This window comes from Salvelinus namaycush, chromosome 29 (assembly GCF_016432855.1).
Source record: "Salvelinus namaycush isolate Seneca chromosome 29, SaNama_1.0, whole genome shotgun sequence".
Lineage (NCBI taxonomy): Eukaryota > Metazoa > Chordata > Actinopteri > Salmoniformes > Salmonidae > Salvelinus > Salvelinus namaycush.
The window spans coordinates 8739619-8807920 of record NC_052335.1 but is presented as its reverse complement, the minus strand read 5'-3'; the positions used below and the strand labels follow the sequence as shown (position 1 = coordinate 8807920).

The 68302-nt window shown below is 45.6% G+C and overlaps 1 protein-coding gene across 1 annotated transcript; it reads right to left on the bottom strand.

The window, feature by feature from the left end:
• Nucleotides 1–9476: 9476 nt before the first annotated feature.
• myt1la (myelin transcription factor 1-like, a) lies at nucleotides 9477–50456 on the bottom strand. Its single transcript, XM_038968728.1, has 23 exons — nucleotides 50402–50456; nucleotides 50006–50039; nucleotides 48438–48500; nucleotides 35667–35778; nucleotides 35448–35579; nucleotides 35259–35390; nucleotides 32761–33386; nucleotides 32246–32664; nucleotides 30067–30201; nucleotides 29329–29419; nucleotides 26290–26400; nucleotides 25730–25956; nucleotides 24502–24749; nucleotides 16564–16797; nucleotides 15497–15618; nucleotides 15305–15373; nucleotides 15076–15138; nucleotides 13586–13669; nucleotides 12504–12725; nucleotides 12259–12350; nucleotides 12040–12143; nucleotides 11596–11739; nucleotides 9477–9617 (listed from the first exon to the last, which is right to left on the bottom strand). The coding sequence occupies exons 1-23, from the start codon at nucleotides 50454–50456 to the stop codon at nucleotides 9477–9479; spliced, it is 3660 nt and encodes a 1219-aa protein (XP_038824656.1).
• Nucleotides 50457–68302: the final 17846 nt, after the last annotated feature.

The following is a 68302-nucleotide window of genomic DNA, read 5'->3' as shown; positions in this document are numbered from 1 at the left end:
GTATTATATCGTATTTTGTAAATTGTGTGAATCCCTTTCTTTTTTGTGGGTGGTTTATGATTTGTTGGCCCTAACATTTGTTTGTCTATAGTGTGAGGTTCTGAGTTATGCACTATAACCCAATACTATATCACATGTTATTGAACTGTTGGCCTGGGAGCCTGAGTGTCTGTGTGTGTGTGCTGGAAGTAACAGTTAGCCCCAGATAAGTGTGCTGGGAAGCGATGGTTAGCCTTGAGCGAGAACAGTGTGCTTTTGTATGCAGGTGCGAATAGCTCAGACAATGTTGCAGAGCTGTCTGACCTCAGTCTCTGGGGTGAGGGAGCGTAATCTACACAGCAACAGCACTGGGACACCAAAGAGCGCAAAGAGGCTAGGACTAGCCTGAGCGCCGGCGATAGGCTGGGTGAGTCTAAACCACGCCCAGTCTATACTCTGACAGGCCGGCTCGGAAGCGGGAACTATCTCTGTCAGAGTATATTGTAATGAAACAGCAGGGAGCAGGTCTCGAACCCTCGACCTCCTAGCCCGAGGTCCGGCGCGCTATCGACTGTGCCGCAAAAGCATGCTCAAGCGGCAGAGTCGATTTCCGCGTTTATAAACCCAGGGTCGTTACACTACTCCCTCCTTTCAAAGAGCGCGTCCTCGCGCTAGCTTGCGACTTTACGTCTTACAGGAACGCGCTCACCGGCCAAGCACACGCACTGTCGTGGATGCGAGGTCCGATCACTTCCGACACCAATCGACTCTGCCGTTTGAGCATGCTTTTGCGGCACAGTCGATAGCGCGCCGGTAGCCCGAGGGTTCGAGACCTGCTCCCTGCCTGTTTCATTACATTGGTGTCAGAAGTAAAAACGTTGATAAAAGTTTGCCAGCTAGCTAGCTGACTTCTGTGGCTAGCTACCGTAGGTGAGAACGGGGGTTGAAAATGCTTCGAGGGAATCCGAAAGTGAAGGTGGAGGTAGGGGACGATTATGGCCAAGGAGATACGTGTGAATGGACGTCGGAGGTTCTGGCTGAGGAGATCGCCAGGGCGTCGGAGCGCAGAGGCGGCTTGAGGGAGGACGCTAGAGTGATGGCGGCTGAAGCGGGCATGAGCGCCTCGTCGACTGTGTTTCGCGCGGATTCTGGTGGGCGGGCCGAAGTGGTGACGTCGACGCGGCGGGACGAGGAATCTGGGGCTCAGGATGTAAACAAACATGGCGGCGCCCAGTTCCCGGCTGCGTCCGTATCTGTTAAGACCCCGAAGTATTCCGGTAAGGCGGATTGGGAAGCTTTTCATGCTCAGTTTGAACTGTTAGCTCATTTTAGGGGGTGGTCGGATGAAGAAAGGGCACTGCAGTTGGCTTTATGCCTCACGGATGAAGTTCTGGCCTGTTTGATATTGATTAGCCCCGAGGACAGACATGATTATGGCGCTTTAGTGGGAGCACTGAGGAGGCGCTATGGACAGTGTGTACAGCCCGGGCTACTGCGCTCCGAACTGAGTAATAGACGCAGGCAGCCTGGAGAGCCTCTACGGGTGTTAGCTAATGACATTGAGAGCCTCTCTCGGCGGGCATATGCTCACATGCCCCCCTCCGTGCAGAGCGAGCTAGCACGGGACCAGTTCATACAGGCGCTCTCTCCTACGGAGCTGCGCATACAGACCCAGCTGGCTCATCCTGAGTCATTGCAGATAGCCTTGGAGATGGCTTTGGAGAGGGAGCTGGTGTGGGCTGGGACTTCAGCTGGGGCTTTGGTGGGGGTGCAGGGAGACACACCCTCTGTGCGAGCTGGGGGGCAGAGCAGCCCGGAGCCGGAAAAGCCTGCATGGGTGGCTGAAATGACAGAACTCATTCGTGCTGTGTCGCTACAGGCGGCACAAAACACACACCCTGGTCCCAGGGTCTGCTGGGGTTGTGGCCAGCCAGGCCATCTGCGCCGAAATTGCCCCATGTCCCCCAGAGCTCAGGGAAACGGCTCGGGGTCCGCATAGACCGGGTAGTGCGGACCCCTGGCTTTCTATCCCAACCACCATCATCTTCAGGAGGAGCCCACCGGCACAGACGGGGAAGCAAGGCTCCACTTCCCCCAGAAGCAGACGAGAGCAAGCGAATGGAGCCTGTTGTTGTGGTGGGCCGGACCTGTGTTGGGGACTTTTGTCATGTCCCTGTCACTGTGGAGGGTGTGCCCTGCTCCGCCCTGGTGGACACTGGGTCCACAGTAACCCTGGTGAGGCCAGATATTGTGCCAGGTTGGACTCAGTGTGAGCCTACAACTGTGCAGCTCCGCACAGTCACAGGTGAGCTGGCACCCATGAAAGGGAAGGGAATAATGACTCTGACAGTAGGGGGCAGGACTGTGCGTCATCCTGTGTGGGTGGCGGCTGTGCAGGACCCTTGTATCCTGGGGTTGGACTTTCTTAGGAGCACAGGCTGCCAGTTAGACCTAAATAGGGGCACACTGAGCTTCCAGGGAGGGCCGGAAGTCACCATGGCCCCCCCTAATGTCACATTCACTCAACCCAACAAACCCTTTACTCCAACAGTTAAAGCAGCAGAGACTCATGGCTGCCCCCCCTCCCCCACAGCTGTGTGTGACTTTTCCCCAGCCCCCTGTCACCTACTGCGGTGTGTTACATTCCCCCAGCTACCTCCATGACACAGCCCTCTGTGAGCCCAGGCCGCGCCCCCCCAGCCCAGCTACCCCAGATGGGAGAGGAGAGGACACTGTCTGCAGTGAGGGAGATATGGGGGAGGAACTGTGTTGGTCTTGACCCCGAGCAGCAGGAACGGTTGTGGCAGTTGCTGTTTGAATTCAGAGACAGCTTTGCGCTGAGTGAGGAAGAGGTGGGTCAGACTCATCTGGTGCAGCATGAGATCGACACAGGTGATGCTCGACCCATCAAGATGCGTCCCCGCCGTATCCCGCTGGCACGCCAGGAGGCGGCAGACAAGGCTGTGTTGGAGATGCAGCGGGCAGACTTCATTGAGCCCTCAGACAGCCCCTGGGCGGCGCCAGTCGTCATGGTTCCGAAGAAGGGGGGCAAGCTGAGGTTCTGTGCGGACTACAGGCGGCTGAATGAGGTAACCAGGAAGGACTCATACCCCATACCACGTATCGATGAGTCGCTGGACCTGGTTAGGGGGTCCTCCTGGTTCTCCTCACTAGACCTCCGCAGTGGCTACTGGCAGGTGCCCCTCTCCCCAGAGGCCAGAGCCAAAACTGCATTCTCCACTAACAGAGGACACTGGCAGTTCAAGGTCCTGTGCTTTGGCCTGTGCAACGCTCCAGCTACTTTTGAGCGTTTGATGGACAGGGTGCTGGATGGCATCCCCAGACAGCAGTGTCTGGTATACCTCGATGACATCCTGGCCCATGGCAGCTCCTTCCAGTCAGCCCTGGGGGCGCTACGGCGTGTGCTGGAGAGGGTGGCTGCCGCAGGTCTGAAGCTCCACCCCGAGAAGTGCCACTTCATGAGGAGAGAGGTGTCCTTCTTGGGCCACCGAGTGGGGAAGGAGGGGATCAGCACCATGGAGGACAAGGTAGGGGCTGTCAGAGACTGGCCCACCCCCACCGACCAGCGTCAGCTGAAGAGCTTCCTGGGCCTGGCCTCGTACTACAGGAGGTTTGTACGGGGCTTCTCAAGCGTTGCTGCTCCACTGAACCGCCTGCTGCCGAAGGACAAAGCTTTCACTTGGACAGTGGAGTGTGAGGAGGCGTTCAACACCCTCAAACGTGCACTGATCGAGGCCCCCGTGCTCGCCCCCCCTGACCTCACCTTGCCCTTTATCCTGGACACAGACGCGAGCAATGTGGGCATGGGTGGGGTGCTGGCCCAGGTGGGGCCAGCGGGGGAGAGAGTGGTGGCGTACTTCAGCAAAACATTTGACAAACATGAGCGCCGCTACTGTGTCACCCGGCGGGAGCTCTTGGCTGTTGTGGCTTCCGTCAAACACTTCAAGTACTACCTGGGTGGTCTGCCCTTTACTGTAAGGACTGACCACTCTGCTCTCCAGTGGCTCATGTCTTTCAGAGAGCCAGAGGGGCAGGTGGCACGCTGGTTGGAGGAGCTTCAGCCGTATGACTTCACAGTGGTGCACAGGGCAGGGGCACGCCACTCCAACGCCGACGCCATGTCCCGTCGGCCCTGTACTGCAGACGGCTGCCGCCACTGCGAACGGAGAGAGGGACGGGAGAGAGAGCTGTGTGCAGAGGGGGTCTGTGCCACAGTGTGTCGGGCGAGCGGGCCTGTCTGCTGTGAGCTGCAGACTGTCAACGTGGCTGAATGGCGGCAGCAGCAGGGACGGGACACAGACCTACAGCCAGTGCTACAGTGGGTAGAGGCGCAGGTGAGGCCACCATGGGAAGAGGTGACAGCGCTCTCACTCGCGACCAAAGGGTTGTGGTCAAAGTTTGAGAGACTGCGGCTGGCTGATGGCGTGCTACAGCGGGCATGGAAGGAGTCAGCTACGGGAGAGGAGAGGTGGCAGGTGGTGGTCCCAAAAGCATTGCGGGAGGCTGTGCTCCAGAGTACTCATGGCGGGGTGGGGACTGGACACTTTGGGGTCACAAAAACACTGCGCCGTCTCCGTCAGGGCTTCTACTGGGGGCAGCACAAGAGGGATGTGGAGGACTTTTGTCGCCGCTGTGACAACTGCACAGCGAGAAAGGGCCCCCCAGGCCGCTCTCATGCTCAGCTCCAACAGTTCCCAGTGGGGGCTCCCATGGAGAGGGTGGGAGTGGATGTAGTTGGGCCGTTCCCCACCACAGACAGTGGAAACCGCTGGGTGCTCACGGCCATGGACTATTTCACAAAATGGCCCGAGGCCTATGCTCTGCCTGACCAGGAGGCAGAGACCATCGTCGACGCCCTGACAGCGGGGATGTTCAGCAGGTTTGGAGCTGCAGAGTCCATCCACAGCGACCAGGGCAGAAACTTTGAGTCCCGTGTGTTCGCCGCCATGTGTGAGAGGCTGGGTATGCACAAGACCCGCACTACTCCTCTCCATCCTCAAAGTGATGGCCTTGTAGAGCGCTTCAATAAAACGCTTGGACAGCAGCTGGCCATCGTCTCTTCCAAACACCAGCGTGACTGGGACAAGCACCTGCCTATGGTCCTCATGGCATGCCGCTCCGCTGTCCAAGACTCCACCTCCTGCACGCCTGCCCTCCTCATGCTGGGGAGAGAGATCCGCACCCCTGCGGAGATGGCGTTTGGTCGGCCCCTGGATAGCCCTCATGTTCCCCCGGGGCCGGAGTATGCCCGGAGACTCCAGGACCGCCTGGAGACAGCCCACACCTTCGCCAGAGAGCAGCTGGTGAATGCAGGTGTGAGGCAGAAGAGGAACTATGACGTGCACACCCGGGGAAGGCACTTTGTGGCTGGGGAGCTGGTCTGGGTCTACAGCCCGCTAAGGAAAAAAGGCAGATGCCCCAAGTTGGACAGTCACTGGGTGGGACCCTGCAGTGTCCTGGAGAGGGTAGGGGAGGTTGTTTACCGGGTGCAGCTTCCTCCCAGGGGGAGAAAGGTGGCACTGCACCGGGACAGGTTAGCCCCATACAGAGGGGCCTCTTCTCCCCAAACCCCAGGAACCCCCACAATTCCCCTCTCTGGCAATGCCATTCTCCAGGCACCCACCCCCAGGTGCCGCAGACAAGGCTCCAGACAGCCCACTCCCCCTGTCTCCCCCCCTGTGTCACCGCGTGGTTCCCCAGAGCCACGGACTGTATTACCCGTTCCCGCTTCCTTGTCCCCCATATCCCTGCCTTCATCCCCTGGTTCCCAGAGGGGCACTCTGCGACCATCACGGCCACGCAGGCAAAGGAGACCTCCGGGTCGCTTCAGAGACTTTGTTTGTTCCCTCGGGGACGAGGGACTTTGTGGTGGGGGGGCTGTGTAGCGACCCGCACAGACAGCTGTGTGTTATGTGTTAGGCTAGTAGGTGGTTGTGTTCGCGGGGTCCGACATGTCAGTCAACCTGCTATCTGCCAATCACGGGAATGCCTGGAATGTTCTGATGCCGGGCATCCTGGCGGTTGGCGGAGTGGCGTGGAGGGGGGTTGGGCAGGGGGATGGAGCATTGGAAGTTAAGACCAGGTTTTGCCTTTGTTCTCTCTCTTACGTCTGGGCTTCACAAGAGAAGGTCACGATTGGCTTGTGGGTTATCTTTCATTTATTTGGCGTGGGCTACGGCCAAACAGTAGCCTGTGTAAAGTTGGTTTAATAAACCGTCCATTCGTAAACTCAATCCTCTGTCTGGACAGTCGTTCTTTTATGATCTAGTCAGGTCATTACAATATTAGAATATCTTTGTCAGGAACAAGTCAGTAATCTGTCTTATCCTGCGCGATGATACATTGAACCCGTATATACGAAAATTGCATTTACCATTTACTGCTTAGTTAATAAAAAATACATAGCATACAATCGGTGACTCATCGTCATACTTGTCCTTATACCAGATTGAATTGACGCAACCCTAACAATAGTTTTTTTCTCTCACGGTAGTTGGACTTCACAATAACATAGTTCCTCTTCTGTTGTCATTCAGGACAGGAGGATAGACTACAGATGCTTGCTGGCTCTGTTAAAGTCAAAGTCATGTCAGTGACTCTGCAGCTAAGTGTGTTCTTGGATTATTTCTCTTCTCGTGTTTTCATTCATATGTGAGGCAATCATTTGAGGAAACAATACAAGTTAGTGTTGCAACACAAGTTTTATTCAGAGTAAGAGATGTCAACACCAGCGTGATAAAAATCGTACAAACTTCACAATTTCAAATGAAATATCACAGCAACTTGTGATCTTAAACATACAAAATTAAAGATCAACAAAAATCATGCCATGTGGTACCAAAATTAAGTTGGAAAGTTTGCAAGAGGGAGAGAGGGGACAGGGAAAGGATAGAAGGAAATTAATGTTGTATAAAATCCTTTCATCAAAGCATTACTCAAAATAAATCGTAATTGTAGCAGTTTAATCGATTGATCAATTCACAAATATTCATATGAAAATTCTTCTGCACTCTAGCATGTGACATGTTAGTGTTCTCTATGTAAATAATCACAGATAACCTTTTACATTTGTTATTACAATATGTACTGACTGTTGGTGAGTAGGACATTTGTGCTTAAAATTCCCATTTCCTTTGTATCAGTAAGAATAATTGACTAAAGAAAATAGTACAAGCTGTCGATCTATCTATAGCGTTACTTTATTGGCAAAAAGCTGCAGACACAAAGCTTTAGACACAGGCATATGGAGTCATATGGAATGTGGACCTCAAGTCTAGTAGGAGGTCCAAAGAGATGCTTTGAAGTGTGAGATCAGGTCAATGACTAGCTAAGCCTATAGCACCCTCATGTTGACTATCTAGAAGGGATGTCTGAATTGAACTTGACTCACTCAGCCCTAAGTCTCGCGGCTGCATTTAGACAGGTAGCCCAATTCTGATATTTCTTTCACTAATTTGTCGTTTGACCAATCAGATCAGTTCCGAAAAGATCTGACGTGAAAAGATCTATGTGATTGGTACAAAAGACCAATTACTTGAAAAAATATCAGAATTGGACCGCCTGTCTAAACGCAGTCCTGGACTTCACACTCTAGGCTACTTCCAAGGACAGTACGTCTTAGGTACTGTTGCCATATACAGTCGTTTAAATTCAAATAATGATCTCTATGTATTGATATAATTGGGTCAAACTCCCCATGATGTGCATGCACAATAAACTGTATTAAAGAACACATTTATAATCCATTAGTAGAGTCATCTTCAGCAAGTGCATGTCACATGGTTATGCCAATTTGTATAGGAAATGTAATTATTAATAAGTAAATACTATGTAAGGGTAGATTTGTTGCAGTTGGCTGATGATTAAAAGGTTATGGCATTATAGGGGGCTGACATTGACACTCACATTGCATTATAATGGTGTTTTTAAGTACTATGAAAACATTTATTGAGGGTGTCTCATAGAAAGGGATAGCAATTTCCTCATGAAATTGTCATCAATCATAGAAACGCTAGTAAATCGTGGACCACTATTAGCAATATCACTTCCGTTATTCTTTGCTGTTATAATAGATATCAATAAAGTTTTTTACCAATAGATCCATTTTTAGGACAGAATCAGAAAGCAATCTTTAGCTCGTGTCATGTTGTGTGGCTCAGACACATACTATGCATGATTGCAAAGACATTTCTACTGAACAAGTGCAATAATATACTATGACAAATGGGGGACATTGACCCTGTAAGTCCAGCGCATCAATCAGCCTTTATAAAGATAACTTTTCTAGAAAACTTCTGACCATCAATTTGACCCTTCAAGTACCTCTAAGTTTCAATAAAAACATCAAAACAAAGGTGTTCCTGTGCAAAATCGAACATGAGAGAACGAAACTCATAAACTCATCCATCTTTCATTTTGGAACTGATCGCCGCATGATGAATCCCGAAAACATGATTGTATTAAAAGATTTATACAAAACTTAATACATTTACATTTAGTAAAAAGATTTATCAGCTCTGCTAATTTTATTTATAAGAAATTGCATATACCCAAACTTTTTTTTCTATATAGATTGCATCCCATATCTAAACAAGTGATTTAATCATTGTTATACCAATATTGCTGATAAGTTGTCCTACTAGCTATTCAATAAGATTTACGATTAAAATAAATTAGTCACGCTAGATTGTCTCCTACATTTCCCATAGCCATTGGTCATCCCGCTCTGTGTTTGAAATGGAAATAGTTTAACAGCACAGATTACTAAGACTTTTTATTTCTAACTTAATGAAGTACAGTCCATTCTAGATGATGGGAGTTGCACCACTTAGTTTCCGTCTCATGATGTTTGAAATTTGTCATATTTATACATAGTTTCTTCTCGTACTTTATTTAAACATAGACATTATTATTAGTCTCCACACAGACCACTGAAGACAAAGAGTTTTTTCAAACATTGTTACAAAAATCGATACATTTACATCCATTAAACAATCTTCACACCAAAGGTCTTTTTTTGTATTCTATTAAATCACAAAAAGAAACGCTTATCTAAACATGATTGCTCCTCACATTGCCCTCATCTGGCTCCCGACCCATGGGACTCAGTTTAGTCCTTTTTATCAATAAGCGTTCAAATAATGAATGAAACAAGCGTACAATTAATAAATACATATACACAAAAATGTGCATACATTAGCAGCTATAAACAGTACATCGCGTTATATTAGGTCATATGAAAATGTACAAAACGTGTATGTTCTTTTAAACTTTTGCCATTGGGAACTATTTTTAAAGCAAGGCAAAAATATCATAACCATGGAGCTCAGAGCATAACAGTGTAATAAAAGAAACATGATGGTAATTTACAGCAGCAAAAAAAATCCTGATCCATTCTCTCTTTTGACCCTTTTTCGTTGCTTTAACATCATTTGATTTAGCCTCTGACAGTGCCTTTTTCGCAGGTAGATAGGCTACTACACTTGGATGCCTTGCACCGCTTGTTTGATGTTCTCCAATAGGGCCTTGTTCTCTGGACTCTGGTATTGGTCCTGATGGGTGTACATATCTGTCAAAGTATTCACATAACTATCAAAGTTGTGTTCATTCATTGGCTCCTGTGAGGGGAAAAAGACTCCAATGAGGAAAATGGTACATACGCAATTCAGTCGGATTTCATATTGATGATCATTTCATTTTCTTTCAAAGAGAAGGGAAGGGAGGGAAAGAGAAATTGTTCAGGGAAGGACACTGACAGCTGCAAACATTGTAAGGACAGTATGGGCACTGGGGCTGTACTAAGTGTATACAATACTTCATCAATTTCATAAAATGTAACCATTTACATAGTCCTATGTACACTACAGTTGATCTAACGCAGCTCCAAAACATGCAAAGTCCGTGTAGATTGATTTTAGCAACTCATAGAAGGCATGATGGTTGATGCTTATCTCATGGAGACAAAATTATGACTGACATCACATAAATAAACTAATATAATGTGTGCAACTAGTGAGATGTAGGAGTTGTGGGAGCCATTTCTCAGATAGGAGCACACACTGTAACAGTAGCATGAGCAGACAGACAGACAGACAGACAGACAGACAGACAGACAGACAGACAGACAGACAGACAGACAGACAGACAGACAGACAGACAGACAGACAGACAGACAGACAGACAGACAGACAGACAGACAGACAGACAGACAGACAGACAGACATTGAATATGCAATAGCAGACTGAACATACTCGCTTCCTTGACTGTGACTGTGTTATAACTGTGTAAATATGGCTCGTGGTGTCACGGCCACTTCCTTGTCAGCAACAAAATTCTTCTAAGAAGCCACAAAACGTCTCTAAATATGACCAAACCATTGAATCGTAGTATAACGCAGCAACATGTATGGACAATTGTGATGCATAAACACCACAGAGAGTGTTCACGAGTATAGGAGGAAGACTTAAGGGAGGAGATGATAGTGCAGAAGAAACGGATAATAATTAGACTATGAAAAGGAGTCTCTTACTCTGTGGGGCATCTGTAAACAGCAGCTATGTTTAACTGGGGCCTCTTTCTGTGGCATCGGTTTCTACAGGAAGAGGTGTGAAGAGAATAGAGATAGATATAATTCTATTAGCCTGCTGTAATAAAGGGAGCAAAATTCTAGCCTGGTCGCAGATATTTTTGTGCTCTCTTGCTAATAGTTATTTTCATGACGTTTGGCATAACAATGACTATAGCAGTTGGCTATAACACAAACAGAAATGGTTCCAGGCTAGCAAAATGCTTTATAACCCTACTAAAACGTGATCCCCTCACATTAATGGTTGGACAACAGGGAGCCATATTCAGAGGGAGAGATTTCATTCATTACTAAGCAACTTTGGTGCCTTTTACGTCAAGCAGTATCCAATCAGCCCTGCTCTTATTCATACGCAAGAGCTGTAATTGGATAATACAGGCACATGACACGTCAAGGCAGCCATGATTTATTTCTCAACTGAAACCAAGCAGGGGGGAGTGTGTGTGTGTGGGGGGGGGGGGGATTATTAGATTATTAGTCTGTTACAGGAAGTGTTGTAGCACAGAAGCATATGAACTGCTGAGAAAACAAGTGACAAACAGAAAGCAGCAGATGAAACAACCCAACTATGTCATTGCAGTCGGCCCTTGTGTTGCAATGATTTTTCAAGCACATAACAGGGTAAGAGATGTATTTTTTTTCCCGAATTCTTGATGTGTTCTGTTTAAATGGCATCAACAAACAATCAATATGGAAATAAACATATCCAATTTGGTAGAATGAGTGGAATAAGCCACTACCATGATATGACCATGTCTTGTTTTCACTCATGTTACGTTGACTAATTTACTCCAAATGGCCCTGGGTTTCAACACTTGCAATCATGGAACGTCAAAGTGGCATACTTTCAAGTGTGCCATCTAGTATCTTTGACAACATAGCCTTTTTACCTAACCCCACGTCCTATTTCCCCATAAACCCGTTCTTGATTCCTATGGCATCTTAGTTCGACTTGATACAGTGCTTGTCCGACAGTAACTGTTGTAGGCTAAGTTGTGATGGTACTTACCATATGTGGGAGCTGGATATTAGCTAAGCTGTTGATGAGAGACTGGCTGAGGTTGGCTAGTTCGTGCAGTAGGGAATCATTCTGCTGCTCAATAACTTTGTTCTCCTCCTCTATGGACTTCAGGTTAGTCTCCATAGTGGTGATCTGGGAAAGGAGAGAAAGAAGTGCATTGAAGTTGATGAACCAGAGTGACTGACTGTTTGACAACTGACAACAGCGGGTTCTGTCTGACAACGGAGAGGGACTTCTTTTGGATCCTTAAAAATGTACTGCGCTAGTCCTATCACAGTTACTTGGGGGGATGAAACATCAAAATCAAGTTAAATGCATTTGATCTAAGCTTTAATCCAGCAACCTGTTTCAAAATTTGCCCAAATTTAGCATGACTGATTGCCCTATAATAATTAATGAATGAATCTCGATTAAGTAATGCATGAATCTTACTTGTGTCCTAAGTTTAATCATGTCTGATTCCACTTGATTGTTTGATTCGTTTAGATCTTTGATTTCTGTATCCAGCTGTTTGATGTCCTCGTCATTTTCTATTCCTAGAAAAGGGGAAACATAAAATGCACTGTGGATTCAGCTTGAATATGTTTTGATAAAACCAGGAAGTGGCATAGTCAAGGGACATTCTGACTGGTATTTGTGCCTGGTTATTACCTTTGCTTGCTCGTTGCTTGATTGTTAACATTTCTACCCCAGTCATTCTGGCTTTCTTCATGGCTGAGGTGGCACGGGGGCAACCAGAAAGACTGAGGAAAAAAGGCATATACACTACTGGTGAATAAAATCATATTACTCCAACCCTGCTGGTCTCAACCATAATTGACATTATTGATCCAATACTTGGTTACATTTAGACACAGTTGCTCATCTACACCAGAGCCATGCAGAGCGCCACCCACCTCCGATGGGTCAGGAAGCTCCCGCTGACATGTCCTGATCCATCGCAGCCCGGGGTCGGGCACGACATGCCGTCTGTCTTCCCGGACTTCCATGCAAACTGGGAGCCGTTGACGTAGCCATCCTTCTGCCGCTTGGCCGCCAGGGGGCAGCCCGACGCGCTGCGGTGGGACGCGTACTTCCCCGTCACGTGACCCTGTCCATCACAGCCTGGGACTGGACACCTGCGGAGAGGAGGGGTCACAAAGGTCAGTCAGGTCACGACCTCGCTCTCCTCACTTGCAGCACACCTGTCCCTGGTAAATGTCATCCACACAATACAAAGACAACTAGAAAAAGATTAGCGACTCTAATGAAAACTGTCTCCGGTTTATAGACATTTACCCGTGGTTCTACATTGTCCTTCAGAGTGACATTTGGGCTGATTAGAACTAGCACAGTGTGTCTGCGGGCCGCTCCACCCCGGCAGTGGAGAGGTCAGTGTTAATTATGACTGCAATGTTAATGATGATGGTACATCCAGTGAACCTCGTAGGGATAGAGGTGGCAGCAACAGCTGTGCAGAGATTGGGAGGTGATTGGTGAAAGGACACATAGTGAACTTTAGATGATTTGCGGCAAGGTCATACGCGCTTAACATTATGGCATCCTTAAGTGGTGGAAAGGTAACCTTTACTGTACTGTACCCACTAGGTGTACTACACTGGTTGTAGAGAATCAGAGGTGAAATGCATGACTATGACTTCAAGAGAATACAGATGTAGGATCTTAATTTGATCACTCTTTTGTTGCTGAGAATTTTCCTGCATGGCAGGAAATGCAAGCTTGCAGTGTATTCAACGTTTAAAAAGGCTTCTAAAGTTTGTGCTTTTCACTTTAAAATGTCAGACTTGATTTGCCCTTGTGAAAAATGTATTAAACCCTACAAAAAATGTCCATTAATTATAATCTACATAATAATTCACATTTCCTGTTGCTGCGGGATTATTTTCCTGCTGTAGCAAACTGGCTCAAATTAAGATCCTACATCTGCATGTTGACAAATTTACCAAGATGCTATACTACTATCCGTTCCAACCCTCACCTAATTGGCTCCTGGTCGTCCTTGTCCTCCTTGCTGTGCAGTATCTTGATCCCGCTCTTCTTCGCCCGTGGACAGCCTGACAGACTAGAGGGGAAAGGTCTTGTGCAGTTCACTACCATCTTAAGAGTATGAGTACAACATCAGTACATTTGCAGTTCATCAAAAGACAAATCACATCTCAGAATGATAGCTCTGTAAAGTTGGTATCAGATGGTTTCAAGACAAACCATGTAACCTATACACTACTGTTCAAATGTTTGGGGTCACTTAAAAATGTCCTTGTTTTTGAAAGAAAAGCACATTTTTTGTCCATTCAAATAACATCAAATTAATCAGAAATACAGTGTAGACATTGTTAATGTTGTAAATGACTATTGTAGCTGGAAACGGCAGATTTTCTTTTTAATGGAATATCTACATAGGGGTACAGAGGCCCATTACCAGCAACTTCTGTGTTCCAATGGCACGTTGTGTAGCTAATCCAAGTTTGTCATTTTAAAAGGCTAATTGGTCATTAGAAAACCCTTTTGCAATTATGTTAGCACAGCTGAAAACTGTTGTCCTGATTAAAGAAGCAATACAACTGAACTTCTTTAGACTAGTTGAGTATCTGGAGCATCAGCATTTGTTGGTTTGATTACAGGCTCAAAATGGCCAGAAACAAATAACTTACTTCTGAAACTCGTCAGTCTATTCTTGTTCTGAGAAATGAAAGCTAGTCCATGCGAGAAATTGCCAAGAAACTGAAGATCTCATACAACTCTGTGTACTACTCCCTTCACTGAACAGCGCAAACGAGCTCTAACCAGAATAGAAAGAGGAGCGGGAGGCCCCGGTGCACAACTGAGCAAGAGGACAAGTACATTAGAGTGTCTAGTTTGAGAAACAGAAGCCTGACAAGTCCTCAACTGGCAGCTTCATTAAATAGTACCCGCAAAACACCAGTCTCAACGTCAACAGTGAAGAGGCGACTCCTGGATGCTGGTCTTCTAGGCAGAGTTCCTCTGTCCAGTGTCTGTGTTCTTTTGCCCATCTTAATCTTTTATTTTTATTGGCCAGTCTGAGATATGACTTTTTCTTTTTAACTCTGCCTAGTAGGCCAGCATCCTGGAGTCGCCTCTTCACTGTTGACGTTGAGACTGGTGTTTTGCGGGTACTATTTAAGGAAGCTGCCAGTTGAGGACTTGTGAGGCGTCTGTTTCTCAAAGTAGTGCTTTTCTTTCAAAAACAAGGACATTTCTAAGTGACCCCAAACTTTTGAACTGTAGTGTACATGCATATACGGTAACAAATGACTATCAGAGCTCAGTGAAACTGAAAACAGAGAAGTCTAAACAATCCACACACCAATACAACTGTCAGGTATGCACTACAAAATAGGTAATATACTGTATATGTATCTATGCATCACTGTTTTCTACAATCTGAAATGTTAGGGGCTGCTGAATATCCTGCGTGGCTTTTTGTCATTATGATGGGTTGCAAGCTACCTCCTGTGCGAGGCGTAGTTCCCAGTGATGTGTCCAGACCCGTCACATGCCGGAGTGGGACACCTGGGACAGAGGGGACAAGGAGAGTGACTACAGGGGACAGGGTAATACCAAAGCTGACAGCATCAACACTTATCAGGCTATTGGTCTGCTAGGCTACGTAAAGACTAAAATATAGAATGCACAATTGTCTCTATCAGAGACACTGGAGAAATAGGGTTATGCTTACTTGAGGTCTTGGGCATTGGTTGTCATCATACTGCGGATGCTTTTGTCAGCTAACTGGCAGTTTGAGAGACTAGAGAACACACAGACATACAATGATAACATCAGATGTGGAAAATGGTCGCTAGGTAAAGAGGGTATAATGAATGTCAAGTAGTAAAAAGGAGATGACAAAATAAGCTTGTTTTGGTCTTACGTGATGAGTTCCTTCTTGCCCTCCTTGCAGACGGAGTACTTGTGTTTGGGGCTGGGCATGGTCACGTCCCCTCCATAGTGCTGCTCATCCAGAAGGTCCTGGAATGGGTCCAGGTCATCGACCTGGTGGAGGGATGAAAAAAAGGAAGACTACATCATGTCATCATGTAGCCTATGACCATAACATTGGCATATTCACACATCCTACATTTTTTCAATTAGTACACGATTACAATTCATACTCATATTCACATCCCACACATCTCACATCCCCATTTTTTCAATTACTCAGCAAGATCCAATTTCTTGGTATCAAGCAATACCGAAGAAACCCTCTCCCCTCAATCTCAATGCTCATGTCCCGCTGAAAATGTTTCATCCATGCCTTATTAGCAAGCCCAATTACGGTTACGACTACACCCCTTCAACTTCAAGCTTTTTAATCTGACATTGCAAGTGTATCAATTTACTGCATGGGTTGCTTTGTGTAATAGCAGAGATTCAAAATACAATGTGTAAAGATGATCTATCAGGCACTAACTATATAATGCTGCTGAGCCTTAATGTATCTCACAAACCATGAATCCACAATTGTGTGCGTCAATCAGTCACTGGGTGAATCTCAAATGTATTTCCTTGATTCCACTTCTCCTCTTTCCTTTCCTCCTTCTCAGAGGGGAGGAACCTCAGATCTTCTGCTCCAATGTGCTTTGGGAAGGAGACGATGAGGGAGGATGTGAGGTATCAAGGAAAACAATTGAGATTCACTCATTGAGTCAATGCAGTACCGGTAGCATCCACTAGATGTCAGTGAAAGACTATCAGTGGATACTGGATACCCCGCCAAATCAAATCACCATTACCTGTGTGCTGCCGGTCTATGGCTCATTAAGGAATATTGAACACTCGCAGAGAGTAAAATATTTTCTGGATAAGCCACCTTTGAATTGTGCCTCCACTGCAAGAGACCATTGGAATATAATAGAGGACTATTCTGTTCAATTTTGAACACAAAAACACATTACCCCATAACTACATTACCCATAATGCTGCGGCCCTTCCCCATACCTCTTTGTGATCGTCGTCAGTGATGCGCTTGATCTTGGTGTAGTCCACTGGTAGGTCCCAGCAGTCGGCCTCACTCATCTGGTAGCAGCGGCTGCTGTTTAGCAGGGCCTGGCGCTGGGGGGACATGGGCTGCAGGGGCGTCAGCACCGTGCCACTCCCCTCAGGACCCCCAGGCTGCCCACGGCTCACACTCAGCTCCAGGGTACTGTTGTCATCCACGTCCCCATCAGGACTCTGTCAGAGAGAGGGAGATGGAGGGAGGGATGAAGAGAGAAGGGGGAGAGTAAGGTAAATAGAATGAAAGAAAGATGAGAAGGAGAAGAGAGCAAGGGAGCACGATAAATAGATTGTAGGAGGTAAAGAGGAGAGAGAGAATGGAGAGGGTTGATAGAGGGAGAGAAGCAGAGAGAGAAAGCGAGGGAGAGACTAATTACTCCTCCTCTTTGGCCCACTCTGCAGCCCGCACTGTGATGGAGAGGAGATTAATGTACAACACAGGGAATATCCCCGCGGCTCTCTGATGATGATGATGATGATGACGATGGTGCACACAGAGACAGACTGCGCCAGAGCAAGACCATGTCCTCACAGAGAGGTCACTCTCTCTTGCCTCTGCACAGGGGGCATGATTACTAGAAAGAGACCGAGAGAGGGAGTGTGAGAGCGCGAGAGAGAGAGCGGCAACTGAAATGCTCATTGATCCATTCCAGGCTGTCTTAAAAAGCCAAGGGCTCCAGTCCACCGCGCCCAATGCATCTCTTTGTCTCACAGTGTTAGATACTATACTGCTCTCATGGCTGTCCGTGCCCTGCACCGGGGCTCTAAATTAAAAAATATATATTGGTAGCACCGGTGCACCATTGGTAGCATAACATCAAATTTAGGAGCACCAGAAAATACGGTTTTATTGTATCTACTGAGATATAGCCTATGTGAATTCTAGTTACTTCTGAAGCACATGTTGTGCTCTAGATTTAAAAAAAAAAATGTAACCATGTAAATACATTTGTTGACATAAAGAAAGCTAAAACGTTGATACAAATACTTGTCATTGAAATTAAAAAGTCATTTGTGGAATATTAGGTTTCTACATTGTGTAAAAGCACTATTTTCCTATTGAGATGCATTGCATTGAATATCGTGCACTGTCTCTTTAAGAATGTCAAGTTTGTGATGATGACGTGCAAGATATCTGACATGTATTCATTGCCATGACCATTGATCTCCTCAAGAAGCTATCCCCTTTCCTTTCTTTCTGTGTCCCCAAATGTTTGGATATACTGGTAAAGTTACCAGGTTGTTAGCTAGCTATTTAATGAGGTAACAAACATGACTGAACAAGGTGTAAAACAAATGCGGCCCGCAAGTAGTTTTAGAAAGTACCACGACATGGCTTGTGAATGTAATATACACTGCTCAAAAAAATAAAGGGAACACTTAAACAACACAATGTAACTCCAAGTCAATCACACTTCTGTGAAATCAAACTGTCCACTTAGGAAGCAACACTGATTGACAATAAATTGCACATGCTGTTGTGCAAATGGAATAGACAAAAGGTGGAAATTATAGGCAATTAGCAAGACACCCCCAATAAAGGAGTGATTCTGCAGGTGGTGACCACAGACCACTTCTCAGTTCCTATGCTTCCTGGCTGATGTTTTGGTCACTTTTGAATGCTGGCGGTGCTCTCTCTCTAGTGGTAGCATGAGACGGAGTCTACAACCCACACAAGTGGCTCAGGTAGTGCAGCTCATCCAGGATGGCACATCAATGCGAGCTGTGGCAAGAAGGTTTGCTGTGTCTGTCAGCGTAATGTCCAGAGCATGGAGGCGCTACCAGGAGACAGGCCAGTACATCAGGAGACGTGGAGGAGGCCGTAGGAGGGCAACAACCCAGCAGCAGGACCGCTACCTCCGCCTTTGTGCAAGGAGTAGCACTGCCAGAGCCCTGCAAAATGACCTCCAGCAGGCCACAAATGTGCATGTGTCTGCTCAAACGGTCAGAAACAGACTCCATGAGGGTGGTATGAGGGCCCGACGTCCACAGGTGGGGGTTGTGCTTACAGCCCAACACCGTGCAGGACGTTTGGCATTTGCCAGAGAACACCAATATTGGCAAATTCGCCACTGGCGCCCTGTGCTCTTCACAGATGACAGCAGGTTCACACTGAGCACATGAGCACATGTGACAGACGTGACAGAGTCTGGAGACGCCGTGGAGAACGTTCTGCTGCCTGCAACATCCTCCAGCATGACCGGTTTGGCGGTGGGTCAGTCATGGTGTGGGGTGGCATTTCTTTGTGGGGCCGCACAGCCCTCCATGTGCTCGCCAGAGGTAGCCTGACTGCCATTAGGTACCGAGATGAGATCCTCAGACCCCTTGTGAGACCATATGCTGACACATGCACATTTGTGGCCTGCTGGAGGTCATTTTGCAGGGCTCTGGCAGTGCTCCGCCTTGCACAAAGGCGGAGGTAGCGGTCCTGCTGCTGGGTTGTTGCCCTCCTACGGCCTCCTCCACGTCTCCTGATGTACTGGCCTGTCTCCTGGTAGCGCCTCCATGCTCTGGACACTACGCTGACAGACACAGCAAACCTTCTTGCCACAGCTCGCATTGATGTGCCATCCTGGATGAGCTGCACTACCTGAGCCACTTGTGTGGGTTGTAGACTCCGTCTCATGCTACCACTAGAGTGAGAGCACCGCCAGCATTCAAAAGTGACCAAAACATCAGCCAGGAAGCATAGGAACTGAGAAGTGGTCTGTGGTCACCACCTGCAGAATCACTCCTTTATTGGGGGTGTCTTGCTAATTGCCTATAATTTCCACCTTTTGTCTATTCCATTTGCACAACAGCATGTGAAATGTATTGTCAATCAGTGTTGCTTCCTAAGTGGACAGTTTGATTTCACAGAAGTGTGATTGACTTGGAATTACATTGTGTTGTTTAAGTGTTCCCTTTATTTTTTTGAGCAGTGTATATATATATATATATATATATATATATATATACTGTATATATTTAGGATTTTCTTTTTGCAGGGTGATCCCAAATTAAAACTCCAGGTCAAACAGCAAATTATTTTGCCAAATTGGTCGCTCTTTAGAGCAGGCTGTACCCCATAATACAAGGAATGTGCCACACACAGAATCAAAGGATGCCAGGTCAGACTGCATCATTCTGTAATAAGCAAAGCAGCAAAGCCTAAATTGCTGAATGACTCAGACAAGGGCCCACTTTTCACTAGAACTGAACTTTTCACTAGAACTGACTCAGACAAGGGCCCACTTTTCACTAGAACTGACTCAGGGTGGCAGTAAGGAAGATATAATATCCCTATTTTGTCAGAGATATAATGCAAATGTAGTCTGATAGATTGAAAGAGCAATAAAGAAAGCAGGAAAGATAGGGGCAATAAATAGACTGAAAGGAGAAAGATAGGGGAAATAAATAGACTGAAAGGAGAAAGATAGGGGAAATAAATAGACTGAAAGGAGAAAGATAGGGGCAATAAATAGACTGAAAGGAGAAAGATAGGGGAAATAAATAGACTGAAAGGAGAAAGATAGGGGCAATAAATAGACTGAAAGGAGAAAGATAGGGGAAATAAATAGACTGAAAGGAGAAAGATAGGGGAAAGAAATAGACTGAAAATGAGAAAGATAGGGGCAATAAATAGACTGAAAATGAGAAAGATAGGGGCAATAAATAGACTGAAAGGAGAAAGATAGGGGAAATAAATAGACTGAAAAGGAGAAAGATAGGGGAAATAAATAGACTGAAAGGAGAAAGATAGGGGAAATAAATAGACTAAAAAGGAGAAAGATAGGGGCAATAAATAGACTGAAAGGCAGAAAGATAAGGGAAATAAATAGACTGAAAGGAGAAAGATAGGGGAAATAAATAGACTGAAAAGGAGAAAGATAGGGGAAATAAATAGACTGAAAGGAGAAAGATAGGGGAAATAAATAGACTGAAAAGGAGAAAGATAGGGGCAATAAATAGACTGAAAGGCAGAAAGATAAGGGAAATAAATAGACTGAAATGAGAAAGATAGGGGGAATAAATAGACTGAAAGGAGAAAGATAGGGGAAATAAATAGACTGAAAAGGAGAAAGAAAGGGGAAATAAATAGACTGAAAGGAGAAAGATAGGGGCAATAAATAGACTGAAAGGAGAAAGATAGGGGCAATAAATAGACTGAAAGGAGAAAGATAGGGGAAATAAATAGACTGAAAAGGAGAAAGATAGGGGAAATAAATAGACTGAAAAGGAGAAAGATAGGGGCAATAAATAGACTGAAAAGGAGAAAGATAGGGGAAATAAATAGACTGAAAGGCAGAAAGATAGGGGCAACAAATAGACTGAAAGGAGAAAGATAGGGGAAATAAATAGACTGAACAGGAGAAAGATAGGGTCAATAAATAGACTGAAAGGAGAAAGATAGGGGAAATAAATAGACTGAAAGGAGAAAGATAGGGGCAATAAATAGACTGAAAGGAGAAAGATAGGGGAAATAAATAGACTGAAAGGAGAAAGATAGGGGAAATAAATAGACTGAAAAGGAGAAAGATAGGGGAAATAAATAGACTGAAAGGAGAAAGATAGGGGAAAGAAATAGAAAGAAAAGGAGAAAGATAGGGGCAATAAATAGACTGAAAGGAGAAAGATAGGGGAAATAAATAGACTGAAAGGAGAAAGATAGGGGCAATAAATAGACTGAAAGGAGAAAGATAGGGGAAATAAATAGACTGAAAAGGAGAAAGATAGGGGAAATAAATAGACTGAAATGAGAAAGATAGGGGAAATAAATAGACTGAAAGGGAGAACGATAGGGGAAATAAATAGACTGAAAGGAGAAAGATAGGGGAAATAAATAGACTGAAAAGGAGAAAGATAGGGGAAATAAATAGACTGAAATGAGAAAGATAGGGGAAATAAATAGACTGAAAGGGAGAACGATAGGGGAAATAAATAGACTGAAAGGAGAAAGATAGGGGAAATAAATAGACTGAAATGAGAAAGATAGGGGCAATAAATAGACTGAAAGGAGAAAGATAAGGGAAATAAATAGACTGAAATGCAGAAAAATAGGGGAAATAAATAGACTGAAAGGCAGAAAGATAAGGGAAATAAATAGACTGAAAGGAGAAAGATAGGGGAAATAAATAGACTGAAAAGGAGAAAGATAGGGGAAATAAATAGACTGAAAGGAGAAAGATAGGGGAAATAAATAGACTGAAAAGGAGAAAGATAGGGGAAATAAATAGACTGAAAGGAGAAAGATAGGGGAAATAAATAGACTAAAAAGGAGAAAGATAGGGGCAATAAATAGACTGAAAGGCAGAAAGATAAGGGAAATAAATAGACTGAAAGGAGAAAGATAGGGGAAATAAATAGACTGAAAAGGAGAAAGATAGGGGAAATAAATAGACTGAAAGGAGAAAGATAGGGGAAATAAATAGACTGAAAAGGAGAAAGATAGGGGAAATAAATAGACTGAAAGGCAGAAAGATAAGGGAAATAAATAGACTGAAAGGAGAAAGATAGGGGGAATAAATAGACTGAAAGGAGAAAGATAGGGGAAATAAATAGACTGAAAAGGAGAAAGAAAGGGGAAATAAATAGACTGAAAGGAGAAAGATAGGGGCAATAAATAGACTGAAAGGAGAAAGATAGGGGCAATAAATAGACTGAAAGGAGAAAGATAGGAGAAATAAATAGACTGAAAAGGAGAAAGATAGGGGAAATAAATAGACTGAAAAGGAGAAAGATAGGGGCAATAAATAGACTGAAAAGGAGAAAGATAGGGGAAATAAATAGACTGAAAGGCAGAAAGATAGGGGCAACAAATAGACTGAAAGGAGAAAGATAGGGGAAATAAATAGACTGAACAGGAGAAAGATAGGGGAAATAAATAGACTGAAAGGAGAAAGATAGGGGAAATAAATAGACTGAAAGGAGAAAGATAGGGGCAATAAATAGACTGAAAGGAGAAAGATAGGGGAAATAAATAGACTGAAAGGAGAAAGATAGGGGAAATAAATAGACTGAAAAGGAGAAAGATAGGGGAAATAAATAGACTGAAAGGAGAAAGATAGGGGAAAGAAATAGAAAGAAAAGGAGAAAGATAGGGGCAATAAATAGACTGAAAGGAGAAAGATAGGGGAAATAAATAGACTGAAAGGAGAAAGATAGGGGCAATAAATAGACTGAAAGGAGAAAGATAGGGGAAATAAATAGACTGAAAAGGAGAAAGATAGGGGAAATAAATAGACTGAAAGGAGAAAGATAGGGGAAATAAATAGACTGAAATGAGAAAGATAGGGGCAATAAATAGACTGAAAAGGAGAAAGATAAGGGAAATAAATAGACTGAAATGCAGAAAAATAGGGGAAATAAATAGACTGAAAGGCAGAAAGATAAGGGAAATAAATAGACTGAAAGGAGAAAGATAGGGGCAATAAATAGACTGAAAGGAGAAAGATAAGGGAAATAAATAGACCGAAAGCAGAAAAATAGGGGAAATAAATAGACTGAAAGGCAGAAAGATAAGGGAAATAAATAGACTGAAAGGAGAAAGATAGGGGAAATAAATAGACTGAAAAGGAGAAAGATAGGGGAAATAAATAGACTGAAAGGAGAAAGATAGGGGAAATAAATAGACTGAAAAAGAGAAAGATAAGGGCAATAAATAGACTGAAAGGCAGAAAGATAAGGGAAATAAATAGACTGAAATGAGAAAGATAGGGGGAATAAATAGACTGAAAGGAGAAAGATAGGGGAAATAAATAGACTGAAAAGGAGAAAGAAAGGGGAAATAAATAGACTGAAAGGAGAAAGATAGGGGCAATAAATAGACTGAAAGGAGAAAGATAGGGGAAATAAATAGACTCAAAGGAGAAAGATAGGGGAAATAAATAGACTGAAAGGAGAAAGATAGGGGAAATAAATAGACTGAAAAGGAGAAAGATAGGGGCAATACATAGACTGAAAAGGAGAAAGATAGGGGAAATAAATAGACTGAAAGGCAGAAAGATAGGGGCAACAAATAGACTGAAAGGAGAATGATAGGGGAAATAAATAGACTGAACAGGAGAAAGATAGGGGCAATAAATAGACTGAAAGGAGAAAGATAGGGGAAATAAATAGACTGAAAGGAGAAAGATAGGGGCTATAAATAGACTGAAAGGAGAAAGATAGGGGAAATAAATAGACTGAAAGGAGAAAGATACGGGCAATAAATAGACTGAAAGGAGAAAGATAGGGGAAATAAATAGACTGAAAGGAGAAAGATAGGGGAAATAAATAGACTGAAAAGGAGAAAGATAGGGGCAATAAATAGACTGAAAAGGAGAAAGATAGGGGAAATAAATAGACTGAAAGGAGAAAGATAGGGGCAATAAATAGACAGAAAGGAGAAAGATAGGGGAAATAAATAGACTGAAAAGGAGAAAGATAGGGGAAATAAATAGACTGAAATGAGAAAGATAGGGGAAATAAATAGACTGAAAGGGAGAACGATAGGGGAAATAAATAGACTGAAAGGAGAAAGATAGGGGCAATAAATAGACTGAAAGGGAGAAAGATAGGGGAAATAAATAGACTGAAAGGAGAAAGATAGGGGAAATAAATAGACCTAAAGGGAGAAAGATAAGGGAAATAAATAGACTGAAAGGGAGAAAGATAGGGGTGGAGAAAGAGAGCGAGAGCAGTGAGGGAGAAAGAGGGACAGAAAAGGAGGGCGGAAAGACAGTGTGAGAGAAGGGAAGAGAGGCTCAGAGAAAGAGAGAGAGAGATAAAGAGAGAGAAGGGATGTTGGACAGAGAGAGAGAGAGAGAAAAAAAGCAAGAGAGAGCTACGCAACGCCCCAGAGGCGGAGCTGGAGCCTGCCGGGTGAGAGTGAGCATGAGTCTGGGGCGTAGTCCTCCCTACCTGGGAGAGGAGATCCTGGGGCTTGCCTCCCAGGCCGTGGGGCATCTCCCTGCAGCGCGTGGACAGGTTGAGGATGGCCGTGGCGGCCATGTGGGCAGCCTCCATGTCGTGTGTGTAGTCGAAGCTGCTCTTACTGCAGGTGCTGCTGGCGCTGCTGCCGCCCCCTCCCCCTCCGCAGCTCAGACTGCTGCTGCTGGGAGCGTAGCTGCTCGTCGTGCTGCTGGCTGGGCTCTTACAGTAGCGCTTGGCTGCAGGGAGGGAGCACACCATACAGATCATACACAGACATATAGACACACATACGGTATACACATACAGTGCAGCCATCAGGGACAAGACATCATCCATGCACACACACACACATACAGTACACAGATAAAGTCACACAGAATTACGCCGAAGGCCAGATTTTGGCCCCGCCAATTAAAAAAAATTCAGAGATGTATAGAAAGACATGAAATATAGAAAATGTAAAGAATATATATATCTATATATACACGTTCTGTATATATAGATATAGATAGAAAGATAGGTAGATAGATCATTTCTAACACCTACAGAGAAGTCTTCCAGTGGATGGTTTGCTCCACGGTGAATGCTGTACCAGAGCAAATGATTGTGCTCTTGGTTGGAGAACGAGGCGAGGGAGACAGAGATGGAGAGCGCGAGGAGAGTGCTAGGAGGGAGAGAGAGAGCAACGAGCGAGAGGGATGGGAGCGGTGCGACAAGTGAATACGGGCTTCACAGTAAGGGCTTGTAGGCAGCAGAGTGTGTGAGCGAGTGGGGGAAACCAGAAACCTGCCCTAAAAGCATCTCCACGCTACGGGGAGAGAGAAAAACCTTGCATCCAGCAGCTCGAACATGCATCAGGGCCAAGGAAATGGGCTGTGTTCTATATTTATCTCCAATCCGGATTGGGGTTGTTCCATCTAATATGAACTATGCCATGCAGTATCAAATTGATGGAGATTAAATATAGCCTCAAAAATGGGGTTTTAGGAATACACATTTCAATCGTTTCTTTGCATTGTATATGTGTTGCATAGAGTTATTCAACACATTTACCTCATTGTCTTAGCAGTGCTCTAGAACCAGGGAGTAATGTTTGTGTTCCTGTCTGTGTTTGTGCATGTGTGTGTGCGCGCCTGCATGCGTGTGCCAACATGGGTGCTTGCATGTGTGTGTGTGTGTGTGCATGCGTGAGTGTGCATAGGCAGTCATTCCCTACCATCATATGCCTTAGACGAGAAGTCCCGTCCTTGGGGCTTGGGGACCAGGCTTCTCTTCCCCCCACCGTAGACGTGTTGCTGGCTGTCGTAGGCTTGGGCGTAGTCGAAGCTGGTCTTGGAGTACTTCTCCAGCTCCTTGGCCAGGTTGGAGCGCGGCGTGCTGGTGGAGACGTTATTTTTGTAACCGTACTGTGGGATCTCCAGCTGTTTCACAAAGCACATTGGCCTGGAAGATAACCATGGACAGGGGGGGGCGTGTTTGTGTACACGCGGTGAGAGCGGTCTGACTGTCTGACTGCATGGTGTACGTCCTCACTGAACCACTAGGGGGACTTCATTTGTAAGAGCAAAATCATGAGAGCTACCACGGTCGGCTATGTCCTGTCTATTGTATGTAGAATGTACATGATGTTACCGTATGTTCTCCCTTTCTACGTCTATATGAGGTATGAGAGATTGATGCAGGTCAGAGGTTACATTCACGGCTACCAGGAATGTACTGGGATGAGCGGGGAGGCTGGGGGAGTGGTGGTCATGTGATGAGGGTGTGAGTGAGTACCTCAGCACACGGTCTGAAGCCTGGTTGGACTTGGGGCCCCCGTCACATGGGATGTGCTTCTCCTGGACTTTAACCATCTTCTCTGCAGCAGCGATGGGGCACCCCGAGAGACTGCAACAGCATTCGCAAAACAGAGTGAGGCCTAATTGGCCAGAGCACACACACACACACACACACACACACACACACACACACACACACACACACACACACACACACACACACACACACACACACACACCACACCACACCACACCACACACACACACACACATACACACAGACACACACATATACACACAGACACACACACACACACAGACAGACAGACATCACTTGCACAGACATGTACCCCCCCACACACCTACACAGTCTGCCTCACCGATAACAGACACATCCAGTCAATCATCTAAATTTGGCTTTGATTTAAACAGAATTGCAAATGTTTTGCTATACGATGGGGCCCCACATATGAATTATGTATTTGCTATGGCCTAGTTCTTAATTGCAAAGCCGGAGCTTTGCAGATACATGTTATTGGCTGCCTGGGCAAGAGGGGCTGCTGAGCTTCAGAGAGATCCTCTTAGCTATATACCTCAGTCTTTTCAGGCATTCTGGGTAGGCACAGTGGGGAGAACTGATTCACCACAATGCCAGCTACTGTACGGCCTCACCTCTCCCCCTCTTGCTTCCTCATCCTCTATTTTCTCCTCGTTTTATTCCCCTTTCTCCCTCACATTTGCACCTCTTACAGTATATGAGAGTAGTTTTTCAAACGAAACTGGACTCAGTGGTAGACGTAACATAGTAAATGTAAATCCGGGACACTCCAACTAGTATGATATGTTAAGTTTTGAATGGTATGTATTAATTAGTGGATGTCCATCATCCATTTTGTATGATATGTTACGGATTCCAATTGGTACAATATGTAAAGAATTGCAATTTGTACATCATGTTACGAATTTGCTAAACATTTAATATGTTACGAATTCCAATTTGTTGTGGCTAACGTTAGCTAGGTGGCTAATGCTAACATTAGCTAGGTGCTAATGTTAGCTGGCTAAAGGTTACGGGTTAAAGTTAGGGTTAAGGTTAAGGTTAGGAGTTAGGTTAACGGATAAAGGTTAGGGTTAGGGAAAGGGTTAGCTAACATGCTAAGTAGTTGCAAACTAGCTAAAAAGTAGTAAGTAATTGCAAAGTTGCTAATTAGCTACAATGCTAAAGTTACCTGTGATCAGAATTAAACACGCAACCTTTGGGTTGCTAGACGTTTGCGTTATACCCCCACCCATCCGGCACGACCAACCATCCTACTATAGTTTTGCCTTAAGTAACCTTCTGTCTTATGTAACCATACCAAACGTAACATATCATACTAATTTGATTTGATTTACGTTTACTATGTTACGTCTAGTTTATGAGACCAGGCTGTTCATACACATACAAATCAGTCGTTCTCACAAACCGTCGCTGCTTTTGTGTGTGAGACAAATGTGGTGCCGGGGGCTTCTCCTAATCATTTCATATCCATGCGTGAAATAAAAATGTTATACGGCCAGCCCCGTAACACACACACACACACACACACACACACACACACACACACACACACACACACACACACACACACACACACACACACACACACACACACACACACACACACACACACACACACTCGCATACAGACACACGCATTTCAAAGTGTCAGAGAAATCTGTGAGGACCATGTGACAACCTGACAGAAGGACTGCTGTCAGTATCATAGTTTCCATGACAACAGCGAGGAGGAGAGAGACGAGAGACACAAAAGCTATACATCTCCATTTTTTTTCTCCATTTTGTTATGCACTGCTCCCCAACACTCCTAATGACTACACAGTGTGTGTGTGTGCCAGTCCCACAAGATGTGTTCTATATAACATGGCCTACAGCAACTGTGGGTGGAGAGGGAGGTGTGTGTTTGTGTGCGTGCTTGTGTGTGTGTGTGCATTGTGTATTCATAGTGTATGCCTTGTGTGTGATATTGTCTGCGTACCTACATAATGTACAGTGCCTTTAGAAAGTATTCACACCCCTTGACCTTTTCCATGTTTTGTTGTGCTACAGACGGAATAAAAAATATATAAAAAATGTCACTGGCCTACACACGAAGTGGAATTATGTTTTTCGAAATGTTTACAAATGAATAACAAATGAAAAGACCACACACATACGATTATCTGTAAGGTCCCTCAGTCGACCAGTGAATTAATTACATTTTGGATCAATATACCCAGTCACTACAAAGATACAGGCGTCCTTCCTAACTCAGTTGCCGGAGAGGAAGGAAACCGCTTAGTCATTTCACCATGAGGCCAATGGTCACTTTAAAACAGTTACAGTTAGTTTAATGACTGTGATAGGAGAAAACTGAGGATGGATCAACAACGTCGTAGTTAATCCACAATACTAACCTAATTGACAGAGAGAAAAGAAGGAAGCCTGAATAAAACATGCTTCAAATGCACTTCTCGACTGAGGGACCTTACAGAACATTTTATGTGTGTGGTACAGAGATGGGATAGTCATTCAAAAACCACTATTATTGCACACAGAGTGAGTCCATGCAACTTATTATGTGACCATTTTTACTCCTGTACTTATTTAGGCTTTTCATTTCTAATTGATTAGTAAAAAAAAATGCAAAAAAATGTATTACACTTTGACATTATGGGGTATTATGTCTAGATCAGTGACACAAAGTCTCAATTCAGGCTGTAACACAACAAAATGTGTAAAAGTCAAGGGGTGTGAATACTGAAGGCACTGTACCTGCTGACAATAGATTCCTGACCCTGAGACACACCGTACCTAGTGGCAGACTCCTATGGCACCCCCACATATACCAGTTTTGAATACTTTTTTCTCTTTCTTAGATCCTGGATAGAGATACCATTTTTATTATTATGTTCTATCAGACTATACATTGATTCCACTATTTTATTTTGTATTTTCTCTCCCAGTGCATGCTCTGCCTGGTTGCCAGCCACTCACCTGCGGTGGGAGTTCCTGTTGCTATTGACATGGCCACGCCCCGAGCAGCCAGGAGTAGGGCACTTTAGAACATTTTCATACATTGCAAGAACTTAGGACAGACAGGGAGAGGTGAGAGACAGCAAGGGGTTAGGAGCACCCAGAGTCAGTGGTTATTGTTCAACTATTATTAGGTAGTGAGCAGAGAAAGTGGCATGCACTGTTAAAATGTAATGTTGATGCTCATGCAGGCAGCAGAAAAAGAATGGATTCAATCAAGCAGCATTCAGAGGTAGTCGGGCATGTTGTTAGTCATTCGGCAGAATCTTGATCGACCAATCAGGTGGGATTGAAAACGGTATCTAGGCAGACGTTAGCTGTACTAACTAATGTTACATAGTACATTATGTCCTTTACTGAAGCAGAGTTAGAGGTACGTCTGGTTCACATAAGTAGTCTCACAAAGCGATGTGCATGCCATTAGGTATCTGATCTATGGAGGAGACATTACTTTGCATGCAGGCATGAACAGTGATCAAGCAGGGTGAAAGCAAAGAAAGTGAGCGCGGCCCCATGCTGATCGGAAGACGACCTCATGTGTCAACCCAACACGAGAACCATTGAAGGGCAATTGCTGGAAAAGAGTTACCCAGAAACTCAACAGAAAATGAGATCCAACTAAAAAATGCAGGCGATGGGAGGGCAATGCTCAATCCAATCTCCCCAAGCAGGACATAAGACGTTTTCAATGGGACTTACTCTCTGGTGGCACCCTGTCCTTGTGGGGGCAGCCTGACAGGCTCCTGTGGTGGGGGTAGAGACCCGTGACGTGGCCTGTCCCATCGCAGCCCGGGGTCGGACACTTACTCTCCTTCTTGTCCCCCCTTGCAGAATCTACCAAGAAGAACAATATTGGGGTTTTAAAAATTCATCTCACTATCTAGGTGAGCATTGCATCCAGGGTACTACAGTATGTCACCGCTATTAATCCCATTACACTGTTGTTTAATTTACTGCATTTAGAGTGTCATAAATTCATATCGGTTTTTAACAGTATTATCCCCCCAAATTGGCCCTAGTAGTTAGGAGGTGGTAAGAAGCAAACACTAAAAAGTATCTAGAACCTAAAAGGGTTCTTCGGCTGTCCCCATAGGACAACCCTTTAAATAACCCTTTTTGGTTCCAGGTATAACCCCTTTGGGTTCCATGTAGAACCCTTTCCACAGAGGGTTCTACATGGAACCCAAACGGGTTCTACCAGGAACCAAAAAGGGTTCTACCTGGAGACAGCCGAAAAACCCTTTGAAAAACGTTTTTTTCTAAGAGTGCAGACTACTCTCACCTGTTTAACATGTAATTGCAAGCCCCCTCACCCCCACACTCTCACATAGGAAAATTGGTGCAATAGTTCAATCCCAACACCCCAGAAATGCAATTTCATATTTCATAAAAAAAATGTACACGCTGTGGCGATAACACAGAATGACTAAGCCTGTGTGAAACTGGCTTATCAGTAGCTCTCCCATATGTATATCTGGAGCTCGCTATCGCCCCCATCTCCACCAATCGTCAATGGTGCCCCCAAGGACAAGGCACAAACCCAACCACGTTGAGTACAGAATGTGTGTATAAGCATTGTCCCAAAATGTTTTTATTCTGAAATACTAATCAGTAGTCCCGACCCCATGGCAACATTAGAAAAAGGCCATAGTCCCTTCCTTTGATGATGAAGACTTTGAATTTAAAATGATTCATTGAGGATAGATTTTTATAATGTTATTATGGCTATTGGAAAAAACAAATAGCATGTCGACAGATCTGTAGGGTCCTACCAGAGCCTTATACACATAGTATAGCCAGCTATATGTTCTCGAGACTGAAATTATGCATACTAATCCTATTCCTTGAGAATTCCCCCCACTAGCTTCCTATGCTAATGGAAGATAATTACATACCATTAAAGTACATATCTGTGATAACCGACGATGGGTGGTCCTTATTAATAGTAATTTGAATCGTGCCATTCAACGGTCTGTGGCTACTGATGGCAAGACGTGTTGTTGGAGACTTAGAACAATGGGCAGAATTATCTAGAGAAATGACTTCAAATGGCTTTGGATTTCAACTACTAAAATGTCACCGTTGGTTCAACCAGAGCAGACCAGTATCTGCAGTATTTCACTTTTAGATCAACGTCCATTGTGTCCATTGGAATGTCACTCAAAACACAGCATCACAATCCAACAATCATGAACGCCATGTGCCACCGCCACCCCCCTGATGCTAACGTAATGACCCTGTCTGAAACGCTACCCACTGATCTGCTTTGAAGCTTTCTTATGGGTTAATAAATGCACACACAGAGACGGGACGACTCACTCCCACAGGCGGTGGGGGTGTGTATCAGAGTGGATTTAAAAGAAATAGGCCGTGGATGGAATCCCGCAGATGAGATTTGCTGTCCTAACGGGCCTTGCAGATTGCCATTACTCATGCCTGACAAGCCAAGCCTCTGATGTTAGCATGCCGGCCTATTTAACAACATAAGCTTGCAGTCGATGCTGCTGCTGCCACTGCGATATGCAGCGTTGAGACCAGCCAGGGGAAATGTGTCCGTCTACTCCCAGCGAGGAGCTGAACTACTGGGCAGGGGTCAAGCAAACGTCCAATGTTATTAGATTCATGAGCGAAATAAGACGTCAGTTACACTGCTTGATGTTACGTAAGTCTGTTACTGTGGGGCCTGTTGGTGCCTGCTGAAACACTATCAGTAGGCCAGGGCCTGTTAGCCTTTGAGTGTTAATTAAATATAGAGGCGGTCCAGTTTGACTGAAATGCAGTTAGCACTGTGTGGATCATCAATACTGTACACAACAGGGTGAGGATACTAGCTGACATGTCGTGAATGGGTGTGTTGAGATTTTCAGGGAGTGGTTACCTTTAGGGTAGTATGCTCTCTTTGACCCATCGTGGTGCATTCTGGACTTGCGCTCCTCCGCCCCGCTGCTCTGTCTGGGGCTGTGCTCGCCGTGGTGGTGGTGATGATGATTGTCCCTTCGGGCCACCATATGATGTCCCTCCGAGGCCATGCGGTCCCTCATGACCTTGGCTCGCTCTGACTCCATGGCGATGGCCTTCTCCAGCAGGGACAGGTTGCCTTTGGTCATGTCGAAGGCCTCGTCCGAGCGGTCCGAGGCCACCGATGTGGTGTCCTCGTCCGCGTCCTGGTGGCAGCTGGCCGAGTAGCCCCCCCTGGAGGCCGGGCTCAGCTGCTCCTCCAGCTTCATCAGGTTGACCATGTCCGAGTAGCTGCGCTCCAGGGACCCACGCTCGTCTGGCTGCTGGCCCTCCTGGCAGCTTTCGTACCTGGGCAGGTGGTGGGCCTGAGCCGGAGGCTGGTGCTGAGCCTGGTGGTGATGGTGGACGGTTTGATGCTGCAGGTGGTGATGGGACTGGTTAGGGTGGTGGTTCTGATGGGCCTGGTGGTGTTGCAGGCCGGGGTGTCCAAGGCGGTCGGAAGGCGATGTCTCGCTCAGCTTGCGGGCCAGGTCGAAGCACTGGTTCCTCAGACACTCCAGACTGCTGAGGCACACCTCCTCCTCGCTCTCCTCAGCCTGACCCCTGACGCCATGGTGGTGGAGTCGCCCATTGGGATGCCTGCCATCCTCCAAACCGGCGCCTTCTGGGTAGCCATCATCGGGGAGCACAGCGCCGTGGCCCTGCGCCAACAGCTTGAGCGAATCCACCGTCTCCCTGACCACGTCGCTGTCCAGATCCACGCTCAGCTTGCCCTTCCTGCCCCCGCCGCGCTCGTTGCCCTCTTCGTCATCATCATCGTCATCATCGTCCTCGCCGGCGCTGTTGGAGGAGTTGCTGTTCATCTCTGACTCGGTCATGGCCTGGTAGGCGGCGTCCTCGGCGATCTTCCCCAGGTTGAGAAGGGACTTGGCCACCAGCTCATCATAGTTTTCATACTCTTCACCATTAGGGCCGACGTTAGGGCCAGGGGCGCTGTTGTTGATGTTATCCTTCTGTCCCGTAGGGTGATGCTTTGATTGTCCGCCATTTTTGTGCCGGTTCTCTGTGGTCAGGAAAGGAAGGATAGACCTTTCAGCCCTTACTATAGTTGGGTAGATGAAGAACTAGCCCGTCATAGTTGAATTCTTTGGGATATTAATATAATATTCAACATTTTTCAAAAACATTTATGCCAGTTATGTGATGTTTACTGACTACTAAGCCCTTAAATGGCCTCAATGTATTAATGTATATTGGTTTGGATATTAATGATCACATTGAATTGATTATGTTAGAGAGATTTAAAGGACAATCTGCAGTTGCTACGTCCGTTTTTGGACTTATGTCTTAATATAACTTAGAAAATGCCTCATGAGCTTAGTTCAACTGCCGTACACCATCAGAATCCAAAATATAACCTTGTTTTACTCCAATGATTGTAAACAAAGTAAATGTAAACAAACACTGTGTAGTCTTAAAACATGGTTAAAACTATAATTTTGATATCGTGGATGTTCAGTCCTTGCATCCATAGCTCTGCATTTGAGAGTGGTTACATTACACCAACCCCATCCCTCAGCTTTTTACTGAAAAAGTGTCAGGGAGGAACCTTTGTTATTGTTTCAACTGCTGATTGCCCCTTTAATACTTTGATGTTGTAGACAGGGTTCTAAAAAAAACACCAAAAAAACAAACATGACTGAACAAGATGTAAAACAAATGGTTAACAACCCGCAAATAGTTTTTGAACGCTCGCGACATGGTTTATGAGTGTAAAATGCGGGCCCCCCCAAAAAACATTGCGGCAGTAATATGGGTCAGATCTTTTGAACTGTTTAGACTAGAAACGAGCAGTTTTCGCTGTAGAAATTGTGCAAGTATGACGCTAACGAATCTGCGCCCAGGTAACAATAGTACAGGGGAAACCTTATCATTAAAAAGTACATATATATATGTAGAGAGAGAGAGAGAGAGAGAGAGAGAGAGAGAATTTTGGGAGGGACTAGTGCTCCCAACTAAAACCGCAGGTCATATAGCAAAATATTTTTTATTTCTAAACTGGTCGCACTTTAGAGACCTGGTTGTAAATCATATATTTGGCCAGTCATTGCCTGTATAAAATCCCTCAAATAAATCCAAAGTATATAGTATGACTAATGAACCAAATGCTTTCTAATTCTTCCATTCTTCACAAAACATATAATCCAGAGCTTCTGAGAACCATGTAACACCCTCACCTAATACGTTTCAGTGTTGATTTTAGGGACAGCGGCAAATGAGACAGCGGGAAGGAATGAGAGAGACGTATGAGGTGTTCTGATTCGGGAGCCCAAAATATCCTCGAGAGAAGCCATTTCCATGGGAGGAAAGGGGGGGGGGGAGACTGAGCACATGTGACACATCCGCTGAGACGGGAGTGTGTGGGAGGGGAGAGGGGAAGGGGAGTTAAATAACTCAGAGAGCTCCTCTCGCCATTGCTCTTGAAGGCACTGTCAGAAACGATTGAGGACACGCAGAGGGAGCGAGAGCGAGGGAGAGGGCTGATGGAGGGAGAGCAGGCACATCTGGTACACTGAAGGTAGAGGACCTCTTACTACACCCCCCTCTCCTCCTGAGGACCCTATTGGCCACATGTTCCCAGATTGACCATCATGCCTCTCTCCCTCCACCCTGACAGTCCCATTTCAACAACTCAATTCTCTCTGGGATATTATGCCTCCATCTCTCCATGATTGGGTATGGCTCTCACTGGCCACATCAAAGGTGCATCGCGTTGATAAGAAGTATATCCTAGACTCAGGGATGTAATTTCAAGTGGCAGCTTATTAGTGTAGCAAATATCTCCCAGCTCCACCCAACACTATTACCCTCTTATTTCCCCAGAAACAGAACATTGGAAATATGGACTCACCTGGCTCATGGTGACTCTGGACCTCTTCTTCCTCCTCCTCCTCTTCTTCCTCCTCATGTTCATCTTCGTCACCCTCATCCTCCTGTTCCTCTTCCTCTTGCTCCTCCCCTTCCTCTTGCTCTTCATCATCCCCATCATCTGCTTCCTCATCTTCCTCTATCCCTTCCTCCACCTGTTCCACCTCCACTGGCCCTGCTACCTCCATCTCCACCTCATCCTCCTCCTCATCTGCCTCTTCTCCTTCCTCCTCTTCCTCACCTAGCTCCCCGTTATCCTCAGAAAATCCTTCCTCCTCTATCTCTTCTACCTCTTCCCCCTCCTCCCCTTCCTCCTCTTCTCCTTCCTCCTGAATCTCCCCATCTACCTCCCCCTGCTCCTTCTCCTCTCCCTCGTCCATGGGTTCAGGCTCATAGGAGGGGAACATGGCAGCAGGGTTCAGCTCTGGGTCGGTAGGGGTTAAGTAGGGCCTCCTCTTGGGGGAAGGCTCCAGAGGCTGTTTCTCCTGGGTCTTCCTCTTCTTGGCCAGGGGGCAGCCATAGACACTATACACAAGACATGAGAGGAATAGAGATGTGTTCAATGGTCTTAGTAAGGTAAGTGTTCTATATCTAGAGATATATAGATAACTAGAAATGTAGAGATATCTAGATACCGTGATGCCGTATATTGGCAATCTGGCACAAGGTAAATTACATGATTTCTGTTTCATGTTACAATGCAATAGCATTGTGATGACGTCAATCATTGCATAATGTCAACTAAACAAGAACGGAAATACATATTTCCAAACCAATTTTACATACCGTAATTTTGGGGAAATGCATGCTCTACTTCACTTAAATTCCTTAAATTCCCAAAAGCCACTGCATTGCGGAAAGCAAGAAGACTTAGTTTCGAAGACTCAGCCTCCAAACCAAAAGCTTATTCAACCAGCCCTCAATTACACAAATCCCATAATAATCATTAGCTGTTGAGAAATTCTACTTTAATTGCTCCAAAACAGCGATTGCAATTATGCACGGTTTTAATGTGGGTTTTGGGGAATCAATTACTCTATTTCCATATGAAAGGGCTTATTTGTATTGAGGAAGGGAGAGTAGAAGGTTGGTGTTCTTTATCAATGAGACTAGAATAGACAGTGATGATATGCCACAGTTCTTTGTGTGAATGTAGACTAGAAGTAGTCGACCTGGAATCCACACTCAATATCATATGTTTCATTATTGTTGACGTGAAACAATAGTAAAACAGAGCGATGTTCAGTGTGGATTCCAGGCTAGAAAAGCAGGACCACACCTGAAACTCCGGTGCGGACAATACAGATATAACAATTACACTTGGTCAGACATAGTGAGATTTCAAATGTATTGTCATTGTCTCTTGTATAGAGAATTTCCAGTCAAACAAATATACATTGTCCAATGTTTTTCTACTGTATGTGCATCAAAACATCAAAACATGACTAGGAACGCCGGTTATACTGTGTAGAGGCCCATCCGTCCTGTATATTTTCCTCACAGTCGTGCATGCAGCTCACATGCTTGGTTAGGAGTCATCGGGCTGTGAAATGGCCCACATTTCTACTCTCTTTACCGCCGTTTATCCGCCCTCTCACTCAGCCAATGGATCCGGCCTAGCCTGCTCTAATGTGTGCAAATCGTCAGTCTCGGTCAGACTGAAGGACCACCGGCAATCGGCACAACAACAATGCATTCCCAGCTAATGGGCCTCTCCATCTCTGCTCCATTTTGAATTATACACAACAGTTAGGGTACATACATATAACCGCCCCACACACAACGTATCACCCGTGCAACTGGTAGATCCATTTCTTATTGTCGATTCAGCTGTACAGACTAGAGAATAAGAACAAAAAGAAGGTGCCAAAGATGTGCAGGGAGAGCACAGGCTGTGGTCAGAGAGGGATCCATTTTCATTTGCATTCATCTGACATTTATTTTGCCCTGGTGTCTTCCCCTCGTATGATCCCTCTCTTCCTCTCTTCCTTTTATCCTATAATCTCTTGTGGACAGACCACGTAAACATAAATGGTACCTTAGATCTGTCACGATACAACGGGATGCGTGAGATTACCAACAGCATTAGATCCGGTGCCTTGGACAAATCATTATTTTACAGGTGTTAGCATCTTTCGAAATTTGGGAAAGAAGAGGGGGCATTTGGCCCGTAGACTTGTCTGTAACTTGCAAAGAGAGAGGGAGAAGCTCTTTGTTCTGGTTCCGATCCTCGTTCCATCTCTTCAATTAACATGTATGGACCCAGAACTTAATCGAGCATCTGACCAATTACGCAAGACTTTAGTTCTGGGTTAACCAATATTATTTATCTTATAGCTGTTAGGCAAACAGCTTGTGGGTGCAGACTGTCGTCTGTCTCAGTGTGTGTGTGTGTGTGTGTGTGTGTGTGTGTGTGTGTGTGTGTGTGTGTGTGTGTGTGTGTGTGTGTGTGTGTGTGTGTGTGTGTGTGTGTGTGTGTGTGTGTGTGTGTGTGTGTGTTTGCTTGCTTGCAAGCGTACTTGCGCATGCATGTGTGTGCGTGTGTGTGTGCATGCTCGGCTCAGTATGACCTTGGACACCTCAACGTCTCCCACAGGCAGGCCACACCAATTAAAATTCCACAGGTAATTAAGCCACATTTGAATAAGGGAACACTGCAGACATGTTGGAGAGGGATTGTGCTGTAATTATGTGGAGGGAGGGAGGGAGGGAGGGAGGGAGGGAGGGAGGGAGGGAGGGAGGGAGGGAGGGAGGGAGGGAGGGAGGGAGGGAGGGAGGGAGGGAGGGAGGGAGGGAGGGATAAGAGATGTCTACGGCTTTCAGTGCTGGGGAGATAATAATGACTTCCCTCAGAGAAATCTCCTGTAGAACAAATCCTCTGGTTTAGTCCTCTGATGCCTGAAGAAAATCATCAAGTTAGAGCCTTTTAGAACCTGAACCTTTTCTGGAGCTTCTGTCATCAGTAGCCTCTATCGAGGCATATAAAATCTAGCTCCGTCAAAGTAGGAAATACAGAAATCTCTTTTTTAGCTAACAATTTCAAACATTTCTATGGGATTGGTGCTGTACAAGTTTATAGTCTCAACTGAATTTCTGAATTGTTGCAACGTTACCTGTCTCCTTTAGTTGGTTGGGTTACCAAAGGCATGTTCCGGCGGTTTCCATGCTACCATAAACACTGTTCACTAGCTGCACATTGCCATAACGGCTCATGGCACCACAGGGGTGTGTGGGCGAGAGCGGCGTGCGGCTCTCGTTGTATATGAGTTGCCATAGGAGCGCCCTGCTCTCTGTGCCCTATACTGCAGCAGCATCCACAGGCATGTGTGGCACAGCGCTGTCACCATGGTGATCTCCCCCTCAGGAGTGGAATTTGCCATCCGAGCAGACTGACAGCGCGGGAGAGAGAGAAGGAGAGAGAGAGAGAGGGAGAGGGAGAGAAAGCAGTGATTCTGAGTCTGACAGACATCGCCCTCTCTCCTCTTCTTCCCCTCCCTCTCACCCTTCCTCCCTCCCCAAAAGCATAACAAAAGCAGAGCTGGTATTCTGCATTCTGGAGGGCTCTGGATGTCACACTGCAGCGCAGGCGCCCTCAGTTCCTCCCTACTGCATAGGCAACACACAATATATGTCTGTAGAACGCTGTGATGGAGATTCTCTGGCTATCTAACACGTACAGACAACAACCAACAGGCTGCAGTGATTGACTACAATTCCTGAAGACAAATAATGAATGTTATGGAATGTCAGCAATAAGAGTATCTGACAACCGTGCTTGATTGGTCTGAGTATTTCTTTTGAATATGTGTTTTATATTAGCTGTTTATTTACTATTTTGAATATATGGACAGATAGGAAGCAGATAAATGCCTTGAATACATGTCCAGTCAGCATTGACTACATTTTCCATGCAGCAATGGTGTGGCTAAGAATAATGGATCCAGGAAGTACTAGTGAAATCTTGAGTCAGGACAGAGAGGAAGAGATGAAGCAAGAGGGTTTACTCCACCCAAAATCTGTCCACAAAAATAAGACCACGAAGTGAGGAATTTTAGTATGGAGGTAAATGATAGTGTCAAATTTGGTGACCAAACATGTAATCGTTAATGTGCTCCATGAAGCTTATTTGATCGAATAGAAGTTTCGTAATGGTTGGTTGTTAAGCACTGATATAAGTGGATGCACTTGGCATTTCGGCAACTTTGAAAGAAATGACTTTATATCTGAGTTGTGCCAGTTGTTCACACGTGTACCTGCTCTCTCATTGGTTAGAATGACCTCGGTCATCAGTTGAACAGTGTTTCCTCCGACACATTGGTGCAGCTGGATTCCGGGTTAAGCGGGCGAGTGTTAAGAAGCGCGGTTTGGCGGGTCATGTTTCGTAGGACGCTTCCCGAGCCCGTTGGGGAGTTGCAGCGATGAGACAAGATTGAAATTGGGGAGAAAAATTTGGTAAAAAATAATAATAAATAAATAAAAAGAATGGTCCCACCTGATCTCGCCTCCTGCCGCCTGCCTTCAATCTTTGACGACATGTATTTCCATTGTTAGAGCAGCCACTCAAATATCTTGTCAATATAATAGACATCTTTGGTCAGAATGAGTCCTCCTCAGCTCAGGTCCTCTGATGTGCCTGAATAAGAACATCCATCAGACCAATGTCATCAGCCAACCTACAACACCCATCACTGATGCAAAAAAGTCCTCATACACACACAGACACACACAGACACACACACACACACACACACACACACACACACACACACACACACACACACACACACACACACACACACACACACACACACACACACACACACACACACAGACACTCTCACACAGACACTCTCACACACACACACACACACACACACACACACACACACACACACACACACACACACACACACACACACACACACACACACACACACACACACACACACACACACACACACACATATATATAAACACAGACACATTCAGGCTACCAGTATAAATGTTATCTTTGTCGTAGCAGCAGAGGAGATTGAGGAGGATGGAGGAGGACCTCATGTCATAGTTTTGTGTGAAGAGGCAGTATAGTGCTTCACAGGGAAAAAAAGCACACATAAAAAGACCTCTGGATAAGATTCACAGTTGAAAACAGTTATGGATAAATCCGTAAACAGAAATAGACTACAAACAAACCCCTCAGACCCTTAGATTAGCATACTGTGTAGCAAAAAAGACTTGCCTCCCAATCCCCAATTCCACAAAACATGTGTAAATATTGGACTATAAATTGTGCCTTTCTGTATTATACTTATGCTAAAATGTTTATTAGTTCTTATTGTTGTTGCATTGTTGAGAAGGAACCTGCAAGTAGGCATTTTGTTGGACGGTGTATACCATGTGTGTCCTCTACATGCGACTAATACAACCTGAAACTCGAGAGTTGAGGACAAAATGACATGAGTCTCCCACACAGTTCAAGGCCCATCTGTTGGTTAGCTAAACAAGAATATGATTCTTCAAGGCCCATCTGTTGGTTAGCTAAACAAGAATATGATTCTTCAAGGCCCATCTGTTGGTTAGCTAAACAAGAATACGATTCTTCAAGGCCCATCTGTTGGTTAGCTAAACAAGAATACGATTCTTCAAGGCCCATCTGTTGGTTAGCTAAACAAGAATACGATTCTTCAAGGCCCATCTGGTGGTTAGCTAAACAAGAATACGATTCTTCAAGGCCCATCTGTTGGTTAGCTAAACAAGAATACGATTCTTCAAGGCCCATCTGTTGGTTAGCTAAACAAGAATATGATTCTTCAAGGCCCATCTGGTGGTTAGCTAAACAAGAATACGATTCTTCAAGGCCCATCTGTTGGTTAGCTAAACAAGAATATGATTCTTCAAGGCCCTTCTGGTGGTTAGCTAAACAAGAATACGATTCTTCAAGGCCCATTTGTTGGTTAGCTAAACAAGAATACGATTCTTCAAGGCCCATCTGTTGGTTAGCTAAACAAGAATACGATTCTTCAAGGCCTATCTGGTGGTTAGCTAAACAAGAATACGATTCTTCAAGGCCCATCTGTTGGTTAGCTAAACAAGAATACGATTCTTCAAGGCCCATCTGTTGGTTAGCTAAACAAGAATACGATTCTTCAAGGCCCATCTGTTGGTTAGCTAAACAAGAATACGATTCTTCAAGGCCCATCTGTTGGTTAGCTAAACAAGAATACGATTCTTCAAGGCCCATCTGTTGGTTAGCTAAACAAAGAAGAATACTACAGTATACTACAGTCCACAAAAACCATACAGTAAATACTACAGTAATGTCTATCGTAATACTATAGCATTCCCCTCTCCATTTCCTAATATGTGCAACTCATAAGTAAGAAACCTAGATGCCAAGTATAGACCATCTTCCCTAATATATGAAAAGATGTTATCATCACTCGGAATTAAACATGATTGGTTTCAGGATCGGACACATGTTTCCATGGTATTAAATAATCTAACAACAAAAACTGTAATTACACACACTTTATTTTAATCGGTGGACAACAACCCAACGTACACCCGGCCACGATCTCTAAGTGAGAAAAGACAACAGCTTGGATGGAATAAAAGCCTGTTGCAAGTAGCTCTCACAAAAGGCAACGCAAATGCTAGGTGTGTGGAGTGACTCTGTCTCAATGCCTAGGCAGGCTGTCCTCACTTTCCACATTGAGAGGCCATTCTGCAGCACTATGCCCCCCCCCCCCCCCCCCCCCCCCCCCCCCCCCCCCCCCCGCCTCGCCTGCCTGCTACCAGCTCTTGGCTCCCTTCCCAGCGTTTTAGTGAGTGCTACCTGTCAGGACCTGAATTATACCACTCGCAGGCTCAGTCCATATGAGTCATACATCAACCGGGGGGAGGGAGGGAGGTGGAGAGAGAGATAGAAAAAGGGAGAGAGAGATATTTATCCAGGCGAGTCAATTGAGAACAAATTCTTATTTACAATGATGGCCTGGCAAACATTTTTTTAAACAGATAGAGAGAGAAAGAGAGAGAGAGACAGACATAGAGAGAGTGGGAGTGAGGTGGGTTGTGAGTGAGAGAGAGCGCGAGAGCGCGAGAGAGAGAGAGAGTCAGTGTGAGAGAGAGCGAGGGATGGAGGGAGGGAGAGGGAGTGAGAGATTGCACTCAACCTCATCTGCATAAAGCCTAGGCAATTACTGAGCGCCAGCTCTAGACATGGCAGTCCCACCCGCACAAAAGCTGCTCACCATAGACCCCCATCAGCTCACTACCAACCAGTGGATTTACGAAGGAAGTATTTCACTTTTAGACCAAATATTAAGACTTTATGTTCTCAGAATATATGGGCGATGGAAAAGACATGTAATAAAACGATAAGACGCCAAATCAGAAATATTTAACAGAGAGAATATTGTATGTACCGATGTCAACATATAACACAAAAACTGGCTTTAATTTACACCTTGATTAGATGTGTAGCCTGTGATTATTTCTAGATTCATGTATGCACTGATTTGTTTATTACATTTTTACATTTGAGTCATTTAGCAGAAACTCCTATTCAGAGTGATTTACAGTACTATACATGTTCATACTTATTTCTGTATAATTAATATAAATGTAACACATCAACTACTGCAGAACGTCCACTGCACATCTGATATTATCAGTGGAAATGTAGGCGTTTCAGCCGCCCTATGTCTCTATTTCTCACTGTCTTTGTTGCTCTCTCTCTCTCGCTCAATCATTCTTTCTCTCGCACTTTCTCTCTCACTTTCTCGCTCAATCTTTCTTTCTCTCGCACTTTCTCTCTCTCTCTCTCTCTCTCTCTCTCTCTCTCTCTCTCTCTCTCTCTCTCTCTCGAACCTGTCCTATTGTGTGCTGCAAGACTGTAGGGAGGAGGGCCAACCAGAGCTAAGGTGAAGGATTAATCCTTAATATTTAACAGGCAGAAGGCATCTCTTCCCTTCATGTCCCTTTGGTTGGTTCCACACCTATCTTCCCTGCTTCCCCATTTTGGGAATCGAATCAGAACACATGTGACTAGTCAGTGCAGTGACTTGCTGCAGTGAACCAGAAATGACACTCAGTCCTGTGATGCAGAACTGGATCTAAACCCTCTGAGACCAGGGCAGTTACCCTGCATACCAATGGTTTGTCTGACATCTGAGCCACACACTGTCACATAGGAGAAAGTACTTTAGAACCTCAACTGCACACACATATGATCAGTGGAAATGTAGGCATGTGTGATGCCTTAGCGAGAGGGGTTGGATGACGGATGAATGGAGGGAGGGAGGGAAGGAGAGAGATAGAGAGGAGGGTGGAATAAGGAAGGAGAGAGATTGAGAGAGAGAGAGAGAGGATGGGGGAGACAGATTGAGAGATTGAGAGAGAGAGAGAGAGAGAGAGAGAGAGAGAGAGAGAGAGAGAGAGAGAGAGAGAGAGAGCAACAAACACAGTGGGAGAGAAATAGAGAAGTAGGCCGGCCATCCAACCCCTCTCTACTTCTCTATTTCTCTCCCACTGTGTTTGTTGCTCTCTCTCTCTCTCTCTCTCTCTCTCTCTCTCTCTCTCTCTCTCTCTCTCTCTCTCTCTCTCTCTCTCTCTCTCTCTCTCTCTCTCTCTCTCTCTCTCTCTCAATCTCTCAATCTGTCTCCCCCATCCTCTCTCTCTCTCTCTCAATCTCTCTCCTTCCTTATTCCACCCTCCTCTCTATCTCTCTCCTTCCCTCCCTCCCTCCATTCATCCGTCATCCAACCCCTCTCGCTCTCTTTCTGTCTCATGTATTACTTCACAGAGCAGGGCTGTGGCAGACAAACAGTAGACCCTGTCTTGAGGTTGCTCTAATGGCGCCAGACTCTTAAATAGCTAGCATCGTCTTCCCAGTGTGTGCGCGAACGTGAGTGAGTGCAAACATGCATGCGCATGTGTGTGCGGTGTGGGCGACAGTGATTCTCATTACTACACCCAGACACAGCCGCCTCCCTCCACGGCTTTACCTCTTCCTCCACAGCTTTCACACTATAGGCTGCCGGGTTTCAAATGAATCACATTACAGTGCCTTCGGAAAGTATTCAGACCCATTGACTATTTCCACATTTTGTTACGTTACAGCCCTTATTCTGAAATAGATTTTTTTTTAAATTGCCGATCTACACACAATACCCCATAATGACAAAGCAAAAACAGTTTTTTAGAAATGTTTACAAATGTATTAAAAATAAAAAAACAGAAATACATGATTTACATAAGTATTCGACCCTTTGCTATGAGACTCGAAATTGAGCTCAGGTGCATCCTGTTTCCATTGATCATCCTTGAGATGTTTCTACAACTTGATTGGAATGGTGGTAAATTCAATTGATTGGACATGATTTGGAAAGGCACACGCCTGTCTATAAAAGGTCCCACAGTTGACGGCGCATGTCAGAGCAAAAACCAAGCCATGAGGTCGAAGGAATTGTCCGTAGTGCTCCGAGACAGGATTGTGTCGAGGCACAGATCTGGGGAAGGGTACCAAAAAATGTCTGCAGCATTGAAGGTCCCCAAGATCACAGTGGCATCCATCATTCTTAAATTAATGAAGTTTGGAACCACCAAGACTCTTCCTAGAGCTGGCCGCCCGGGCAAACTGAGCAATCAGGGGAGAAGGGCCTTGGTCAGGGAGGTGAACAAGAACCCGATGGTCACTCTGACAGAGCTCCAGAGTTCCTCTGTGGAGATGGGAGAGCCTTCCTGAAGTACAACCATCTCTGCAGCACTCCATCAATCAGGCCTTTATGGAAGAGGGGCCAGACAGAAGCCACTCCTCAGTAAAAGGCAAATGACAGCCCACTTGGAGTTTGCCAAAAGGCCCCTAAAGACTCTCAGACCATGAGAAACAAGATTCTCTGGTCTGATGAAACCAAGATTAAACTCTTTGGCTTGAATGCATAGCATCACGTCTGGAGGAAACCTGGCACCATCCCTACGGTGAAGCATGGTGGTAGCAGCAGGGAGACTAGTCAGGATTGAAGGAAAGATGAAAGGAGCAAAGTACAGAGAGATCCTTGATGAAAACCTGCTCCAGAGCGCTCAGGACCTCAGACTGGGGCAAAGGTTCACCTTCCAACAGGACAACAACCCTAAGAACACATCCAAGACAACGCAGGTGTGGCTTCAGGACAAGTCTCTGAATGTCCTTGAGTCCAGCCAGAGCCCGGACTTGAACCCGATCGAACATCTCTGGAGAGACTTGAAAATAGTTGTGCAGCAACGCTCCCCATCCAACCTTTTTTATTTAACCTTTTTTTAACTAGGCAAGGCAGTTAAGAACAAATTCTTATTTTCAATGACAGCCTAGGAACAGTGGGTTATCTGCCTTGTTCAGGGGCAGAACAACAGATTTTTACCTTGTCAGCTCTGGGATTCGTTCTTGCAACCTTTCGGTTACTAGTCCAACGCTCTAACGCTCTAACCACTAGGCTACCTGCCGCCCCAACCTGACAGAGCTTGAGAGGATCTGCAGAGAAGAAAGGAATGAACTCCACATATACAGGCGTGCCTGTATTTGTAAATGTAGTATGTCATATTTAAATGAATTATTTCCGTTTTTTATTTTTAATACATTTTTTATACATTTGCAAAAACCTGTTTTTGATTTGTCATTATGGGGTATTGTGTGTAGATTGATGAGGGAAAAAAGCTATTTAATCAATTTTAGGATAAGGCTGTAACATAACAAAATATGCGAAAAGTCAAGGGGTATGAATACTTTTAGGCACTGTACGTCACTACATCTGGGTGACTTTGGTTACCTTCCTAACAGGCATGGGGGGAAAGGGGGACAGGAGAGATGGAATATGACAGCAGAGCTCAGGCTAGTAGCACAGTGTAGTAACGACAAAAAATATCTTTGCATCTCTTGTGCCCGTGTCATCTTAGTTGAAACTGGAAGATACAGCAGAACCACCTTAGTCAGGTTTTCTATCAGTGTAAAGTCACTGTACAGTTGTAGGCTACTGTAAACCTATCATCAGTGTAAAGTCACTGTACAGTTGTAGGCTACTGTAAACCTATCATCAGTGTAAAGTCACTGTACAGTTGTAGGCTACTGTAAACCTATCATCAGTGTAAAGTCACTGTACAGTTGTAGGCTACTGTAAACCTATCATCAGTGTAAAGTCACTGTACAGTTGTAGGCTACTGTAAACCTATCATCAGTGTAAAGTCACTGTACAGTTGTAGGCTACTGTAAACCTATCATCAGTGTAAAGTCACTGTACAGTTGTAGGCTACTGTAAACCTATCATCAGTGTAAAGTCACTGTACAGTTGTAGGCTACTGTAAACCTATCATCAGTGTAAAGTCACTGTACAGTTGTAGGCTACTGTACACCTATCATCAGTGTAAAGTCACTGTACAGTTGTAGGCTACTGTACACCTATCATCAGTGTAAAGTCACTGTACAGTTGTAGGCTACTTTAAACCTATCATCAGTGTAAAGTCACTGTACAGTTGTAGACTACTTTAAACCTATCATCAGTGTAAAGTCACTGTACAGTCGTAGGCTACTGTAAACCTATCATCAGTGTAAAGTCACTGTACAGTCGTAGGCTACTTTAAACCTATCATCAGTGTAAAGTCACTGTACAGTCGTAGGCTACTGTAAACCTATCATCAGTGTAAAGTCACTGTACAGTCGTAGGCTACTGTACACCTATCATCAGTGTAAAGTCACTGTACAGTTGTAGGCTACTGTAAACCTATCATCAGTGTAAAGTCACTGTACAGTCGTAGGCTACTGTAAACCTATCATCAGTGTAAAGTCACTGTACAGTCGTAGGCTACTGTAAACCTATCATCAGTGTAAAGTCACTGTACATTTGTAGGCTACTGTAAACCTATCATCAGTGTAAAGTCTCTGTACAGTTGTAGGCTACTGTACACCTATCATCAGTGTAAAGTCACTGTACAGTTGTAGGCTACTGTAAACCTATCATCAGCGCTGGGACTCCGAACACCCAACTGCCAAAACTAACCAATCAACTGTTATTATTTAAAACAGGGCCGCCCCAGGATCGAACACCCTCCTCCCTGAGCCTTAACAACACACACGCCCGTACGCACACATACCACCCTCACACACACAAACCTCTCCCTCTCAGCTTTCCTCCCAGCATGCCCCTCTATTTGTGGGTAAATCATCACCCTGGGTCTTTGGGAGAGGGAGAGGTCTGATGCAGGTGTCATTCGTCTGTGGCACCAAATGCATTTCCAGCCCGCTGGTTCAAGGGGATGCCTTGATGAGGTGACACATGGAGACACAGGCATCAATCTCTCTAGCCCACGTCTGAGGAGTAAACAGCATCAAGTGGAGAGGCTTTTGTTTAAACATGACCTGAGTGGAGGAGGACTCTAGGAAGATCTGGTGACAGGTCAGCTGTCAAGACAATTACATTTGCTATCACCACCTTTCTTGGGTGGTTTCTTTGGTGGTCCTCGGTAGCTCGGCTGGTAATGCATGGTGCTTTTAACACCAGGATATTGGGTTCGATTCCCTGGACCATCTGTACGCAAAATGTTTGCACGTTTGACTGTAATTCGCTTTTGATAAAAGCGGCTGCTATATAGCAGATGTTATATTATTTAACATCAATTGGTCATTTGATCATTGACATGAAATGTGGAAGTATTCGGGTGAACTTGAAGAGATAACAGACTATGAACTGGTAAACAAAGCCTTGTTAACATCCGAGATTACAACAAAAAGGTTAGGTCTTGTTTTTTTTCGATCTATCTAACTATGGAAGACAGCTATAGTCTCTCTCTATATATTGTATTGTCTGAATGAACACGTACATTTCCTGTAAATCTCTGGCTGGCCGGGCTGGCTGAGGCTGGCTGAGGCTGGCTGAGGCTGAATCACCACAGCAAATCAAAGAAAGAATAGGTGTTGCGCAACCATAATCAACCCTCATCAATCCAACATAGACCTCAGATATACTGACACATATTTGCAATCAACTTTTCACAGCCAGTGATTGCAATTGCAGGTTTGTTTTTGGTGCAGGAACAATGACCTGGAACTGAAGAGCTTGATTGGTCCATGATAGCTCAATGGGGGCTGAGTGAATGAGTGAGTGAGTGGGGAGGAAAAGTGCGGCTGATTTGGGGAGTGAAGAAGGACCTTTTACCTTCGGTGTCTGGCGTATTTGCCACTGACATGTCCACTTCCATCACATCCTGGAGTAGGGCAGCTATAGACACAGAAGGAAGAGACATAGGAGTCAACACAATGCGTGGCACGACAGGCATGTACAAACCCCCCACGGACACAACACCCATTCCCTCACACACAGATAGGACTCAACACATGTGTGCATGACATAACACACAATCCAGGGCAATGCACTGGACCAGAGCAGCTCTGTATTATTCACGTAGTGAGAACACACAGCCAGCAGCCTTCAGGCCAGGCGGTGACTCACTTCACTGCATATTTCATAGCAGCCCGTCCGCCTCGGGCTTCTTTTAGACAGCTGTGGCTGCCAAAGGTAAAGTGCCCCTCTGAAGGAACATTGTGCTGAACGTCCTTTGGAACACCTATAGGAACCAGAAGTTTCCATTGGCCCGTTCAGCCGCGGCCCGCTCTCACTATCATCCCATCCGATAGATTACATCCATCTGTGGTGTACATTGTCCATATTAGGAGTTTGCCTGACAACTGACGACTTCCGAATATGGACGCCGTAGAGGCGGATGTCCGTCACGCATCAACCACAGTGAAAGGAGCGTGACTGGGCTAGGTAGAACAGAACAGCAGCTTTCTCTCCCCAAGGTGAGCAGACTCATAAATGAGTCTGTGAGCGGCAGGAGTGTTCATCGACCGCTAATATTGGCATTATTGACGTCTGCAGCCCTGGCCCTGAACATGGATCGATCGACTGATGAAAAACCTATTTGAGGGAAAAGTGTGTATGTGTGGTCATGCATTTGTCTGTGGATGTGTGTGCATGCTTGTGAGTGTATATGCTTGTGTGTCTGTGTGTGTGTGTGTGTGTGTGTGTGTGTGTGTGTGTGTGTGTGTGTGTGTGTGTGTGTGTGTGTGTGTGTGTGTGTGTGTGTGTGTGTGTGTGTGTGTGTGTGTGTGTGTGTTTGTGTGCACTCTCTCCCTTCAGCCAGGGAACTGGCGGGGAGAGATTAGGGATTAGGGGGTCTACACTGAGAAATGCCATCAAGAGGGAGAAGGCTATTTAGCGATATAGACTGTTCAGGCCACTGGCCAGACAGAAAACACTATTACGATTACAAAGTGTATTATAACGCTTGTTTTCCCCCAATATAACATTGGTTTACTCTACAGTGGCAATGAACATTTCTAGGCAAATAATCAATCGTTTAGAATCTGTTCAGTGACGGCATCGAAGTAATTATTAACTAAACACTTGATCCTTGTCCAAATTGTACAGCCGAGGAAATGATGAGAGCGAGACTGCAAAGACACAGTCAGCAGTGGCTGTTTGTTATACAACATCGGACCTCAAGTCAATGTGGCTGCGATGTGAATGTGGCGTCCACATTGGGATATATAACCGTTGACCACTCAGCGTGTCGGTAAAGCCTGGTCCCAGATCGGTTTGTGCTCTTGCCAACTCCATTGCTGTCATTGTCAAGCCAAACACATGGCAGGACAAGTCAATAAGGAATTGGCAAGAGGGCAGAAACAGACTGTAACGCGCACAGGAATGAGAGAGGCACCAACCTGAATAACTCCTGTGCTGCCGTCTCCACCGGAACTAGAGAGAGAGATTAACAAATCAGATGCAGTTAGATGTACTGTCTTAGCCTATATACAACCTACATAACAATAGCAGTAAATGATGGCAAATTAGGACTAACAAAAACTACAGGATCCATCATGCATTTCTCCTAATTGGAATATGGCATTGAGCCCTTTCAGTACAGTCCGACAGCGTATCAGATTCATTTCACACGGAGTATATACAGTCACTTTGACTTGATGTCCCCTCTTGATGTCCCCAAATATGAGCCCAGGTGAGGGAGGGGGCAGAGTGGGGGGTTGGGGGTAGGGTGGACAATAGCTAACGCTCCAGGCCGTTTAGAGTGACAGACACACTGTACTGTTACCGCAGCGTACCTCGAACCCCTTTGGAACGCGTCCGATGGCGCTTCTCAACCGCGTCCACCTCCATCTGGTTTAGAGAAAGGGTTAGGAAGCGGGCCATTAGTTTTGATTCTGTTTCTCTGATGATAAGGCACGGGCTGTATACAGCAACACATACACCGTAATGCAGATGGTACTTCTAGGTACAGAACTTATTTTGAGTTATTTCATAGAGCTCCATAGAGTTTCTCTGCGCAGTTGAGAATAACCTACAAAATCAATCTTCTGAGTGTTTCCCAACGACAAGCAGCAAATACAACCGAGTCAAGCATCTACAGTACTTCCACCGTGTTACCTGGTATCAGCTGGGTTGGGTGGGGCAACACCTTGGTTCAAAAGCACGCCTCCGCCTCCTCAGAGTGCAAATGGTTGGGCTTTCTCAACAGCGGCACTTCAAAACTCCCCCTCCAAAGTCATGATCTGCAAAGACAATGAAAGAACAAGAATATCACACACTTCACGGTATGGAAACCGATCGCATTAGCGGTGGTAAGCAGACAGAGGGTCAAGATTAGCGGTTGGCGTCGTTCTGTTGTCTTGGTTGGTTGTCATCACTCGTGGAGATTTGGTGACGAAGCAGAGTTCTCTACAAGTTATTGTATCCTTATGCCAAGACCGTGATGATACGAGAGTTAGTGAAGCAGTGACGTAGCCACTGTTACGGTACCAAACTAACCTGGTTGATTCCAATCTGTGAACAAGACTTATGAACGGCAGCATCCTCATTCTAACCTCTTTGGTTCCATTCCATTGTTTTGTCCCATGATGCACAGCAGGAGGCAAATATGTTCCAAAACAAAGGTAAACAATTTATTGCATCCACCAAGCAACCAGAGAGTTTTTATAGTATCTTGCGGTTTGTCTCTGTTTCTTTCTTTCTGTTTGTTACCGAGCTGAGAAATTCTGAATGTCCACAAATATCCTTGGCTGGTATTACTTTTCACCACAGTGTGGACTTGCCTGTCAGCTTGATTCTGAATGGCTGAATGGAGAAACGCAGCAGCAAATGGAGTCTCTCTCTCTCTCGCGCTCTCTCTCTCTCTGTCTCGCACTCTCTCCCCTATCGAGTGTTCAGGTGTGTGTTTGTGTGTATTCTTGTGTGCGTTTGTGTGTATGCTCACCCACACGCGTGTGTCTCTACGTCTGTGTGTAGGCCAACAGCACAAGAGTGTGAGCGCGATACACTGCCTGTGTGTACGGAACACTGACTGCTGCACCTCCGACACAGAACGGCACAAATTCCCTTCAGCTCATTCCTGTTCAGAATTGAATGCTTTCTATCACTTTTCCACTGAGACATCCCTAGCTCCAAGCTCTCACCTCAACCTCACTTTGGAGAATGAAAGCACACAGGCTCCAACTGTCCTATAGGAATCAACTCTGGTAGTATAGGCTGAGAGAGGAGAGGAAGCTCTGCTTAGTATTCCATCCCGGCCCTCTGTCTCTCTCATATCACATGATGCAGTGCTCCCTGCATAAGTGGGACCAATGGGGGCCCGGGGGTTCCGGTCTGGAAGCACGCTTTCGACTAAACCTACAGCGTTGCTCCGATGCTGGAGTTTAACTCACGTCCGGCCAAGAAAAAACCCCTCCAATAGAAAGCCCCATGATTCCTAATAAGACTCTTAAGTCGTCAGCTTTGTGCACAAAACACCCATTGAAATATTCAAATAATTGCAACCGAGGACGATTTTTTGGGGGGGTTTCATCACTTCACAGCCGGAGATGTTAACATTTTATATTCATTCAATCTGCCATGTTTTTTTTTCCGGATGACGTGATGACGTCTTCGCTGCACGTGCTGCTCCCTGTGCTCGATTGGTGCTAGTGTGCATGTGAAGCTGGGCCGTATACACCAGATGTAACCCGGATGTAGGCGGCCCATGAGTCGGCGTAGGCGAAACGTGAGTTGATCACCTTGGAAACAACGGTCGGACATCTTGGACGCAGTCTGTAGTTCTTTTATACCTCAATGAGTGAGACGTACACATCTCTAGTCCCGGACTAGAACTTGCATACACAACATGAACAGAAGCTCACACACACACGGACACGCATGCACGCGTGCACATACACACACGCGTGCATTTAAGAACATGAGCACACACACGCTCGCAAGCGTTAACACACATACAGACACAAAGATGCGCACGCATGCTCACACACACACACACGCACACACACACGCATTCTGGGCTCTAGGTATTGCACAGTGCTGTTTGCTTTGAAGAGAAGGCAGGCTACAGTTTGAGAGAGGCCATGTTTGCTGTCTGAAAATAGTTCCCAAACGCTGGCAGACAGAAGTAATACTCGCATAGATCTGTTTATACTGAACCAGATAGGCTTTCACATTTCAATAAAGAGAGGAGATTCTCTGGGTGTTTCTCAGTCTTTTTCAAGCAAATAGAACAGAACTCTTCCTTGAACAACTTCCATTGCAGAGAGCGTATCTCTCCTGGCTTCTCTCCTTTCTTCTATCCCTTTCCTCCGTCTTTATTTTCTCCACTCAACTCTCTCTCCTCTTTCCCTCTTCCAGTATATCTTGTGCTCTTCATTTTCTTTTGCTTTTTGTTCCGTCTCCTCTCTTTTAGTCTCTCTCTCTCTCATCTCTCCTCTCTCTCTCTTCTCTCTCACTCTCTTCTCTCACTCTCTTCTCTCACTCTCTTCTCTCACTCTCTTCTCTCTCTCTCTCTCTCTCTCTCTCTCTCTCTCTCTCTCTCTCTCTCTCTCGCCAGAGTCCACTCCAGCTGATCAATGACCCGTCCTAGACAGCGGTGATGTCAGAATCCATTCATCTAAGTGCCACCATAGCTGCATGAGTTTGGGATGAGCTTCCCCTCTCCTCCTCCCCTCTCCCTTCCTTCCTGCCTGTCAGTCCTGGGGGCTGGGTGTGTGGGTGTTTGATTGGAGGGGGGGGGGGGGGGGGGGGGTTGGAGCCAAAAGCAGTGGATCCGTTCTGCTTCCCTCCAGAAGCTATGCTGTATGACTATGCCGCCCCAAGTCGTGTGGTACTGTAGATTGCAGGAATCTTCGTGTGACTCATTGGGGTTTGATATTGTAGCTTCAAGTCTTAGCCGTCACGCTCAGGTTATTACCATATTCTGCTAGGGTACTTAACGAACTAATGATTTGGCTATGGAAATGGCATTGCCGGAAGGCGTGTGGAGCGTCCTGTTTAAAACACTACCCAACATTTTTGTAATGTAAAAAAATCCACCCGTTTGTTGTGGTGTCAATGGAAGGAGTCGCTCTCTCTCCTTGGGCGGTCCTTCGGTGTCACCACTTCAGAACGTCTACCTGGAGCCCTGGACTATCTGATGATTGTCTCACGATACTCAGTCACTCATGTACTGTACCGAGTCATCTCTTCTCGGCTTGCATAGAGCACCTTTTGTGATGCTCAACACAGTATATGTTCTCGCAGTCAGCATAAAAGACAGAGGTTTCATTGAATGGCCATTAATATTCCACAGGGGTAGTCTCCAGAGGGGAACAGGGTGGGGGACAGGTGTCGTCCCCTATGGGCTCCTCCAGGCTTTGGTCGGTTCCTCCCTTCAATCATGAAGAGGAAGGAGAGTACTCTAATTGCCTCTGTACGGGTGTGTGTACTGTGTGTGAGAGCAGGGTGGGTGTCTGGGTGTGTGTGTCTGGTGTGCAGAGCCATGGAGATATGCATTTGAATGCCTCCTAATGATCCTCGACAACTGTCTAGTATACACCAGAGAAGGCTTCATGATTCACTGTGTGTGTGTGTGTGTGTGTGTGTGTGTGTGTGTGTGTGTGTGTGTGTGTGTGTGTGTGTGTGTGTGTGTGTGTGTGTGTGTGTGTGTGTGTGTGTGTGTGTGTGTGTGTGCGTGCGTGCGTGCGAGGGAGGGAGGGTGTTTGCTGGGAAATAGCTGTTGGGCAGGCGGTAGCCACTGGGCTGAATCGAACCCGTTGCCAGCGCCAGGCTCTACCAAATGAGCTACATTAGCCCAGATAGGGTGAGATTGTGGAATGTATCACTTCAATCACAGCCAGCTCACTCCAGATCCATTGCCGTATTAGACGTTTGTCCAGGTCCCCGGGATTTCGGTAGACGCCTTTGGGCACAGGGGTTGGAACCGGTTCAGAGAACAGAATCAATCCGTTATTTTAAAAGCATGGGAACTAGTTAATAATGTGTTTAAGTCCCACCAGAAAAACTGCAGCAAAACTGCATCTACCATTGTGGATGAGGATAGAGGAAGGGCTTTAAACCAGTTTTAGGTGTGAAATCCTACCTCTTGGTCACTCCAGAGACACGCTCACGCACGCACGCACACACATACAAAAACACACACTTAGAGAAGGGCACTATCTACTGTGTCCTGCGGAGAAGCCCCATCTCTTAATTATCATGCGCCAGGACTGAGGTTCAAAATCTTCACATTCAGACAAGAACAAGAGGCTAGATCATGACATTTCTGCAATGACTGACAGAGTCATTTACAGATTCCTTCCCCTCATGGGTGGAAGAAACTCTGTGTTTGATCAAAAACACTAGAATGTAGGCTACAGACTGTACCAAAACCAAAGATACACTGTACCAAATCAAGGCAATTGCGTGATACGATCATGCACCATGAACGTACATGTAATGAATTACAGTGACATTGATAGGTGCTTGTTTTAGTAACACATTAAGCCTAATGAGCGGGCTGAGAGAGGCTGTTTTGCTGACTCATAGAGCCTGAAGCCTACGCTGGACTCAAATAGAGGAGCTTCCATCCATCTCCTTCTATCTGCTTCTACCATTACTGCCTGTTCCGTCTGTTTAGTCCACTGTGAAATAATCCCAATGCTGTGTGTCTGAGGTGTGTGTGTGTGTGTGTGTACATTTGTATGCGCGTGTGAGTGTGTTATAATGTTATAAATAATACCTCTCTCCCACACTATGACTCACGCTTTGAGTCGGCTTTGTGGAGGCTCCAAAGCAGTGTCTGGAAATAAACCCTGGAGCCAACTAATAATTATCTTTACGCTCCCGTCCGGCGGTGTGTGTGTGTGTGTGTGTCTGTGTGTGTGTGTGTGTGTGTGTGTCTGTGTCTGTGTCTGTGTGTGTGTGTGTGTGTGTGTGTGTGTGTGTGTGTGTGTGTGTGTGTGTGTGTGTGTGTGTGTGTGTGTGTGTCTGTGTGTGTGTGTGTGTGTGTCTGTGTGTGTGTGTGTGTGTGTGTGTGTGTGTCTGTGTGTGTGTGTGTGTGTGTGTGTGTGTGTGTGTGTGTGTGTGTGTGTGTGTGTGTGTGTGTGTGTGTGTGTGCGACTATTTCTATATCTCATCGGCCGCAATGAGATAATCGGATTGATAGATTCCTTGGCAAAGTCTCAGGGGCAGTAGGCTTGTCTTTGATCTGATTGAAGTGAGAAACATGTTACACAGGCCAAGTATAAAGAGAGCGGTAAAGACAAAGCAACCCAAATGAAAGGTCATTGACCATGGAGTAAGAACCAAAACACGTGTGTATATTAGGGAAAGGTCTTATTGTAGTGTGATTATAATGTAACTTGGTTGTGGGCGCAGTTTCCGTTGAATTCCGTGAATGGTTATACTAAAATAACTCGAATACAATCGTGAGTGAGAAAAAGCAATCACACAGCACACCGCCTCGTCCACCGCGACCACTACTTAGTTCTCCGGCTGTTGCATCCAAAGGAGGGAGGTTATCTCATTCGGGGGTCTCTAATGTGTTTAAATAGCCTCTGAAGGAATGGCTCACTACAGTTTACTACAGGCCTTTCCCTCGGCCACCGCAAAGAGCACAAATGAAAGGACACATTTTCTATCTCAGCCGAATTCACATAATCACCAAGGATAGGCAAAATGCCCTGCCGCTGCCGAAATGAAAAGACAAATCTTCTTGTGTGTGTGTGTGTGTGTGTGTGTGTGTGTGTGTGTGTGTGTGTGTGTGTGTGTGTGTGTGTGTGTGTGTGTGTGTGTGTGTGTGTGTGTGTGTGTGTGTGTGTGTGTGGGGGGTTCTATTGTGTGTACTACTTTTCAACAGGGCATTATGCTTTAGATTAGAACCCATATCATATCAGGGCTGAGTTCGATATGGCACCCTATTCTCTTAGTAGTGAACTCGTCAAAAGTCGTGCACTACATTCTGATTTGGGTACCATTTAGAACGCAGCCCTATTATGATAGGGGTTTTGATTTTACAGTATGTTCTACTGTCTATGTGACAGTGTGTGGCTCAGATGTCAGACAAGCCATTGGTATGCTGGGGAATGACCCTGGTCTCAGAGGGTTTGGATCCAGTCCTGCGTCACAGGACTGAGTGGCATTTCTGGTTCACTGCAGCAAGTCATTCCACTGACTAGTCTCCACTGACTAGTCACATGTGTTTTGATTTGATTCCCAAAATGAATGGGGAAGCAGGGAAAATAGGTGTGGAACCAACCAAAGGACATGAAGGGAAGAGATGGCTTCTGCCTGTTAAATATTAAGGATTAATCCTTCACCTTAGCTTTGGTTGGCTCTCCTCCCTACAGCCTTGCTGCATCGCAGCACACAATAGGACAGGTTCGAGAGAGAGAGAGAGAGAGAGAGAGAGAGAGAGAGAGAGAGAGAGAGAGAGAGAGAGAGAGAGAGAGAGAGAGAGAGAGAGAGAGAGAAGGGGGCTGTGGGGGGAAGAGAGAGAGATTGAGCGAGAGAGAGAGAGAGCGAGAGAGAGAGAGAGAGGAGAGGGGGCATTGGGGGAAGAGATAGAGAGCGAAAGCTCAACTATTTCACAGTAGCAGGCCACTTGGGTCACTGGTTTCGGAGTAACCTCACTGGCATGGGTTATATGAGAACATTTCTCCGTCATGAGTTCAAACAGGACATTTATCTCAAGCTAAAATGTTTCATGGTAATCTTATATTGCTAAGCACCTAGCTACTTCATGGGAAAGTTACTTTGTCAGAGAATAAAAGTCAGTCTGGAGAAATCATCCTCTATCATCCTCACTCTGCTATCTGTTTTTCTATTAATATCATGTGTCATTTGATATAATCTGGGTCATGTCAATTGGTAAATCATTTTCATTCAGGAAGATAGCCTTCAATGCTTGAAACTTCTTCTGTGGCAACAAACAGATGGTAGTAGAGTGTAGCTCTCTGTCTGTCTGTGTGTCTGTCTGTCTGTGTGTCTGTCTGTCTGTCTGTCTGTCTGTCTGTCTGTCTGTCTGTCTGTCTGTCTGTCTGTCTGTCTGTCTGTCTGTCTGTCTGTCTGTCTGTCTGTCTGTCTGTCTGTCTGTCTGTCTGTCTGTCTGTCTGTCTGTCTGTCTGTCTGTCTGTCTGTCTGTCTGTCTGTCTGTCTGTCCCTATCCCCCTGATTTGATGTACATAGTATGGTTACCATGTGCAGTTATGGAACAAGTAATTGGTTATAATTGAGTAGGCAAGGCAACTAAGAGCAGCATAAGACTGTGTTCCTTTCAGGCAGGTCCTCCACTGTTACGTCGGTCTACCCTCTGTGTGTATCAATGCCAGCTCCCATTAGTATAAAATATTATTAGATAGTGCTGTGTTTATCAATGCCAGCTCCCATTAGTATAAAATATTATTAGATAGTGCTGTGTTTATCAATGCCAGCTCCCATTAGTATAAAATATTATTAGATAGTGCTGTGTTTATCAATGCCAGCTCCCATTAGTATAAAATATTATTAGATAGTGCTGTGTTTATCAATGCCATCTCCCATTAGTATAAAATATTATTAGATAGTGCTGTGTTTATCAATGCCAGCTCCCATTAGTATAAAATATTATTAGATAGTGCTGTGTTTATCAATGCCAGCTCCCATTAGTATAAAATATTATTAGATAGTGCTGTGTTTATCAATGCCAGCTCCCATTAGTATAAAATATTATTAGATAGTGCTGTGTTTATCAATGCCAGCTCCCATTAGTATAAAATATTATTAGATAGTGCTGTGTTTATCAATGCCAGCTCCCATTAGTATAAAATATTATTAGATAGTGCTGTGTTTGTTCAATGGAAGGATGTACCATTTTCAACCACAACGACCCTTGTGGCAGCAGAGAGTCAAGGACAGGCCAAGAGTGTGCACTCATACAGTCTGCAAGGACTGCCTAGTTGGTCAAGTTTTTTTCCGTTTTGTGTAACGGTATCTCTCAATAGGCTTTATTGTTGTATCAATGAATTTATATGAGTCGTCATCATCATTGTTGTCAACAACAACGACGACAACAACAACCAAAACAACAACAGCAACAGCAGTAGCAGCAGCAGAAGTAAAAGCAGGAGATTATAAAGTCTAATTCACAAGTATATTTAAATGTATCGTCGCTATGCTGTGTGCACTAAAGTGTGTGTGATCAGGCCTCATTCACCAGTCTGTCTCTCTCTCTCTCTCTCTCTCTGTCTCTCTCTCTCTCTCTGTGTGTGTGTGTGTGTGTGTGTGTGTGTGTGTGTGTGTGTGTGTGTGTGTGTGTGTGTGTGTGTGTGTGTGTGTGTGTGTGTGTGTGTGTGTGTGTGTGTGTGTGTGTGTGTGTGTGTGTGTGTGTGTGTGTGTGTGTGTGTGTGTGTGTGTGTGAGCAGACAGGCCCAACAGAAGCCTGCCTCACAGGCTTGGAGACTGGCTAATAGCATGACACGATTCAGCAATCAGAGTGTCTGTCTGCATGTATACTGGGCTCAAGCCACATGCAACCCCACCAGATCCTATAGTTAGATTCACCAACAATGAAGGAGGAGTTAACCCACTGTCCACATCTGTCCAGACAGACAAGGCAGACAGACAAGGCAGACAGACAGATCCTCATAAATCCAACTACAATAGCCATGATAACACTGTTAATACAGTTGGTAATTAACACAATTTTAGGTTTTCATAGTGAGAATACATTCCATGAAGATGTTGCAACTTTGACCGAAAGGTTCTATAATGTTGATTAACTCGGCCTCATCCTCAACCATCATCTCCAACTTTGCCTCTGTCAACCATCCACGTGGAGAAACACTATTATTTCCCGTTGGGAATGTTTTTTTTTAAAGCAGGCACACAGTACACAGCATTGCAATTCAGCGAAGGTCTGAATACCAAAGGGAATTGATCCTGTATTAAACATAGTCTTTCATTACCCTAGATAGTGGTTGCCTCTGAGTATTCAGGCTCCCTTCAGCACAAGGATGGTTTTTTTCTTCCCTTTTTAATGCAACTACATTGTAGGGGTTCATTCAGCACGGCTGGGCTAACTGGAACGGGGACAATCCACGGGTCAACGGATCTCGGAAGCCATCCCATAAGTTCTTCTCATGAATTCATAAATGGCTCCTTCACATGCTCCATGCAAAATGTAAGGGTTACCGTAGCAACTAACCCACCATTCAAGTCAAAGCTATCGCCGTGTGATTGACCGTTAAGTGAAAATGCTGGAGATGTACATGTATATTTCATCCTGTCTGCTCAAAACTGCAATTGAAGTATGCGTAACTTTGACCATGCTCAACAAAGAGAAGCCTACTAGATGTATCACTTATTCCAGTTTGTGTTCCACTCCTGGAATAGTATGATGAGCATTCAGATCAAATGTATATTTGTTTCAGATAGCACAATCATTTCTGATAACATATTAAGTTCTGTAAATAGCTTTTTAACACTCCCTTTTATGTAAGGTTTCTATAAAATAGAGGTATCTCTCTTACAAAGGAGTATATGTCAGTTTTGCAACTATATATATATAAAAAAATAAGCTTTTAAAAAAGATTTTAATTGGACAATGAATGTATTTGTGGTCAATGATGGATAGACATTGCAGTTGTTTATTATAATATGTACTAGTTACAGTAAGTGTTAGCGCGGCTCATACTAGTAGTGTCCATTACTGAGGTAACTAGCCAAACATCATGAAGATAAACTTTAGTGGTAGCATCCCTACCTCAAGCCCTTGCAGAACTTTGTCGAAACAAAAACAAAACAACAAACAGCAACCGACACACTCATGCAGAGACACTGTTTGTATCGAGATTTGAATGAATCATCATTTTAATAGTAGCAACTGCTCCCTATACATGGCAAATATATATATTAGCCTTATGGACCACATCCATCTGTCCTAACTCACAGTAAGTGGCATTTTTCTCATTGCAAGGAAAGTAGCTCCACACCATAATCCCTTCAGAGATGAAGCATGTTGTCAACATTGTGTGCTGGAATGTTTACCACAGCCCTAGTCTCACTATTCACAGTCGACTAGCCTCTCTCTATGTTCATAACAGACAAAACTGAGATGACACAACCACGATATAGAACAGGAGCAAGCAAAGTGTAGAAAGAAACCTACTGAAATGGCGACGGTAAAGCTCTCTCTTAGCTTCCTCTCCCAGTTGTCTGAAAGTCAGTCTGCAACCAGTCTCCCTCTCGCTCTCTCTTTCTCTCACACACTTCGTTTTCGACACTGGCAATTTCTCTCTCTTCCCTTCCTTTCTTCTCTCTCTTTCTCTCACCTCCCTCTCTCTTCTGTACTTCCCTCCTTCCTTTCTTTCACTCTTTCTTTGTCACTGTCATCAGAATCAGGGGGTTCTGCTCATTCCTGTAGCACTTGAGAAATGGAGGGAGAGAAGTGAATGGAAGGGGAGCTGCAGCCACTTTAGAGAAAAACAAGGGAGGGAGGCAGAGGAGAGAGCGGTGGAGACACAGACAGGGAGGAGAGAAGGCGGGAGGGGAGGGGGAAACAGGCAGGGTCTGTATGTAGAATGTGTGAGGCGAGCAGGCGAGCAGGCGAGAGAGAGAGAGAGAGAGATAGAGAGACCCTTTTCGAACAAGGCACTGCAGCAGAACACAACCCAGAGAGGAAGGCGTCTGACTTACCCTCCCACCGGTCCCCAACCACCGTCGGCTCTCCAGGCAACCACGGCAAACCCAAGAGGAACCAATGACGACGACTGCTGCCCACACAGAGAGCGAGAGGGGGAAAGAAAGGCAGAGATGAACCAAGCCAAGCCCACTGCCAAGCCTAGATTCTCTGCCTCTCCTAGCCAGCCAACAGAGCGCTAGGCTGGAATCACATTCCCCACCTCACTCTGTCTCTGTCTCTACCTCCCTGTCTCTCACTCAGTCTCTCTCACTCTCTCTCGTTCTATCGCCCCCCCCTCCCCCCTCTCTTTCCTGTTTTAATTCAGAGCGGTAGACATTGTGCGGCGCAGGCAGCGGTGGCTCTCTCTCCCCACAGAGCGGTTGTGTCATCTCTGGAGCGGAGCGTGTGCAGCTGTGCGTGCAGTAGAGGGAGATGCGCCAGGATAGCTAGCGCCTGTGTTTGATGTTGTATTTGGGAATCACTAGCTAAATCACATGGGAACATGATGGAAAATATAAACCAACACCCAGGACTGTTCTGTATGTGAGCACTGTCCTTATACACTGAGTGTTCAAGCGTCGTATTTTAATTCCCTCTGTTAGTAGTGTGGAAATATAGATTGCTCATTATTAGTACAGGATCACTGTAAAAACTATTTTTAAGTGGAATATCAGCTAAATGTTTTGTTAGGGTTAGGGTTAGATATTACTGCACTGTTTGAGCTAGGAACACAAGCATTTCGCTACAACCACAATAACATCTGCTAAATATGTGTATGTGGCCAAAACAATTTGATTTGATTTGAGATGTAAATGCTGCTTAAGGAAATATAGATTGCCCATTAGTAATACAGGATCATTGTTAATTTTTTAAAGTGGAATATCAGTGATATGTTTTCTGCTGCTGAAGGAAATTTAGCCTAAGCCATAACTGACCATCTAAATCCATCAGTCACTCTTCATGGATCCACATTGGACACAGTGTAGGCTACAGCAGTTAGCAGTGAACTCTGGACAGCTCCTGGTGCTGAACCTGGTGGACAGCTCCTGAGGCTGAAACTAGTGGACAGCTCCTGGTGCTGAACCTGGTGGACAGCTCCTGAGGCTGAAACTAGTGGACAGCTCCTGGGGCTGAACCTAGTGGACAGCTCCTGAGGCTGAAACTAGTGGACAGCTCCTGGGGCTGAAACTAGTGGACAGCTCCTGGTGCTGAACCTGGTGGACAGCTCCTGGGGCTGAACCTAGTGGACAGCTCCTGAGGCTGAACCTAGTGGACAGCTCCTGAGGCTGAAACTAGTGGACAGCTCCTGGTGCTGAACCTAGTGGACAGCTCCTGCTGCTGAAACTAGTGGACAACCATTAAAACCTCAGCACTCTCAGGGGGGCAAGAGAGAGAGAGAGAGAGAGAGACAGAGAGACAGAGGGGCAGAGACACATTTAAAATCGATACGCTACTTATTCATTTACCTATAAAATGTCTAGCACAGCTAGCTAATTATTTGGACCACTTTACACATGTATCTTGGGATTATTCCTCTGTGAACAATTTGCCTGATGACATTCCAGTGGAGAAGGAGCGTTATGTTTAATTTAGATTACTTTTGACCTTTTTCAAAAGGAGGTGAGGAGAGGACGCAAGGAGAGGACGCGAGGAATCAAGCTAATCCAATTGAGATTCTCTCTATGGACAGCTCCTGGTGCTGAACCTGGTGGACAGCTCCTGGTGCTGAACCTAGTGGACAGCTCCTGCTGCTGAACCTAGTGGACAGCTCCTGCTACTGAACCTGGTGGACAGCTCCTGCTGCTGAACCTAGTGGACAGCTCCTGGGGCTGAACCTAGTGGACAGCTCCTGGTGCTGAACCTAGTGGACAGCTCCTGCTACTGAACCTGGTGGACAGCTCCTGGTGCTGAACCTAGTGGACAGCTCCTGCTGCTGAACCTAGTGGACAGCTCCTGGTGCTGAACCTAGTGGACAGCTCCTGGTGCTGAACCTAGTGGACAGCTCCTGGTGCTGAACCTAGTGGACAGCTCCTGGTGCTGAACCTAGTGGACAGCTCCTGGTGCTGAACCTAGTGGACAGCTCCTGGTGCTGAAACTAGTGGACAACCATTAAAAACTCAGCACTCTCAGGGGGGCAAGAGAGAGAGAGAGAGAGAGGGGCAGAGACAAAGGACACAGACTAGCTAGACTACAGTGTAGTCTTTGTGTGGGTTGTGTTACCTTCGAGCTGAGGTGGTCAGTATAGAATAGTGAAGAATCTAGACTTTACGTTGGTCGTTTCTAATGGCAGCTGTCTGAGAAATGCTTTTCTAAGCACAGTAATGAGCTTCATCAGTGAATTAGCAGCAGGGAAACGGGCAAAATTGCTCCTGAAAACAGAGGTTGGATGGTCACGCTGTGAAAGTGTTGAAAGGGCTGCAGCCTAAATGGCACCCTATTCTGTATTTAGTGCACTTTGTGGGGAATAGGGCATCTGTTCTGAGGGTCAACGGAATTAAAGAAAGTTAAAAAGTTAAAAAGTGGCATTTTTATGTCCTTGTGGAAATACCAAATCATAAAAGCTTTTTTTGTTGGTATTTTTGCACTAAATACTAAGAGGGCCGAGGTATTTTTTCTCGTATGAAGAATTAAAGCCATTAACTTCCAGTGATCTGGGACATTTCTACCTTTCTCAGTTTCCAATAACATATTTCTCCAAGGTGCTTTGTTATTGGAGGGAATCTAATTTACAGTGGCTGTAATGTGACAAAGACGTATCTGACAATCACAAAATTATCTTTAATTAATAATATTGACTCAAAACTCACTACCCGATGATAAATCTGGGCTGGAAAGCCTCCCGATCGGGAGGTGCGTGTGTGTGTGATGTATTGTACTGCTCAAGGACAACGTTCCCCCTCGATGCTGCCTTTAAAAAAAGACGGATCGATAAGATATATTGTGCTTCACAGTGTCCCCCCCGCACGCACGCACACACTCACGCACTCACACACTCACGCACGCATACACGCGCACACACACTCACTCACACACTCACGCACTCATGCATGCACTCACACACACACAGAGAGGCACCGAGATATGAATCACACCCAGCCAAGACAGGCTCTGTTGCAGGCAGCCAGCATCAATGCCTCCCCTATTAAGCTTGCCTACAGTCTGTCTGGCTCTCCTCTGCCTCTCTGCCACAATACAACTGTCTGTGTGGAGGGGGAAATGAAGGCTGAGAACACACATAGCTGGGCATGGTAAACTATCCCCATGTTCTATAGACAGGGGAGAAACATAACCAATAATTAAGGAAAGGCTTTGAGGGAGCCAGGAGAGGCAGGGGAGGGGGGGGGTGACGGGAGGAGGAGTGGGGGGAACCTCCTGTGTTTTCTGTGCTGAGGCAGAGCTGTGGGATGATAGAGGGGGGATGGGGGGGTTATGTCTCCTTGGTGGCAGTGACAAATGGTGGGACGATAGGACTGGGGAGCTTTAGGGATCTGATTTACTTCCACACACAGTATCTCTGCAATGGCACACACACGGGCACACACACACACGCACGCACACACACACACACGGGCACACACACACGGGCACACACACACACACACACACGGGCACACACACACACGGGCACACACACACACACACACACACACACACACACACACACACACACACACACACACACACACACACACACACACACACACACACACACACACACACACACACACACACACTCCCAGTCATTACCCCTCTCCATAGGGTTCTGTCTCTCTCATCCCCCACCACGCGCCTCTCTCTCTGCGGAGCCCGGCGGAATGCGGCAGCCCCCTTGGTTATCCAGTCAGCCAAACGAGCATAGCCCTTATCAGCCATGCAAATGAGGGGGAATTCATTAACACAGCCAGATGGTCCACTGGATAGATGGTGATGAAGCAGAGAGAGGGGAGCGTTTGTCACACACAGCCAGGCATTGGCCATGGTGGCAAGGAGAGAGATAAAGAGAGACAGAGATAAAGAGAGACAGAGAGGGAGAGAGAGACAGAGAGAGAGAGCTAGCAGTAGATGGCCATGATAAACATGCCACATGACAGTGGCTGTCACCATGTGAATGGGGTGGCCGCATCACACTAGCCCCATGGCTAATTATTTCTTACGCCTTGTCTCGTTGTTATGCCTGGTGTGTTGAGGGGGATGGGGGGGTGTGGTTGTGTGCATGTGTGTGTCTTTATGTGTGTGTGTGTGTGGGAGAGAGAGAGAGATAGAGAATTCACCTCACTCAGTGTGCTCTATCTCTCTGTCTGTCTCTCTATCTCTCTTTGCCATGAAAGGCTAATGGTATATTTATGAAAAGAGGCGATCTCTTGAAATGCCTTTGGGTGACCTGTGTCCTCCCTCTCTCTCTCTCTCTCTCTCTCTCTCTCTCTCTCTCTCTCTCTCTCTCTCTCTCTCTCTCTCTCTCTCTCTCTCTCTCTCTCTCTCCCATTCTCTGCTGACTCTTTGTTTATAATTCATCAGTCTCTTAAGGGGGTCTCCCTCACTCTTTCACTCTCTCTCCTTTTCTTTTTCTCCCTCCTCGCTCTCCTCTGCTTCTCCCCGTGAGACCTTTGTTAGTGGGGTTCTAGAGAGAGTGAAAGAGGAAGGTAGGGAGAAAGAAAGATAGCATGAGTGTGTGTGTGTGTGTGTGTGTGTGTGAGAGAGAGAGAGAGAGAGAGAGAGAGAGAGAGAGAGAGAGGTGAATGAAAGAGAGAAAGAGAGAGAGAAAGGCAACAGAGATGAAAAGTGGTGTCTTCCAAACCTCCCCGCTGCCTCTGTGCCCTGTTTGCAGAGCAGCAGCCCTTCCTACTGTGTACACAGCTCCAAAATTAGCCACGGAGGTGGTCTCCTAACAACCATCTCTCTTCCCCTCCATCTCTCTGTATCTCCACCCCCGCCCCACCCCCCCACCCACCCACAAACACACAAACACGCACCGCTCTGCATTCCTTTATCCAATTCCATCCATCAGCCATGAGTGAGCTCAGGACAAGGACATTGAGAGGGAGGAAGAAAGAGAAGAGAAGAAACCACACTGGTTGAATCAACGTTGTTTTTATGTCATTTCAATGACATTTTCTTATTTATTTTATTTAACTAGGCAAGTCAGTTAAGAACACATTTGTATTTACAATGACGGCCTACCCGGACGATGCTGGGCCAATTATGTGCCACCCTGTGGGACTCCCAATCACGGACGGATGTGATTCAGCCTGGATTCGAACCAGGGACTGGAGCCCAGTTATATTGAACCAACGTGGAATAGACGTTGAATTGACATCTGTGCCCAGTGGGAAGAGAGACGAGAGGAAGAACGAATGAATGAACGAAAAAAACGAAAGAACGAAAGAAAGAAAGAACGAAAGAAAGAGAGGAGCGCTTGTATTTTGATGAGGCTGGTTTGTAGGCTATGGTGGTGTGACCTAGTTAAAGGCTTCTCCCTTAAATAATACATTCCACCCAGGCTGTGAGAACAACCCACAGCACCGGCGCTCAGCTCTGCTCTGCTCTGTCTGTTTGTTGTTAAGGACAAGCCCGAGACAGCAGCCAGCATCGATAAATACACATCACAGACAGCGCTCTCTCTCTCCTCTCTCTCTCTCTCTTTCCCTCTCTCTCTGCTCTCTCTCTTTCTCTGCTCTCTCTCTCTCTCTGCTCTCTCTCTCTCTGCTCTCTCTCTCCTCTCTCTCTCTCTCTCTCTTTCCCTCTCTCTCTGCTCTCTCTCTCCTCTCTGCTCTGCTCTCTCTCTCTCTCTCTCTCTCTCTCTCTCTCTCTTTCCCTCTCTCTCTCTCTCTCTCTCTCCAACAAGACTTTAAGCACGAATGAAAGGAGCTGACCTAGGCTGCAGGAGATGAAGGGAGAGATGATGCCATGTCTAATGTCTTTGTGTGTGTGTGTGCGCGAGTGTGATGCGTGACTGCGTGTGTGGACCGAAACCCATCTATGACGTCCCTTCCTGTCCAAGCAGTGCTTCAGGAAGAAAAAAAAAGTTAAAGGGCTGCGCGTGAATCAGAATGCATCAGACTGCTATCTCCTGTTTGTTGTGTGCTTAACCTTAGTTTACCTTCTCTCTCGCTCTCTCTCTCTTATGCTATCTTCCTCATCCCCTCAATCACACAGCAATTACACAATGTCTTGAACAGGGAGAACCAAGGAGAAAGCTATAAAAACAGGAGGGAGCTGGGATAAAGACTGAGTTAGAGAACAGGTTAGGGATGTAGAGAATCTATAGAAAATCTACAGGTAAAAGAAAAGAGAGCCCAGATAATTGTGGTAGACAGTCCCAGGCAGGTCACCCCTGATACAAGTCAATATTCGACGTCCATCCATGTCTGAGGAGATGACGTGGAAACCGGCCACTAGGGGCAACAGTGAGCGATGTTACCTTTCAAGTAGGTTTCGGTTTTGCTAGCGGGATGGGCGTAAGTTTAGGCATTCATGGGAATTATTAGATTGTAGTCAGGCTGTCAATACTGTTGTTCGGTATTGACACAAAATCCTGTTTCGACCAAGGTAAATCAATGCATGAAATGTATGTCTGTCTTCCTGATTAATTGGGTTTAGTGCTGTAGGTTTCCAAGGACAATGCGGCATGTTGCAGTCATCTCAGTCATAGGGCAGTGTTGTATGTTTCAGTCATTTCCGTCGTAGGACAACGCTGGATGTTTCATTTACAGGGCAGTGCTGTATGTTGCAGTCATCTGTCATAGGGTGGTGCTGTATGTTTCAGCCATAGAGCCGTGCTGTATTCCCCCAGCCCCAGGCAGTGTTCCATGCTACTGTCGGAGGCCCAGGTCCCCTGTTCCCCTGTTCCTCTGTGAGACCCAGGTGCTAGTCTGAAGGGAGGTGCCGATCTGCTGCAACATGCCTGTTTTGGAATGGGAAGGACCCCGGGGAGGAGAGCCTCTCTCACACTTCTGTCTCAGAGAGGGAGGGAGGATGGGAGGCGGAGGAGTGAGAGGCAACTGTGAGAGAAGTCTAGGGGGAAGTGAGGGAGATCTCAGATGATCAATGGTGACCT

Bases quoted from the DNA above. Each gene is read 5' to 3' on its own strand.
- myt1la (XM_038968728.1), bottom strand. From the start codon at position 50,456: ATGGAGGTGGACGCGGTTGAGAAGCGCCATCGGACGCGTTCCAAAGGG. The intron at 29,420-30,066 runs GTAAGTCCCATT...GTCTGTCCTAAG, and splicing joins GGACAGGGTGCCACCAGAGA to TTCTTGCAATGTATGAAAAT. The intron at 15,139-15,304 runs GTAAGCATAACC...CCTCTGTCCCAG, and splicing joins ACCAATGCCCAAGACCTCAA to GTGTCCCACTCCGGCATGTG.